Source organism: Cannabis sativa, chromosome 5 (assembly GCF_029168945.1).
Source record: "Cannabis sativa cultivar Pink pepper isolate KNU-18-1 chromosome 5, ASM2916894v1, whole genome shotgun sequence".
In the NCBI taxonomy this organism is placed as follows: Eukaryota; Viridiplantae; Streptophyta; class Magnoliopsida; order Rosales; family Cannabaceae; genus Cannabis; species Cannabis sativa.
The window spans coordinates 34,283,543-34,355,631 of NC_083605.1; the positions used below are offsets into that span (position 1 = coordinate 34,283,543).

Sequence of the window (72,089 nt, forward strand, 5' to 3'; positions counted from 1 at the left end):
AGGGCACTAGTGGTCCCTAGCACCCTCCTATGTGTCAATATCGCTATTGGTCCAACTAATTATCGGGTCCCATATAATTTAATATAATATATTTTAGGGAGTATTGCTAGTCAATCGTAACGCGACATGTCGAGAAAGTGCTACGCATCACTGGTGCCTAATAGCAATGCTCAATAGATATACAACGTCGTTTTCATTCTTTAATGCTGAAATGTATTACCTTCAATGGCTGGCAAAATAATGACTCACTACATCATCATACATTTGTGGTCTTTATTCTTTATTATGCATTCAAACTTTTATAGGGTTAATTTCAATATAACTCGTTGTGATTACCCAATCATTCAAACTAGCTACATAATTATTGTAGTGTGATTCATTATTTCCTTTCATTTTTCATATATATAAAGCAAAAGGTAACAACACATAAGAAGTGAAACCAAAATAATTCCAACTACATATCATTTTTACGAAAGTCAGAAATAAAATGGAACTCGTTGATCATATATTTTTATATTAGGTGAGACTTCAAAATTTTGATAAAAATTAATAAAACATAAAATAATACAAATTAGATTAAAGTAATTTTTATGTAATGACATTTTAAATTTTGGCCCTTCCTATAATTGCTAAATAGTTTAAATTCTAACAATAATATTTTAATAAGTTAAACCAATAATGATATAACACCTCTTAAAAATTGATCAAAAGTGATTGTTACTTCTCTATACAAGAGTTAGTGGAAGACTAACTGAAAAAATTGACATATAAAAGAATTGCTGCTTTTGCTTTCTAATTTAGACTAATCATTTTTCTTTCGTTATCCAACATGGTCAAATTGCTTGATTTAATGAAGTGCTTCGACATTTTCAAAAAAAATAAAAATAAATTAATAAATAAATTAAATACAATAATAAAGTGATCGTAAAATAAATTTCTTTAAATAATTTGCAAGATGGTCTTTCAGGCATACATTATTATTATTATTTTGAAAGAAATAAAAGTTCAATCATTATCATTATTATTATAAGCAAGCAAGAATTTTATTTCACTAACAATCAACCAATACAAGTGCTATACAATCACAAATCAATTGCCAACTATTATTATTATATTTCAGAAATGTATGTAACAAAATTGTATTTTTCAATTTTCTACTTTAAAGTATTTTAACAGAATTTCTCAATTGCTTTATTATTTTTCATCAATTTTATAATATTATTATATATATTTAAAAATAAAAATTATGTAAATATTTAATATGAAAAAAACTAATTTTATTATATATATTTAATAATAAAAATTACATCTATATATAATCACATCTATACATAATATATATATATTTAAACTTTAATTTGACGATGAACTTTTTATTTTAAAAATAATTAATGATATTGTTAAAAAAATAATTAATTAATAATATATATATTTTTAATAATTTGTACACTTTATTATAACCACACTCTCCTAACTACAAATTATAAGAATGTATCTATCACTATTTTTATTTTTTTAAAATATTTGTTTGGACATAATATATAAAATGTATTAGTAAAGTATATAATTATAATTAAACTTAAATTTTGTAAAAATATTTTCTAATATAATCCTTATATATATAGAAAGATCAATATAAAATACATATAAAATACATGTGACAATGAAATTCATTCTTTTATTGTACATACAAAATACGTATATAAAATTACATCTAAAGAGCATACCAATGTAGCTGTAATAGCTAAAAAAAATTCTCAAAGATCAAAATCTCATACCCTATTTTTAAAAATTAAAAAGTAAAAATACATTACCTAATTAAAAAAAATTGAACATTCATATATTGCATTGCATGTAACATCAACCTAACAAATTAAATATATAGGGATATAATTAGCGGTAAGACTATTCAAACTTTTATAAGTGTATAACAAATAAATATTCAAGCATTTTTATTGGTCGCAAGATGTTTAACTTTACACAAGTGTAACAAATAAACAAACAAATAATTATGAGGAAAAACTGGTCTAAAGTACCCTTGAATAACGCTATTGTCCTTGTGGTGACTTCTAATTTTTCTTGGCTTAATGGCCATAATAGTTGGTACTAAGGAAGTTGAAGATATTGTTTCACGAACAAATAGTTTAATGGTGGAATCTAAAGAAGAATGGGAGGTAAATGAAGTGGAAGCTTCAGAGTTTTGAGAGAAGTATGAGGAAAACAAAGTATAGCCAAGAGAGAAAAGCTTGATGCTTTGTTTTATTATCTTTATCATCAATATTACATGTAGGGATATATATAGAGATACATAGGAGCTAAGTTAGTTGGAGGAATAACTAACTTAGCTCAAACCAACATAAGCCTAACTAACTGAGCCAAGAATGGCATCTACTAACTTTATTAACAGAATTGTAACTAACAGTGAACTCGTAATAGCCTCCCTTAAGATGGCATGTAAATGTTTGAGACACTCATCTTGGATACAATGTTGTTGAAGGACGAGGGTAGTAAGGCTTTATAGTGAATATGTCAGTCAAGTTTTGTTGTGATTGAACATGAAGTAGTTTGAGGATGCCTTGCTAAATTTTTTCTCTAATAAAGTAGCAATCTATTTAAACGTGCTTTGTGCATTTATGGTAGACATGATTTTTACTATGTGGATGGCTGCAGTATTGTCACAATATAAAGACGTAGGTCTGTTGAGAGAGATACCAAAATCTTTGTAGCAATGATCCAAGTGATTCAAGAGGTTGAATTAGCCATGGCTCGATATTTGACTTCAGCTGAAGATTGAGAAATAACTTGTTGTTTTTTATTTTTATGAGACTAGAGCTTGTCCTAGGAACACGCAGTAGTCAGATATGGAGCGTCGTGTATCCTGGCATGTCCCCAGTCCGCATCAGCAAAGAATGAAAGTTGGACATTGGAGGGGATATGCTTGTTTTAGCATAAGTTGAGATATTTGGGGAAGTATTTGAAGGGAAAAATAAACCTTATCCTGGAGTGCGTTTAAGGTATTGGAGAACACGGTGTGTGGCTTGAAGATGTGGTACTCTAGGACAAGAATGAAATGTTTGGCCTGGTTATTGTGAGGTAAATAAGTTTACCTATTAGGCTTCTGTAGGTGGCTGAGTCTAGTAAGAGTTTGCCTTTAACCTTGCTAAGTTTGAGATTAGGTTCCATTGGAGTGGAGGCTGGTTTAGCTCCAAGGTAGCCTGTGTCAGTTAGTAATTGCAGGGTGAAAGGTTGTTGTGATACAGAAATGCCCTATTTGGTTGCCTATTTCTAGGCCAAGAAAGAACCTGAGTGAGCCAATGTCTTTGAGTTTGAATTTTTTATCAAATAATCTTTTAAAGTGAGTGATGGTCAACTCATTATTGTTAGCTACAATGATGTCATCTGCATAGATTAACACAACTAGGAGGATTGTTGGTGTTCTTTTTGATAAGCAGGGAGTTGTCTGAAAGGGATTGATTAAATCCTTCAGTTTTGAGTGTGGTACTAAGCTTTTCATACCATTGTCTAGAGGCTTATTTAAGGCCATAGATACTCTAGTTGAGTTTACAAACGAGAGTTGGGTGGGGCATTGTAGCCTGGTGGAATTCGCATGTACACTTCTTCATGGAGATCACAATGAAGAAATGCATTATTGATGTCGAGTTGGTGAATGTTCCAATTGTACATTGCATCTAGTGCAAGAAATATATTTAATGTACTGAACTTAGCTACAGGGGCATAAATTTGTACATAGTCTATACCTTATTTTGGTTGAGTCCTTTAGCTAAGACGAGCTTTGAACCTTTCAACTTCTCCTTGCTGGTTGTATTTAACTTTGCAAAACCATTTACATCAAATGGCTTTGGGGCTAGGAGGTAGTTTGGTTACTGTCCAAGTGTGGTTATTTTTCAAGAGCTTGAGTTTCATTATCCATGGCTTGGAGCCAATCTTTTAATTGGGAAGCATCTGAATAGGAGTGTCGTTCAAGTTTAAAGTAAGCTACAAGAACAACAGCCTTGAATTGTGGGCTGAGTTTTGCATAAGAAATGAACTATTCAATGGGATGAGTTGTGGAGGTTGTATGACAGACATAGTATTTCAAATGAGGAGGTATGTTGATATGTCAGCCAATTTTTGATTCGATAGGTTGTGCATCATTCGTTTGATGTGATGTGGTAAAAGAGTTGTTGTCTCTTGATGGAGGTTTAGTAGTGGAAACTGGTTAAATTGTCGAATCAGGAGGAGAAGCAGTGACTTGAACCTCAGGAATGTGTACTGGTGTGTGATCAACGCCATTTATGGGAGGCGTGGAATCTTGAGTTAGTGGTTCATAAAGTGGAGTGATTAATTGTTGAAAGAATTGATGTATTTTAGTTTGTGAATTTTGACCAATGAGAGGGAAAATGTTTTTATGGAAGATGACATCTCGAGAGTGGTAAATTTGCTTGCTTTTAATATCAAGAAGAGTGTATGCATCATGCCATGAGGGTAGCCAATGAATATGGAGGGACAATTTCTTAGTGAGAATTTGTGTCTTGTAGATGTTAGAGTGGAAGCATAGGCTAAGCATAGAAAACATCTGAGGTGATCATAAGTAGGTATTTTATTGTGAAGTTTTGCATAAGAGGTACTGCCTTTGAATAGTGCAGAAGGGTATCTATTCATTAGATATGTGGCAGTATGAATGAGATATGACCAGTAGACAAGAGGTAAGTGAGATTGAAAACACAATGCTCTTGTAATATTTAGGAGATGTTGATGTTTTCTTTCCACAACTGAGTGTTGTTGTGAGTGTTCTACATAATAATGGCAATGGACAATGCCTTTAGATGCATAGAAAGATTGCATGTTTAGTTCTTTAGCATTGTCAGATCTAATGGCCTTGATAGGCTTAGAATATTGTGTGCAAACCATATTGTAAAACATGAGAATGACTGTCTGAACTTCTACTTTGGTTTTGAGCATGAAAGTCCAAGTAAATCAAGACTTGTCATAGACAAATGTAAGGAAATATTCATATCCTTCAATGATTATGATGTTGTGGTCCCCAAATATCCATATGTATTAGATCAAATATATGTTCAGCAAAATTGTTGCTTGATATGGATGGTAATATTTTTTATTTAGCAAGGTGACAAACATGACAATGTTGATTTTGTGAAATAGAAAAATGAGAATGTAAGAGCATGTTTGGTATTGTTTTTTGTTTTTTGTTTTCAAAAAATTGTTTTTAGAAATGAGAACAAAAAATAGTTTTTGAAGTTTTTAAAAACAAGTCATGTTTGGTTAGTGTTTTTTAAAAACAATATTGACTAAAAGTGAATTGGTTTTTTCAAACTAAAAAAAACATTTTGTTGTTTTCAAAATTCTTGTTTTTTGTAACTTTATTTTCTGAAAACTATTTTCAGAAAACAAGGCCAAACAAGCCAAATTGTTTTCAAAAAATAATTTTCTATTTTTAAAAACAAAAAACAGTTTTTTAGTTATGATGCCAAACATGCACTAAATTTTTATTGAATGTATTAGAAATGTACATAGAGGGATGGCCAAGGCATTTATGCCATTGGGCTACATTATTTTGAGAAAACAAAGGGCAACTAGAACTAGCTAAGGGAAGAGACTATTGGAGAAGAACATAGAGCTTTTCAAGTCTTTTAGCTGTCTCAATCACCACATTCAGAGAATGAGCCTGTATAACACAAGACTCATGTTAAAAAAACCATATTAGGGGTGTTGTAAAGAAAAGCAGTAATTGAGAAAAGATTGATGTTGAAAGTTGAAGAAAGAGCACATTATGGAGAGTAATGTGCTTGTTTATCGTGACAGTACCAATGCATTTAACTGGAATGATAGTGCCATTAGGCAGAAGCACATATTGTGAGAATGAATCATTAGAAAAACAAGAAAAATAAGGTTTGGTGGAGCACATATACTGTGTGGCTCCATTGTTAACTATCTAAGAAAAAGTTTGGAAACAAATTTGTTACCTGCCATGTTGGATGCTGCAGGGGCAGTGTTTGGATCATCACAAGGGTGTGCTTGACTTAGCTACTGGCTGAGAAGTGAAATGAGTTGCTGACATTGAGTAGAAAGGTCTACATGAGAGTTGGTAGTAGCATTGTTTGAGCTGGTGCTAGCAGTCGCATTATTAGCAACAGATTTCCCTTTGTCAAATTTTTTCTTGTCTCTATAGCCTAGAGGGAAACCATGGATAAAGTAACATTTTTCAACATAATGGCCTAGTTTGTCACAGTTGGTGCATGAGGGTCGTGGTTTCTTTAAGCGTGGAGGATTGGTGGATGAGGATGGTCGAAAGAGGATGCTAAGGAAGGCAATTCTGATGAACCAAGGGTTCTTTGTCTCTTTTCTTGCACTATCATGGAAAACACTTGAGAGAGTTTGGGGATAGGTGTTGGGTTTTATGCCCTAAATAAAACTCTATTTCAATGTAATCCAGATTATTCAATATCAATAAAGTAACATAAGTATTTTTCATTCATTTGTGTATGTTTTGGTTCACTTTATCAATTTTTTGTTTATTTGATTTATAAATTCATCCAAACCCCTTTCACATACTTGATCATGTTTATTGTGTTGTCAACACAGTGGAAAGTAAACATGACTATGTGAATAAAGGATTCCTCGATTTATCAAAACACTGGGTTTTACTGATATGACAATCTACAACAGAGTTTACTTGCATTTGGAGCAATGCTATGTTCTTTCCAGAACATTGGTTAAAGTAAAGCTCAGGTTGGATGCATGGAGTATGCATTGGAATGGACCGATATTGAACTTTGAAATAGATTTATAAAACTTACCGTAATATCTATTCAATTCAATATCACTAAGTTGATACTAGATCAAATGATCTAAATCCTGATATGGTTAGGCTCAATCTCAAGAGTGTTATTCGTGTTCTTTGATTTGTTAGTTAAGCTTACTTTTGGGTCAGGGTGATACGTACATTTTGGGAACACGGTAGTGCAATTGAGTGGGAGCGCTTGTTGGGTTTTATGCCCTAAATAAAACTCATTTCAATATAATCAGATTTACTTATTAATATAGATCAGAAATAACATTTAATGTTGCATGGTTCACATGATTTATTTCATGATTATATGTACATAATGTATAAATTCATCTGAAATCCTTTTCACATACTTGATCCTGTTTATTGTGCCGTCAACACATTGGAAAGTAAACATGACTATGTGAATAAAGTTTCCTAGATTTATTAGACATAGGGTTTTACTGATATGATAATCTACAACAGAGTTTACTTGCATTTGGAGAAATGCTATGTTCTTTCCAACGCATTGGTTAAAGTAAAGCTCAGGTTGGATGCATGGAGTATGCATCTTAAGGGACCGATATTAAACTTTGACTTAGATTTATTAAACTTACCGTAATATCTATTCAAGTCAATATCGCCTAGTTGATCCTAAATCAAATGTTCTTAATCCTGTTATGATTAGGCTCAATCTTGAAAGACTATTCGTGTTCTTTGATTTGTTAGTTAAGCCTACTTTTAGGTTAGGGTGATACGTACATTTTGGGAACACGATAGTGCAATTGAGTGGGAGCGCTATCATAAACATGGAATCTATAGCTTCTATCTGGCGAATAGTAAGCAAAGGATGATCTCCTTCGAGCTTGACCAAACGAACATAAATGGTGGAGTACTCATTTCACATAAGCTGAAATATCATTTATACGGGGTCAAGTGTTTTAAGGATAAAATACATTGTAGGGTGTAACGGTAATTTAATCCCTTTACAGTATAGATCATTCATATAGAGGATCAGTGATCAAATTAGGATTATAACAATGGATAACTAATGATGTGTCTATATGGTGGAACATATAGAGCATTTTATATACTGAGAGTGCAATTCTAAGTTCTATGCGTGGATTCAACGAAGAATTAATAAGTTAGTGAATTTTATTGCTAAATTCTTGATCTACTTATTGGAAGCTCGTTTATATAGACCCATGGTCCCCCCACTAGTTGAGATAATATTGCTTGTAAGACTCATGTAATTGATTTTGATTAATCAATTATAATTCTCAAATTAGACTATGTCTATTTGTGAATTTTTCACTAAGTAAGGGCGAAATTGTAAAGAAAGAGTTTTAGGGGCATATTTGTTAATTATGATACTTTGTATGGTTCAATTAATAAATATGATAAATGACAATATTATTTAATAATTATTTATAGTTATTAAATAGTTAGAATTGGCATTTAAATGGTTGAATTAGAAAATTGGCGTTTTTGAGAAAATCAGATGCAGAAAAGATAAAACTGCAAAATTACAAAAAGTGAGGCCCAATTCCACCTTGCATGGCCGGCCACTTTTGTAGGGTTTTCCCTCTGATATTTTCATTATTTTAATGCCAAATAATTAAAACCTAACCCTAGTGGAATGCTACAAATAGATAGTGAAGGCTTCAGGAAAAACACACTTAAATTTTCTATTTTTCCTTCAGAGAAAAACCTGAGCCTTCTCTCTCCTTATCTTTGGCTGAACCCACTCTCTCTCTCTTCCTCATTGAGATTTCGAAATTCTTAGTGTAAGAGTAGTGCCCACACACAGCAAGTGATACCTCAATCATAGTGAGGAAGATCATGAAGAAAGACATTCAGCAAAAGGAGTTTCAGCATCAAAGATTCAGAGAAAGAGATCCAGGTTCAGATATTGATAATGCTCTGCTACAGAAAGGAATCAAGGGCTAGATATCTGAACGGAAGGAGTCATATTATTCCGCTGCACCCAATGTAAGGTTTCCTAAACTTTATACGTGTTTATTTCATCGTTTTAGAAAGTTCATATTTAGGGTGTTAATCAACATACTTGTGAGTAGATCTAAGATCCTGGTAAAATAATTTCCAACAGCGCTAACATAGATATGGAATCTATAGCTTCTATCTGGCAAATAGTAAGCAAAGGATGATTTCCTTCGAGCTTAACCAAACGAGATAAATGGTGGAGTACTCATCTCACTTAGCTGAAATATCATTTATACAGGGTTAACTGTTTTAAGGATAAAATACATTGTAGGGTGTTACGGTAATTAAGTCCCTTTACAGTGTAAATCATCCATATAGAGGATCATTGATCACATTAGGATTATAACAATGGATAACTAATGATATGTCTATATGGTGGAACATATAGAGCATTCTATATACTGAGAGTGTAATTCTAAGTTCTATGCGTGGATTCAACGAAGAATTAATAAGTCAGCGAATTTAAGTAGTAAATTCTTGATCTGCTTATTGGAAGCTCGGATATATAGACACATGGTCCCCCCACTAGTTGAGATAATATTACTTGTAAGACTCATTTAATTGATTTTAATTAATCAATTATAATTCTCAAGTTAGACTGTGTCTCATTTAGAATTTATCACTTATTAAGGGCAAAGCAGTGAATAGAGATTTTTAAGGGCATATTTATTAATTGGGAAACTTTAATTAGTTTTATTATTAATAAATAAATAACAATATATTATTTGATAATTAATTTTAATTATTAAATAATTAGATTTGACATTTATGTGGTTGAACAAAGGAATTGGTAGTTTTTGACAAAACAGGAAACTAACAATGTAGGAAAAGGAAAGTTGGAAAAGTGGCAAGCCTTGTTTCCACATTGCCTAGGCCGGCCACCTTACTTGCCTTTTCACATTGATTTTTCAATTTTTAAATGTCAATTAATTCAAACATAGCCATGGGTGGTCTTCTATAAATAGAAGGTAAAGGCTTCAGTTTTTGTACAACAATATTCTGACAGAATTTTCTCACACAAAAACTCTCTCTAAGCCGCCACCCTCTCTCTCTCTACGTTCTCTGTTTCGAAATCTATGAGTGATAGAGTAGTGCCCACACACATCAAGTAATACCTCAATCATAGTGAGGAAGGCTGTGTAGAATTCAGATTCAATAAAGAAGGACTATCGGGCTCAGATCTTGATCATACTCTGCGACAGAAAGGAATCAAGGGTTAGAGATCTGAGTGGGAGGAGACATATATTCCGCTGCTCCCAATGTAAGATTTCTCTTACTTTTATGTGTTTAATTTTCCATCGTTTTAGAAGTTCATATTTAGGTTGTTAAATCAACATACTTGTGAGTAGATCTCAGATCCTGGTAAAATAACTTCCAACAACTGGCACCAGAGCTATGGTAATTGATTTGCTTGCAAGAAATTTAGACTTAAAAAGATTTGTTTGTGTTTTGGATGGTATTATGTTGCTTTGTGTGTCATATTGATGTTTGATTGTTGTTTGTGAATTCTGGGAAAAATAGTTATTTTCTGTTTATGTAATTATTTTTATTGGATAGTTTGGAAAATTCTAAGCAATTTACCTTTTTACAGAGCTCGATTTCGATTTAATTTGAATTAGTTATGAATTTTTGAAAATTGGAAAAATCAGGATGATGAACACCTTCCCACGCACGCGGAATGGCTGCATGCAACCTCCCTGCGCCGTGAGAGCTCGGCCAGCACCCCTGAAACGCACGCGGATGGATATGCTTTGCATACCATCCGTACTGTTCATCAAATTTTCATGCTATTTCAATTAACTTCCGATTTTTTGTGTAGTTTTGTATATTGATTTTTATTTTTAAAATTTCAAATCTAATTATGAGAAATAAATTAATTTAGTTTATCGAAATTAATTTTAGATATCAGTGTAATTTGCTTTTGAAAATAGGAAAAATTAAGTTTTGCTTACCTCTTTTCTTATTTCTTTTAAAATTTGATTATTTTTTTTTAAGGTCAGATATTTTTTTTTGGTAACTTGACCTTATTTAGAATAAGATCAAAATAATCATGATATTTTTAAAAGAGGAAATAAGATATTTTTGTTAACTTTTAAATTTTGTTATTCTTACTTAAATTAAATTGTAAAATAAGAAAAGGGTATGTATTTACCATTTTCTATTTTATTATTTAATTTATTAAATAACATGAAATTTAAAAGGAAAGTTAACAATTTATTTTGAAATGATATTTAGGTTACTTAAAACCTAATTTTTCAAAATTGTAGGTTTAATTTTTTTTCAATTTTTTTAAACCGATTTTTTTTTTATTTTTTGAAATATATATTTAAAAATTAAATAAATCCTACATCCAACTATCCAAATCTAACTTGTTGCAGGAGTATGTGTTTTAGATTGTTTGTAAGTTTTCTAAAACCTATTATTGCTTGATCTAAATTGTCATGGTTAACTTGTTGACAGATCCAATGATCTGATTTTAACCCATGGTTCAATTGATGATAGATCAAGTAAATAATTTGTAACAGGTAATTTTTACAATCTTCTTTCATCTGTGTATGACCTAGTAACATGATAGGATCCATCCAAATTTGTGTGCTTGTGTGAGCCTATATGTTTAATTTTTGTTATAGATACATATAGGTTGTTGTTGCTAAATAAAATGTCATAACTTGATAGATTTTATTTAGGCTCATTTAGTAGTGAGCCTATTCAATTAATAACAGTTGTTCATTTTAAGGTTAAATTCCTCTCTTTTGGGCCTTGTGTGAGAGTTGGGAGCCATAGAAGTGGGTACGACAAACTGGACCCAGCCCCCCTCACATGAACAACCCCAATTGTGAAGGCCCATTTGTCTGATTTGGATAACTGTACTAGGTTAATTATATTAGTTTGACCTAATAAAATTGATTAGCAACATAATTAATTTCATTCTTCCTTGAAATTAATTTAAGAAAAACATAGTTTGAAGAATAATATTCTAGAAAAACTATATGTATTTTCTTGTGTTTAATTAAATATAGAATTATAACCATGTAAATTCTTTCTGAATCTTAATTAATTTTATAATTTCATTAAATATTCCTATTTGAGTTGAGATTTAGTTATATCTAACAAATCAACTTAGATTTGAATATCTTTTGAATTTCCTATTATAAATTAAGTTGAGGAATTTTAGGAATTGGTTATTAAGATTCTTTGGATATTTTTTAAGTTGATATTTTATAAATATGGGAACTTAAAATGGAATATCTTCTAAATTAAGTGGTTACTACTTAATTGGTAATATTTAATTAAGTCATTGATTGAAGAATATTTAAGTTGGATATTTAGATTTTTTCTAAACAACTTAAATAAGATATTTTTCAATTTCATTCCATTTTTGAAATTTAATTAAAGTCTTACTTTAATTTGTAAGTTTTCATTATTGAGATATGGAATATAAATGATTAAACAAAATACATATTTTAATTAATGAGCTTTAATCAAGAGAAATTCGATCTCCATTGTTGGTTTTACATAGCTATTATTTTAGTGAGTAATCCTCCTTAATGGAGGAACGTTCATTAGCAAGTTAGCACTGTTTAATCTCGAAAAATAAGTATTCTTATAAGTTTTTTATATAGTTTATGACCACCCTAATGGTGGCGACTGTATAAGACTTACAAGAGTATGAAACAATGGTAGAAGCTCATAAGATAGAATTGCCTTGACTCTCGCCTAAACGGGACAACGCTGAATTCCAATCTTGATCGAATAAAAGGTTGCTAGAATGTGTGACATTTTAGATGAATTGACAACTCTATTCAATGGATGATGCTTTGACTCTCGCCTAAACGGGACACTGTATCAGTTTGTTGGAAACCTTGGAAAATAAACTATGTTAGATTTAGTATTTTTATAACATATGTGATTATTTGTTATTTTCTGAACTTGTGTATGAATTTATAGAACCAAAACCTTACTTCTGTTTATTGATATGTTGTAGTGCCAATATGAATAACCCTCACCCCGATCCACTCCTAGTTAGTATCTTTGTAAAAGAACTCAATAGTGTGAAAATGCATCCTGGTAGTTGCATTAACTCGCACCTATTGTTGATGAATCTGAAATTCCAAAAGGTAAATCTACTAGGAATTGATTTATCAAAAAAACAATGGGTACGAATCATCCTTAATAGTCTTCCTCATGAGTATGATAGTTTTGTTCTATATTACTTATTGAACAATCCTCACTCCTCCGACATGGACAAACTCGAGACTTAGTTGAGGGCCCATGAGCGGAATCTGATTGCAGTGGGACCTCCTGGTATTGCAAACTTTAATCAAAGGAAGAAGATTAAGCGTGAGGGCTCTAACAAAGCTGCTTCTTCAAAAACAATTATCAGACATCATGTTCTATGTGCGAATTGTAATGGAAAGGGACATAAAGAAGAACAATGTCCCAGGCTTCTAGACAATTCAAACGAAGGTGATGCTTTTGTCTTTGAATCATGTGTTTTAGAGAATGACAAATCCACCTGGATTGTTGATTCTGGATCTACTAACCATGTATGTTCTTCATTGCAGCTGCTTGAAACTTGGGAGAATCTTCACCCAGATGAGTTAAAGCTAAAAGTTGGAAATGGCGAGTTGGTATCAGTTAAAGCTAGAGGAACAGCCCGAATCAAGTTTCATACAAAGAAGTTTTTACTTTTAGAGAATGTTTTATACATTCCCAACTTTAGTAGAAACTTGATTAGTGTTTTATGTTTACAAACACAATTTTATATATTGAATTTTTCGAGTTCAAATTGTTCAATTTCTCGTAATGGATTTCATATATGTGTTGCTAACATGGAACAAGGACTTTATGTTTTAAGACATGATACTCAAATCTCACTAAATACTGAACTTTTCAATGTAGCTAAACCTAGAAGCCTTAAGAGAAAAGAGATTGATAATGATGATTAAACTTATCTATGGCATTTACGTTTAGGTCATATAGGTTTTGATAGACTCAATAGGCTAACCAAAGACGGTCCATTGAAAAATGTCGTCTTAGGAGAACTGCCAGTATGCGAGTCTTGCCTAGAAGGAAAAATGACCAAACGTTCTTTCTCTGCAAAGGGAGAGCGTGCCAAACAACCCCTAGGGTTAGTGCATTCAGATGTTTGCGTACCTCTGAATGTAAAAGCCCGAGGTGGTTATGAGTATTTCGTCACTTTCATTGATGACTTCTCTAGATACAATTTTCTTTACCTAATGCAAAAGAAATCTGAAACGTTTGAAAAGTTTCAGGAATTTCATGCTTTGGCTCAAAACCAATTAGGTAAAACATTAAAGATCTTGCGAACTGATAGGGGTGGAGAATATATGGATATGCAGTTCAAAGATCATTTAATTGAGCTTGGAATTGAATCCCAATGTACTACCCCAACCACTCCACAGCAAAATGGAGTTGCAGAAAGAAGAAATCGCACTTTCTTGGAAATGGTTAGGTCCATGCTAAGTTATTCAACTCTATCTACGTCCTTCTGGGGATATGCTATTCAAATGGCAAACGACATTTTAAATGTTGTACCATCTAAAGCAGTCCCTAAGACACCCGTCGAACTATGGAACGGTCGTACACCTAGTTTACGCCATTATAGGATTTGGGGGTGCCCTGCTCACGTCTTGAGAAAGAAAGAAGGCCAACTGGAATCGCAAACTGAAGTTTGCATGTTTGTCAGAAATTCTAAAGAGACTAGGGGTGGACTATTTTATAGTCACAAGGATAACAAAGTATTTGTTTCTACAAATGCTACTTTCCTTGAAGATAACTATATGAAAGACAACAAACTGAAAAGTGAAATTGTATTAGAGGAAATGCTTACAGATACAGTTCCTTAAAACGTTCCATCCTCTTCTACTCAAGAAGAGGAACATCCCACTCCCTCAGTTGTAGCAACTGAGAAAACTACTACCAAAGCTCCTGTTCAGAAGGTCACCGCTCCTCGTCGTAGTGGGAGGGATTCTACAAAACCATCTCGTTATGGCTTGGATGGTGAAATCAATATGGTCGTTGGTGACGGTATTGATGACGACCCATTAACCTATAAACAGGCAATGGAAAGTCCGCAACGGAAGCGATGGTCAGCCGGCATGGATTCATAAATGGATTCCATGAAAAAGAACAAAGTCTGGGAATATGTAGATCCACCCGATGATTATCGTCCAATTGGATGAAAATGGGTCTACAAGAAGAAAAGAGGCCCTGGAGGTGAAGTCGAAACTTTCAAAGCTAGACTGGTCGCCAAGGGTTATACCCAAAGAGAAGGTGTGGACTATGAGGAAACTTTTAGTCCGGTTGCCATGCTCAAATCCATCCGAATTCTTCTCTCCATTGCTGTAGCTTTCGATTATGAAATTTGGCAAATGGATGTCAAGACAACCTTTCTTAATGGGCTTCTTGAAGAAACCATCTATATGGAGCAACCAGAAGGTTATGTTCTTCCTGGGCAGGAAAATGAAGTTTGCAAATTAAATAGGTCCATATATGGACTTAAGCAAGCTTCTTGCTCATGGAATAAAAGGTTTGATGAGATCATTAAAACCTACGGCTTTCATCAGATCGAAGATGAACCTTGTGTTTACCAACTCAAGGAAGACCAAGTAGTAGTATTCCTGGTCCTTTATGTTGATGACATTTTGATCATTGGCAACAATGTCAAGAAAATGACTCACATCAAGGAATGGCTTGACACTCAATTCGACATGAAAGACTTGGGTGAGGCAGCCTATGTTCTCGGTATTCAGATTATCAGAAACCGGAAGAACAGATCCCTTGCTCTCTCTCAAACAACTTACATTCACAAAGTTCTAGAGAGATTCTCCATGAATAATACCAATGGGGCGAATATGCCTTCTAGATATGGTATCCGTCTATCTAAGGAACAGTGTCCTACTGATCCTCAAGAGATAGAAGACATGGCAAAAGTTCCTTATGCTTCTGCAGTTGGAAGTCTAATGTATGCAATGTTATGCACTAGACCTGACATCTGCTATGCAGTTGGAATCGTGAACAGGTATCAGTCAAACCCAGGGCAGGAACATTGGAATGTTGTTAAGTATATTTTGAAATACTTAAAGAGTACAAGGAATTATGTATTAGTCTACAAGGGTGGTGCTTTAAATCCCATAGGCTATACAGACTCAGATTTCCAGGCATGTCTTGAAGACAGGAAATCTACATCTGGGATGGTGTTTACTCTTGGGGGTGGAGCAGTGGTTTGCAGAAGTGCGAAACAAACCGCGATTTTGGATTCTACCATGGAGGCAGAATACATAGCTGCAGCTGAAGCAGCTAAAGAGGTTGTCTGCCTTAGAAAGTTCTTCACCAGTCTTGGTGTAGTACCTGGAATGGAAAAGCCTCTAGTCCTACTTTATGATAACAATGGAGCTATAGCCAATAGTAAGGAACCTCGAAGCCACAAGAGAAGTAAGCATATAGAAAGAAAATATCATATTATCAGAGAATATGTGGCAAGAGGGGATGTACTGGTGGAGAAAGTGGACACACAGGACAACTTAGCTGATCCATTCACCAAAGTCTTGGCAGTGACTGCATTCGAAAAAAACCGTCAGAATTTAGGGTTAATTGAAATGTACTGATTTGTTTTATATTAGCGCAAGTGGGAGTTTGTTGGGTTTTATGCCCTAAATAAAACTCTATTTCAATGTAATCTAGATTATTCAATATCAATAAAGTAACAGAAGTATTTTTCATTCATTTTTGTATGTTTTGGTTCACTTTATCAATTGTTTGTTTATTTGATTTATAAATTCATCGAAACCCCTCTCACATACTTGATCATGTTTATTGTGTTGTCAACACAGTGGAAAGTAAACATGACTATGTGAATAAAGGATTCCTAGATTTATCAGAACACTGGGTTTTACTGATATGACAATCTACAACAGAGTTTACTTGCATTTGGTGAAATGCTATGTTCTTTCCAGAACATTGGTTAAAGTAAAGCTCAGGTTGGATGCATGGAGTATGCATTGGAATGGACCGATATTGAACTTTGAAATAGATTTATAAAACTTACCGTAATATCTATTCAATTCAATATCACTAAGTTGATCCTAGATCAAATGATCTAAATCCTGATATGGTTAGGCTCAATCTCAAGAGTGTTATTCGTGTTCTTTGATTTGTTAGTTAAGCCTACTTTTGGGTCAGGGTGATACGTACATTTTGGGAACACGGTAGTGCAATTGAGTGGGAGCGCTAACATATAAATATGGAATCTATAGCTTCTATCTGGCCAATAGTAAGCGAAGGATGATTTCCTTCGAGCTTAACCAAACGAGATAAATGGTGGAGTACTCATTTCACTTAGCTGAAATATCATTTATACAGGGTTAAGTGTTTTAAGGATAAAATACATTGTAGGGTGTTACGGTAATTAAGTCCCTTTACAGTGTAAATCATCCATATAGAGGATCATTCATCACATTAGGATTATAACAATGGATAACTAATGATATGTCTATATGGTGGAACATATAGAGCATTCTATATACTGAGAGTGCAATTCTAAGTTCTATGCGTGGATTCAACGAAGAATTAATAAGTCAGCGAATTTAAGTAGTAAATTCTTGATCTGCTTATTGGAAGCTCGGATATATAGACCCATGGTCCTTGCACTAGTTGAGATAATATTACCTGTAAGACTCATTTAATTGATTTTAATTAATCAATTATAATTCTCAAGTTAGACTGTGTCTAATTTAGAATTTATCACTTATTAAGGGCAAAGCAGTAAATAGAGATTTTAAAGGGCATATTTATTAATTAGGAAACTTTAATTAGTTTTATTATTAATAAATAAATGACAATATATTATTTGATAATTAATTTTAATTATTAAATAATTAGATTTGACATTTATGTGGTTGAGCAAAGAAATTGGCAGTTTTTGACAAAACAGGAAACTAACAATGTAGGAAAAGGAAAGTTGGAAAAGTGGCAAGCCTTGTTTCCACATTGCCTAGGCCGGCCACCTTACTTGCCTTTTCACATTGATTTTTCAACTTTTAAATGTCAATTAATTCAACCATAGCCCTGGGTGGTCTTCTATAAATAGAAGGTAAAGGCTTCAGTTTTTGTACAACAATATTCTGACAGAATGTTCTCACACAAAAACTCTCTCTAAGCCGCCACCCTCTCTCTCTCTACCTTCTCTGTTTCGAAATCTATGAGTGATAGGGTAGTGCCCACACACATCAAGTAATACCTCAATCATAGTGAGGAAGGCTATGTAGAATTCAGATTCAATAAAGAAGGACTATCGGGCTCAGATCTTGATCATACTCTGCGACAGAAAGGAATCAAGGGTTAGAGATCTGAGTTGGAGGAGACATATATTCCGCTGCTCCCAATGTAAGATTTCTCTTACTTTTATGTGTTTAATTTTCCATCGTTTTAGAAGTTCATATTTAGGTTGTTAAATCAACATACTTGTGAGTAGATCTAAGATCCTGGTAAAATAACTTCCAACAATAGGTTCATTGAGAAGGATCTGAGGCTATACTGAAGTATACGACTCCTTCGGAGCAGTTAAGAACTGCAAGACTTGGTTTTTATTATACTAATCAAGGAACAATTTCATTGCACCACAGGTGCAAGTGGTGTTGGGTTGAAATTCCTTTAATTCATCCCAAATTTATTTGAGTTTTGTGAAGTAAGAGGTGACGGATTGATCACCTTGCTACAAATGTGTGAGTTGAGTTTGTAGCTGAAAGATTCGAGGTCCATTACCCTTGTTAAATCTTTCTTGAAATATCTGTGGCCAGGTGAAAATATATGATACTCTGTGCTATTTCAGAAGAGACAGAGTTGATGAGCCAAGACGTAACCATGTTGTTACAACAAATCCAAGAATTGAGAAAAGGATATTATTAATTGCAAGTCAAGGAAGGGTGCCATAAATGAAGGCAAACTTGTTTTTTGCTGTCAGTGCTATAGTTATGCCTCGTTTCCAAGATTGATAGTTAGCACCATTAAGAACTGTGGAGAGCAGAATGAGTCTAGGGTGATCTGCTGTGCTGAGGAAGAAGGGGATGGATACATCTTCATGAGCCAAATGATCGAGAATCGAAGCGCATTGTGCAGGAACAACAAGTTGAGAATTATCACTAACAGGAGGATCTGGAGAAGAGTGAACTGGTTTGAGGTTGTCTTCTTCTGTCTCGAATCGCAATCTTGAAGTTGGAACTCATCGTGGAGCCATGGAAGTGTTGACTACAGGTGCAAAAGTAGCATCAGGATTGGACTCCAATTGATTGTGCTCAGTTGTGGATGGAGGAACACCATCTTAAGAGCGTGTGGAGGGCCTTGCCATTGTTGCAGTGGCCAAGGTTTTTGCTGATACCATATTAGGAAAATAGAGTGTAGCCGTGAGAGAAAAGCTTGATGCTTTGTTTTATTATCTCTTTCATGAATATTACATGTAGGGATATTTATAGAGATACATAGGAGCTAAGTTAGTTGGAGAAATTACTAACTTAGCTCAAATCCTAACTTAGAATGACATTAACTAATTTTAACAGAATTATAACTAACAGTGAACTCGTAATGAGAAGTTACTAATGGGAAGAGTTGTGTTCAACAGAGAGGTCATTGCTAAGTTCTTTCATAAAGTTTCTGGTCGTATGTAGAAATCAAAAATTGATTGGAAATTTAAAATAGTCAAGACAGTGGGAGACAACACCTTTGGGGTGGTGTGTTATTATTGGTGGAGTGGCTAGATTCTTGGTCATGGAATAACTTTGTTCCTTGTTGGATTAAAATGAAAGGATTCCCTACAAAAAAAATTAAACTCAAAGCAATGTTAAATGTCTTGGTGCGATGGCAGGGGATGCCCTTGAAGTGCAATGAAATTCTAATCAATAAGTTTTCCTTAATGGCTATGTTCAGATTCAAATTGGCTTTCCTCTGAATAAGAGTATTATTGTAAGGAGGTTCATACCGTCTGATGGTAAGAAAGTCCTGGTCTAGTTTTAGTTGGAAAGATTATCATTGCTATGTTTTACATGTAGCATCTGGGGTCATGATCAAAAAGATTACTCTAAGACGGTGTTGATGAAGATGAATACGAACGACGAGAAATTTCCCAAGTACATGGTCTGGTTAAATGATAAAGATCCAATGCCAAATTGATTTGTTGCATTTAATCAGGGACAAGCTAAAATAAAAAAAAAAATAAAAAAAGGGAAATGGCAAACAAATAGGGGAAGCAAGTAGCTTTGGTTGCAGACAAAGGATAGCTAACCTGCATTCACCTCATGATAAGGAATTTGATAGTACTATTATGATGGAGAAGACAACGGTTACAAATGAACGATGTTCGTGTGAGAATCCACTAACCCACGATCCCAGTGAGCTGGTTCATTTACAACCACTTGGTCAAAGTCAAGTAAGAAAAGAGGGTGGGAATTCTTGTGGGTCTGACTCGGGAAAATAGAGTTTATATAGAATGTGAGTTCATGGACCACGTGGCTCCTCAAGCTAACAAAAAGGAGAGGGCCCTGATTTTGATAAAAGAAATGGGCCTGAAATTCATGATTGTAATGACTGCATATTGAGTCATAAAAATTAGTAACTCATTAATGATTTATGTGAAAATTAAATGAAATATGAGATTTTATAAAAAAAAATTATAAAAATATGGCACTTATAAGTTTGTCACTTTTGTATGGTATTTTTTTTTTTTATAGATATATTTAAGGCTTTTTATGGTATTTGATATGCTATATTTTTGTAAACCTAATATCCAAACCCATATTTCATATTTTTATTTCTAGCTAATTGGTTTTATCTTTTTCTTTAATTTATTTTGCATTTACATTTTAAGGTTTCTTTCTATTTGGGACATTTACACCAACTAATAGTTTTTTCTTCTGTTGTGACTTAGTTAAAAAGAAAAGAAAGAAAGAAATCAACATTATAGTTTCAGTTGTTTGTGTTAGGGCTGGACATCGGGCGGATTGATCGGGTTTTGAATTCGCAAGTTTCGAGTTAAAAATCAACCCGACCCGTGAAATAGTTTTGGGTTTGTGGATTTTAGGCTTAAGGGTTCGCAGGTCCATGGGTTCAGGTTGACTGGGCTGGCCGAATTAACGGGTTGACCCGATCAACTTGTTAATTTTTTTTTTTAAAAAAAAAAACTCAAATTTTATGTGATTTTTTCTATATACTAAATTAAGCATATAAGTTATAAACTTATGACACTTAATCTATATTTCGTTCCATTAAAATAAAATAAAAAATGCATTAATTTTAAATTTAAAATATAAAAGTGAAGTTCCAAACTATATTATATATTGTTATTTTTAGTATATTATATATGTAATAAAAATAAAATGATTAGATTTTAGGGTTTTTTTTTATTTTTAATATATTATACATGTAATAAAGATAAAAAAATAAAAAATAACCGAGTTGCGGGCGAGTTCGGGTCCAACCCGAAACCTGATGACAATAAAAAATCAACCCGCGAACCCGCCTGAAAGTTTACTGGGTTGGACCCGACCTGCCTGAAGAGAATGAGTTTTTCTAATTTTACGGGTTGACCGAGTCGGGTCTGGGCGGGTTGGCTGGGTCTGAGTCTAACCCGGTCAAACTGTGCAGTCCTAGTTTGTGTGGGATCATTTATATATGTGCCAATTGTATTGTATTTAATATATTTTAAAAAAGAAGATAATGGTCTCAGTTTCTATAACTGTAATTTGCAAAGCTGTCATTCTTAAACTTGTGCTTCTTCTTCCAATTGAGACCATGCAAGAGAATCAACAATTGTAATGTGATAATCTCAAACTCATTCTCTCGTGGTAAAACACACAGTCACAAGCCAAATATTGACCCTAAACTCAATTGTGAAAATAAAAACTAATAGTATCTTTATCTTATAGTATGTATGTACTTCTAATTAATATTAAAATTCAATATATATACTGTTGGTTAGTTATCTTTAATTTTATAGGTTTTTGACATTTAATTAATAAAAAATAGTGATAAGTGAAATATAGGTTTTGTTTCGTCTTCCCTAAAATGGGCTTGTCTTGATAAATTGTAAAAATGGCAGTTGCTACTACTATCTTCTTCTCTTCTCTTGTTGGCATTGCTTATGATTTTCTTATCTATCATCCATGGCTTCATTCTATGCTCTCTCTCTCTCTCAAGTGCTACCCTTAGTCTCTTTCTTACTCTCAAAAAAGTAAAAAAAATAGTGTTGCTAGGCGTTAACTCCAAGTTATTTTCATTTGCTCATAGCTTAGTTTCTTAAATAGTAACACCCTAATTTATAAGAACGTCACGTGTGTGATTTTATAAACTAGTTTAATATTAATAGATTAATTAATTAATAAAAACCGTGAATATATTAAAAACTTGACCAAAAATCTAAAAATGAACATCATAACGACAGTACAAAAGTATTTCCAGGGATCCCTATTATAAAAAGTTTACAAAAGACTATATATGATAATAATGCAAAACACAAAATCAGAATACACAGCAGATACAACCAATCCAAAATAACTCCTGACACTCAGGCTGATGAGGTCAATATGTACATTGCTGGAGAAGACCATCATCTCATGGATGCTCTAACTTTTCCTTGTCCTTACCTGCACCATAGAGCACCAGTGAATCACATACACTAAGCAAGAAAAGTGATAAGAAAGGATACATTCAATAACTAATCATATATTTCATTATCATATAATAATTACACCATAACATTCAGCAGTAGGTAATATAACCATTTATATACATAAAAATAGACATGCTCATATATTTGTATTGTCTAATTAAGCAAGCCCGTGTCATAATGTAATATCATATATATTTGTAAACGGGATCCTGAAATCTTATAAGTATAATATGTTATGTTTTAACTCAAAAGCCAAATTTTAATTATTCACGTTTTTCCAATAACCTCGTTGATTAGCAACGAGCTGCACAGTACGTTAAAAATCACGCTAACACGCCTATGCTAGTTAGGGTGCTACAAACACACCTAATCTAGTAGGGTGTTACACTACCCTCAATTAAAGAAAGAAAAACCAAGGAAAGAGGCAATAACTACTCTACCTCGAGTGTTTGCAATTACTCAGGTTGACGCTACTGCTAGTCCATCGGTGGTGACAGGTCAAATTCTCATCATTAACTCCTTTTATTCTGTATTATTTGATGTTGGAGCTACACACTCGCACGTGGTAGCTAAACTAAGTTAAATGAGCTTTACTCCCATCTTTCGGTTCCATGGCTGCCCTTTAGGCGGTTAATCCTTAAGGTGTTTTTGCCATGATCCTTTGTAGGGGACCATTGGCCCTATTCCTTTTCATGGTGGTTGCTTGTCACATGTGGGTAGTGTTAGCCTCATGAGTTTTCTCGACCTCTTGTGTGAGCTATCAATTTGTTTGAGAGAGCTTTTCGACACTTGGGCTTTCTGAACCTCTTTCTGGTGTAACCTTATCGTGGATATAGGGGAGCTTGTGGCCCTTAGGCGGCGCTCAACTTTTCTTAAGATTTAACATTTTATTGATGGAGCTTGTGGCCCTTAGGCGGTGCTTGACCACTTACGTTGCATTATTCGTGTCACCTAAAGTGTGTTTTAAATGTTAAATGATCAGTACTCCTTGGATATAAGAGAGCTTGTGGCCCTTAGGTGACACTCAACCTTTCTTAAGATTTAGAATTTTATTGAGGGAGCTTGTGCCTCTTAGGCGGTGCTTGACCTCTTATATTGCATTTGTAGAACTTAAAATGCATTTTGAATGTTAGAAGATCGATACTCCTTTTAGAGAGGCCTCCCTCCTAGAGTCGTATTTGATTCCTCTCTCTCTCTCTCTCTCTCTCTCTCTCTCTCTCTCTCTCTCTCTCTCTCTCTCTCTCTCTCTCTCTCTCATGAGCAAGTCAAACAGACATGTGAAAACATGTGGAAATTGATGAATGCTATAAGTGAAGTGAAAAGAAGAACTATTCAAAGGAAAATTGTTAAGCTTAGCCTGCATGCATAGATTGTGCCAATGCCCACTACAAAAAGTTTTTAACGTTTTGTTTTAAGGTCCCTTTTTGGCTTGTTGCTTTCCCATAAGGCACTATCTGAAAGGAACAAAATAAATGTAATAAACAAATAAAGGTTGAAAATAAATAAGTACGTTAAGATAATCTCTTTCGTAACACGTAGCCATTTCATTTTCAATATTTGGGGTGGGCCGGGGAATGTGTTGGGTCGGACCAACTCATATTTTTCAAAACTTTCAACATATAGACCCTACAGTAGCGTCTCATGTCGAGTTAATATTGGGCATTTTACAAAAATACTGCATTTGGGGTAATTGTTTTCAATTTTACTGCCACACGGCAGAATTAACATTTATACTGTCCTCCCTTTTTTTTTTCTTTTATACTGTCAACAACAAAACAAAAGTATGAGGCCTCCATCTTTGACAATCACAGACATAACCACCACAACAACACCAGGACACCGGAAAATAACCATTAATTCCGACAAGAATAAACAAAAGCAGTAAAATCGACGTCAATAAATAATCATGGCAAAACAACGGTAAAACAATACTAAAACAATCAAACAAAACAAAAGAAAAAAATGATTAAAAAAAACAAACAATCTGCTGCACAACCTCAACACCAGATGCAAAATCAACTATATTTGCAAGTCTATTCCTAGAAAATTATAAAAAAAAAACTACTAAAACAACACAGAAACAACACAAAAACAAATGAAGCAAATATAACTACTTAGAAAAATATAAAAGAAACACACACCTCAAAACTCTCTTGTGAGTGAGCTCGTCAAATATATTTATAGGAGAACCAAAAGAAAAAAACCACAAAAATAGCCAAAGAGAACGAAGAAGAAATGTATTTATAGCCTCCATCTTCCACACTCACAGACATAACCATCACAACAACACGAGAACACCCAGAAAATACCTATTAATTCCAGGGAGATGGAGCAAGGGCAGTGAAATCAGCATCAAATAAATAAATCATGAAAAACAACAGTAAAACAATACTAAAACAATAGTAAAACAAAAAAAAACAATAAAAGAAAAAAATGATAAAAAATTAACTATGTTGTGCACATCCTCAATACTAAATGCACTATATTTGCAAGAAAAGTTCTAGAAAATTAGAACAAAAAAAAACCACACTAACTCTTATATTTTCAAAAAAAAAACATAACTAAGAACTTCAAAAAATTTAAAAAAAAAGAAAAAAAAAAAAAAAAAGAAGAAAAGAAAAGAAGATGAAGAAGAAGAAGAAGAACTAAACATGAAAAAAAAATAAAAATCATGAAAAACAACAGTAGAATAATACTAAAACAACGGTAAAGATGAAGAAAAAAAAAACTTGAAGAAGAAGATGAATATTAGAACATGGGGGTGAGATTTATTTGAAAAGCTAGAAGATAAAGATGATGAAGAAGATGAATAGTGAGAAATGAGAGTGGGATTTTTAAATCTATTTAAATAAAAAAAAAAGAATGAGACATGGGGTGTGATTTTTAAATTTATTTAAATAAAAGAAAAAGTAAAACATGTCACTTTTATGACACATCCCATCAACCTTTTCATCAAAATAATAATTATTAAATTATCTCAAAAAATAATAATTATTAAATATTAAAAATAATAAATAATAACTTTAATATCCATTAAAATAAAAAATTAAATAAATAATTGAGCCCATGTCCCAATCAATCTAAAAAAAACAAAGCAATAACATAAAAATGTTGGCAGCCGAAAAAAAAAAAAAAAAGTTGGCGGCAAAAAAAAAAAAAAAAAAAACGATTACAAAAGTTATTTTTGGAGTGTAACAGTATAAAAGAAAGAAAATGGGAAAACACAGTAAACTGTGTAAATTTCCCTTAATATTTTGAAGAATAGATTCGACATAGATGTAGACTCATTATTTTTGGTAGGGTTTTTATAAAAATATTAGATTTTAGCTGAAATATTTTAATTTTGTTGTTATATGGAAAAAATTATATTTATATTGTTTTTTTTTCTTCTTTTATACTGTAAACACAAAAAAAAAAAATACGGGGCCTCTATCTTCTACACAGAACCAACAACAGTAGGACAATCGTAAAACAACCATTAATTTCGGCGAGATTGAGCAAAAATAGTAAAATAGACACCAAATAAATAATCATAGCAAAGTATATGTAAACAACACTAAAATAAATAAAATAAAAATAAAAGGAAAAAAGGATTTAATGAAACTAACAATTTTCTACATAGCCTCAACACCAGATGCAATAACGTCTATATTTGCAAACTCAGTTCTAAAAAATCAGAATAAAAAAACTACTAAAATAAAACTAAAACAACACAAAAACAAATGCAAAACAATGAAGTAGATATAACCACTTGGAAAAATATAAAAAAACTACGCAGCTCAAAAACTTTTTGTTAGTGAGCTCGTAGGAGAATAAGAATAAGAAAACCACAAAAATAGCCAAAGAGAACGAAGAAAAAATGTATTTATAGTCTCCATCTTCCACACCCACAAACAGAACCAACACATCGACACGAGAACACCCAGAAAATAATCATTAATTCCAGCGAGATGGAGCAAGAACAGTATAATCGACGTCAAATAAATAAATCATGGCAAACAACCGCAAAACAACACTAAAATAAATAATTAAAAAAATATAAAAAAAAATGATTAAAATAAACTAACCATCTTCTGCACAATCTCAAACACTAGATGCAATAGAGACTATATTTACAAGCTCAATCTTAAAAATCAAAATAAAAAAAAATACACTCTTATCTTTTCCAATTCTTCTTCTTCTTCTTCTTCTTCTTCTTCCTCTTTCACATGCTCTTTTTTTTGGTAGTAAATCACGTGTATTGTAGACTCAAAGTTCATAGATAACAGAAAAAAAAAGTGACTGTGACCTAAACAAGATTTTCTACCTTGTTTAATGGCTGACTCTCTTGTATATATATCTATTCTATATAAAATGTGTCTATATAACAAAATTCTTGATTTATAAAAAATTTTTAGGTGAATTTTTTTTGTAAAAAGTTTTATTCAAAAATAACAATTTTTTTAGGCTGATACTTTTAACTCTCTCACGTGAACTTTCAAAAAAAAATTAGAAAATATAAAAAATAAATAAAACCTTACGATTGTAAGTTATTTCCCAGAAAATGGTAACGATGATGAAACTAATTCTCCTGAAATGTTAAGTTTGTTGATGAGAATGAAAATTGCGATTTCGATTTCTTAATAAAAGAGATAAAATTGTGATTCCATTCGTTAGATCTGGTATATATATATCTTCTCTTTGCTTTCTTTCTCTTCAAATCTCAGATTTGGTATGCATGACTGGTTTTTGTTGCTTTCTTTCATCTAATTCGATCAGATTTCGTTTCGATCTACATTTTGGTTGTTGTTTCATATCGAATCAGCGATCTTACGACGTTGGATAGATATGATTTCAGGCTATGAAAATCTGCACGAGATCTGTACTTGATTCGATTTCAGGGCTTCCTTTTCTTATAAGATCAAGTTAAGATCTTTATTATTGTAAGTCTGTTTATACTTCCTAGCTCTCTTATTTCAACATGAATTTCATTAACATTTCCTTTTTCTGAGATGAATCTGTTAGAGATTTTATAACAATGGAAGAAAATCAAAATATTACAACTCTATTGTAATACAATACAAGGACCAACAAAGAGATTAAATAAATGTTACAATAACATAATATACAATATATATACACACTATATATATTATATATAAGAAATATAGAAGAAGATAAGAACACATGTAATATAAAATATGTGTATATAATAAGATAATAATATATATGTATAAACACTCACTCACAACCTTGAGTGTAGATTAGTGGGGATCACCATGACTTGAACAAGGTATTACACCTTTGTCCAAAAGCTTATTTCCCCCTATCTCTAAGCACTAAGGGAACTCTCTAGGAAATAGCTTTGGGAATTATCAAGCCTTTTAGGGTTTTCTAGCAAAGTGCTTTCTTGATAGAAAACTTCATCTCTTGCTCCCAAATGAGCATCATAGACCTCCTTTATATAGTGTTTAGATGATCACTCTTAGGATTCAAAATACCACCTCATTTCTCTCCCATAAATGAGTATTACATTTTGTAACAACTATATCATCATAATTTTGAAATCCTTAAACCAAATTGTGTAACAACCCTTTTATTACACTAATAATGTGTGATCAACACAAGAGTTACAAATAACAACAAATTGTAACTCCTCTCCAAGTTACTATGTAGGTTACAAAAGTGTAGGTTAAATTATAGGTTACACACACTACTACAAATTTGCTATTTAGTGACACCCTTTAGTGACACGCACATTTGTGCGGGTCACTAAAAGTTTAAAAATAATTTTTAGTGACATGCACAATTAGTCTCTAAAATTTAATGTAAGTGTCCTATAATTTGAGTCACTAAAAATGTGAAGTGTCACTAAAGATAATTTTATGATTTTTTTTAATTAAAAATATTCACCTATGGAGTCACTCTAGGAGAGACTGAAAAAATATATACCAACGCGCATTGCGCGTCACTAAAAGCACTTTACAGTTTTTTTTTTAAAATAATAATTATTTTATTAATTTGGATTAATGTATGGCAAAAAAAATAATAAAAAAAGTTGTAGGGCCAGCTGTAATTTGAGAATGCATTTTGTTATTATATAAATAATATAATAAAAAAAACATAAAATAATAAATAAATAAATAAGTTGATAAGAAACCCTAAACTATCTCATTCTCTCTCACCCTCACTTACCGCCTCTTTCTTTTCTTTGCTTTTTTTTTTTTTTTGAGATAACGCCTCCTTCTCTCTCTTTCTCAAGATCTCTCAAGCTCTCAAGGTGAAATGGAAGATGGTCTGAATTAGTGGGTTCGATAACCATTTTTCAATGCCGGTGAGTCATACAGAGGCCACGAACGACCTCTCGGTTCGCTTCCCCCCTCTTTGACTTCTTTGAGATCGTTGATCTCCTCTTCTATTCTTGTTTTTTTTTCTATTTTATAAAGGTCTGTCTTTCAGGTTGCCGGCGATTGGGGGCTTGCTTTGCACCTAGCTGTGCTTGCGTCGTCGAGGTTCGGAGTTTGCAAGTAGCTGTTCTTGGATTATCGGGGTTCACAGGTGGCTGATTTTGTCGTAGAGGTTGGGCGTTTGATGAGATTAGGAGCTCGCCAAAAGAAAAATTTTATCACATTTATTTTGGGATAATCTTCTCATTTTTTTTTCTCATTTTGAGATTTATTTATCTCTGATTGTATAGTAATGTTTCTTTTGAACTCTGCGTTTTCCCCTTTTTGTCTCTGCTGATAGTAGTTTTTTTTGGTTTGTATTGATGTTTAGTTTTCGTTGGTGCTTTGTTGCTCTTTTGGAGGCAACAGTAATAAAAAAAAAATGTATAAAGAATGTGATTATAGTGTTTGTATGGTGTTGTTAGTATACTAATAATTTGATTATAGTGTTTGTATGTTGTTATGGAAGAATTTGTCTATCTCTGTGATTAATTGTAAATTAATTTAGGTTTTTATTTTAATAAAATACATTTTTGTCTATCTCTAATCTATAGTGTAATTTATAAATTTTAGATTTAGTTAATTAATAAAATTATTTGTATACAATTAATATAAATTATTATTTATAATATATAAAATTTGAATTAAATCAAATTAAATATTATTTTTTTTAAAAAAAATATTTAATACAGTGGTACTTTTTGTGTGTCACTATATCTCTAAAAATATTAATAAAAAATAAAAAAAAAGGATATAGTGACACTTTATGTGTGTGGTTGTTACCTTTTTAGTCTGACAAAACCTGACTGTATACGCCTATAGTGACACGCAGAAAATGAATGCAAAAAGTTTCAGTGACACGTATGAAGTGTCACTAAAAATTATCTTTCCAGTCACCCTCATTAGTGACGCGCGTTGAAGTGTCACTATACACTTTTAGAGTTACTTAATGTGTGTCACTAAAACCCAATTTTCTAGTAGTGACATTTATTTACCATACACTTAATATATATTATTCACATAATATTATATATTACCACATTTTAATCTACATATTATTATATTAAAAATAATATAACAATCCCCCACTAGATTAAAATGTGTGACACACTTGTAACACACTTGTAACATTTATTTAATCAATCAAAATATAACATTCCCCCACTTTGATTGAATAAATACACACTTTTAAAGAAGTCTTGCTTAGGTGCATTAGGTAAAATGTCTTTCGACTTGAATTTTACCTTAGTGTAGTTACCACAAAGTTTGATGAAATTTTGGTTGCCGTAGCATTGAACCACTATCCCTTGAATACAAACCGGTGATAACACACACACCCTCGCTAATGCTCACTTGAGACCGCATGTCTCGCTCTTGCACCGTTAATGGCCATGTGCAAAATTCCAATTCATGGACTCTCTAGAGAATACTCCCAATTCTCATAAGAGGCGGCACCACCTCTAGTCCATATAGGTGGAGTTTTAGTGTCTCACCACTCTTTAGACACTTCTTAAGCTTAAGTGAGTTTTCTTAAGCTTAAGCTCCATTAAAAAACCTTTTGGTTTTAACCCTCAATTTTCACCACATGTACTCATTCATAGATGAGACAATTGAGTACCATATTCACTCTATTGACTTGTTATTACCTATTGAACTTAAGACTAGATGTTTGCTAGTGTTAAGATAGGTTACTATCAATGATCAAAACACTAAGGGAGTTTAGGTCCCATCCCTCGAAAATTCATGCTTTAATCTTGTACAGAGATTAAGCGATTTGTTATAACCTCTCACTATTGATTCCATGTGAATCATGCATGCCAAAATATAGTGTTCACTTTGTGACCACTTTTCTCCTTAAGTACTTAAGCTTTGAAAATTCAATCATAAAAGATTAATTTTCACACAACTCAAATTCTCAATAATTTTGATACTAAGCATATCAAAATTAAACATTAATTTAGACACCAAACATGTCTAAATTATACTTTATTTTAAGACACCAAGCATGTCTTAAACTTTTCACATTGGAGTATTACCCCCACACTTTCAAATTTCACTATCAAGATAATATCTTGATTTTAAAAATATAGAAGACCACTTTGTCTCTATAACTCTTTTAATTAATTTCCTTCTTGAAATTATTTTCACCTAACTTTGACATCAAACTATGTCAAAATTTTAGATATACACATAGCTAAATTTGATTTAGAATTTGAATTCTAAATCAAATAAATTAATCAATAATGTCTCAACACATTTTGATTAAATTTGTGGCTCACCCCCACATTTTTACCATAAAGTGTATATAAAATATCACTTTTGTGCATTTTCCTCTTCAAATGACTCTTTAAGGCCACTTTGAAGATACCATTTGACATTTTTAGTTTTCTCAACAAAACTAAAATATCAAACTCACATTACTACTAATAAAATAATGTGATTATTTTTACTCATAATTTTAAGGTTATCTCCTTATTGAGATTAGCCCAAAATTATACCAAAGTTAACAAAATTCTCATCAATTTTGTTCACAACTTTGATCATTTAAGATTCAAAATTGCTTCTCCAATTTTGTTATCTTTTCACTATTTTTGAATCCACATTGATTCATTTACTTTTGAGTCTAAAATTGCTCTTCCAATTTATGGCTCATTTCACAAGTTTGGATTCACTTTTAATCCATTTGTTCTTGCTTATGACAATGCAAGTCCAATAAAAGTGTAACTCTCATAGTCCACTTTTTCTTATCTCAAATATGAGATGCTTATCTCTTATAACCCAATAAAAGATGTAACTTCTCAAAAGCCATATTTTATTATCTCATAAAGTGAGATGTTCACTACCAAATTGAAAAAGAATTTAAAATATTCTTTATTCACAAAATAGATGATAATAATTTCCACATCAATAGCAATAAACAATATTATATTATTACTATCAACATTATTATCATACTATATAACTCATACATTAATATAATATGTATGTTACTAATCAACATCTTATATGTAACATACACATGAGATCAATATTAAATTCACAATATATATGTTACATATCTCATATATATATAACATATGTACTATAATATACATATATATCATATACACATAATATATACATTAATTACACAACTATATATGTTACATAACTCACACATATATAACATATATATACACATTAATATACGTGATATATATTATATACACATATATAACATATATTATATATGCATGTCTCACATAAATACATAGAAGTAATTATTTCTACATATTTAATCTCACTAATATATATTATATAACATGCTCTACATATATATATATTATATATTACTCATACATACATATTATATATTATATATCTCACATATATACATATAATATCATGATATAAAATTTAAATATCATATTATATACTACTATATATATTAATATGATACAAACACATAATCACATATATGTCACATATATATAACTCATATATATATTATATATTACTATCATATAAAATAGTAAATCACATAATATTCACCATCATGCTCACCCATGAATGACTTTCACATAAAATCTCTTATCCTTGTATTCTCACAATCTTGATTTATCACCTCTTCCATTGAAAAGGGATAAGCTTTTGATTGTTAGAGATTTTATAACAATGGAAGAAAATCAAAATATTACAACTCTATTGTAATACAATACAAGGACCAACAAAGAGATTAAATAAATGTTACAATAACATAATATACAATATATATACACACTATATATATTATATATAAGAAATATAGAAGAAGATAAGAACACATGTAATATAAAATATGTGTATATAATAAGAGAATAATATATATGTATAAACACTCACTCACAACCTTGAGTGTAGATTAGTGGGGATCACCATGACTTGAACAAGGTATTACACCTTTGTCCAAAAGCTTATTTCCCCCTATCTCTAAGCACTAAGGGAACTCTCTAGGAAATAGCTTTGGGCATTATCAAGCCTTTTAGAGTTTTCTAGCAAAGTGCTTTCTTGATAGAAAACTTCATCTCTTGCTCCCAAATGAGCATCATAGACCTCCTTTATATAGTGTTTAGATGATCACTCTTAGGATTCAAAATACCACCTCATTTCTCTCTCATAAATGAGTATTACATTTTGTAACAACTATATCATCATAATTTTAAAATCCTTAAACCAAATTGTGTAACAACCCTTTTATTACACTAATAATGTGTGATCAACACAAGAGTTACAAATAACAACAAATTGTAACTCCTCTCCAAGTTACTATGTAGGTTACAAAAGTGTAGATTAAATTATAGGTTACACATTTATTTACCATACACTTAATATATATTATTCACATAATATTATATATTACCACATTTTAATCTACATATTATTATATTAAAAATAATATAACAGAATCTAACGAATTTCATTATCATGGGAACTTATTCTCAGTTCTCTTCTAATCATTAATTTTAATTAAATAACTGACTTGCTTACCAACAGATTAGTTATCTAAAATCAACAGGCCCAATTAACATTTCCTTTTCCGTTTCTATTTTTGTACATTGAAATTAAACAGGCGGGAAGAAGATGAACTTTGCTTCATTTTCTCTTCTGATTCATATTGTTACACACAAGTCTCTTTTTCTCTCTCTCCTTGAGTTCTCTATCTGTAGCTTTTAATGGCGTTGATTTCTGATTCAGATTCATTGTAGTTTACGATGTGTTAAGGCATGAAATTATGGTGTATGTATTGTTCGTCTTTTTTCCTTTTCAAATGATCATAATTTCTTACCAAGTTATAAATTAAGGCCGCGACTAAAATTCACTTTTGTATGATCAAGTATTTAGTTGAATATTATTACAGATTTTTTTAATTTTATCTTTCTAAATGGAGGCATATCTAATTGTTTGAAGTAATGATTAGGGGATTAAGCTCTAAACAAGTGTTAATTTGCATTTAATTATTATTTTTAAGCTTTTGTGTAAATTCATTTCTGAATTGGCAATGCTTTTTTTTTTTTCAATTGCAGGTGGATTTTAATGTGATTGTAGTATTAGAATTGGGTTTTTGAGACGTGGCTTACTTTTAGTCATTTTATGGTTCTACAACTTATCTTGTTCAAAATTATTATTATATCGCTTGTATGTTGGTACGTTTAATATTTATTAATTGTGATGAAAATAATCGTAACTAAAAATGATTGAGAAAGAGCAGGGCCGGCCCTAGGCATAGGCGGGCTAGGCCCGTGCCTAGGGCCCACACTTTCCGGGGGCCCGAAATAGAAAAATAAAAAAAAATTATTAGGCTTTTATTTAACTAAAATTTAAGTGTATTATAAGCAATAAATATTTATAGCTTAGTTGGTTGAGGTGGATTGCATAAAGTCCAAGGTCATGAGTTCAAATCCCATAACACTCTTCTTTTAATTTTTTTTTATATATTTTTGAGGGCCCCAAAATTTAATTTGTCTTAGGCCCATATATTTTCAGGGCCGGCCCTGAGAAAGAGTAAACAAAGAATAAGGATTTTGTTTCCTTCTCCCAATTTTTGTTATACATATGAATGGATAGAGAATGGAAGAAGTGTCCTTACCTATTTTATTCCATTATGGAACATGGTCTATGTGTGAGAGCCTGCATCGTTGTCCACTGTATAATATTGCATTCAATATTTATTTTTAATTTGCAACACCATTATTTACATTAATTGAATATATATCAAAAATAATTTCAATAATAACTAATAATATTTTTTCTTCAATTATCTATGGTTATTTTTAAATAAAGTAGAAAGCATCTAACATAAAATTAATTATACGTATCTCGCACTCGCACATAACTTTTTTCTAGTATATATATATATATCAATAAAAAAAAGTAAATTTTTAAATAAATAAAAATTAAGTATGAGATATAAGGTGGGATTAATAAATAAAAATTAAGCTTTTTACCTCTCTCTCTCCCATCAAGAACTTCTTGAGAGTTAAAGTCCAAACAACTGTATAGATTTGTAAACACAAAAAAAATTAAAAAAAAAATAAATAAAAAAGAACACGAAGAAGAAAATGAACAGGGGGAGAGATGAAGAGTTTAAGAATGAAGGTGATGATGAAAAAATATAAGAAAAATGAAATGAAGAAATACCAAATGAAGGTAACGTGTGATCATTATGATAAAGAAAAAAAAATAAAAAACCGTGCCAGAAGTGGCAAGTCAATGTAAAAGAATTTTTTTAAAAAAATTCAGTATAAATGTTATTTATAGTGGTGTACAAAATAAATGTAACATTTGACAAAAATGAAATATGGGATGTAAATTTCCCATTGTATCATTCTTGAATTCGTACTATTCTATTTTTATTTTTAAATAAGCTAGGCCACTTTTTAGTTTAGGCTCTAATTTTTGCTTAACTTTTTCATTTTTTTTAGGGTTAATTTCACAAACGCACAAAAACAACAACAAAAAAAAAAAAAAACAACAAAATACGGTTTCACAGAATTTTAAACATTTTTACGATTTTTTTGATTTTATTTACATAAAATACGGTCTTTTATGTTGAAATTTTGTTCATTTATTGTTAATTTTTTGTTATATGTATGTTATTTTTTGTTGTTTTTTTGTTGTTATTTTGATGTTATTTTCATGTTACTTTTATGTTGTTTTCTTGTTGATTTTATGTTGTTTTCGTGTTATTTTTTGGAAAACCGTAAAAATGTTAAAAAAAAATATTCTTTGAACGTAAAAATGTAAATATTTTACAAAAAATGGTGTCTTATGTAATTATTCCTTTTTTTTTTTTTTTACAATCAATGAACTAAATTAGTAAAGTTTATTTATTTTTATATAATTTTTTAATAAAAATTTACAGAGATAAAAAATTATAATTATTGAATTATAAATTTTAACATAGCTCTAAAAGTTAATTATAGAATGACATTAATTTACATGATCTTATAATCTCAGTTATAGAACTATAATGTTTGATGACATATTTTAGTTTTATTATCAATTTAATTACTTTATAACTCATTAATACATTATTATTATTATTATTATTATTATTATTATTATTATTATTATTATTAAAATTTAAGCTTTTTAACACATCATACTTTCAGGTTAATCTGCTTAATACGTGTTGTGTCTTTGAATTTGTCGTTTTATGTTGTGTTTAAACAAATATTTTTCGTATCATGTCATGCTAATTTGTAATATTATATCATTCATGCTCAAATTCATATTATTTCATATTCAATCGTGTTTTAATAACACTAAAGAAAATAAGTGAATGGATAGTATGACGCTATTGATGGTGTATAATAAACTTGACGAGATACATTAAATTAAATTTTAGCGACAATTTATACATAGAGAGAGTAATTTGCGGTAAAAGTACCAAAACTGTCAACTTTGTAGCACTTCAATGCTTTTAAGTTTTTTCTTGTGGTAAAAATATATAACGTCAATATTTAGTGATAGCGGTTAGTACTTCACTATTAGATGTTAAATGTAACATTAGATATTCGTTTGTGAGTGGTCTAAATCATTTTATAATGTCCACGACATCTAATAGGTGTCAAAATATCAGATTTTATATATTACGAAGTAGTTTAAATTAAAACTAAATATAAAATAAATAAATTTTTTACTTTAACTTTTTTTCTGTTTTATTTTTTCTTTCTTCATCATCCTTACCCATTTACTATTTTCTCCTTCCCTAGGAGATTTGGCGATAGGTAAAGGTTAAACTAAAACGATTTTAGAATTGAGATGAGCTTGCGATGGTCGGCTCGTTCAGTGAAGGGCGAGAGGCCTGATTATCAATTTTGTTATGGTTAAAAAATATGGGTAAGTACAATGTACCTTATGTTTTTGTAGATCCTCTACTTGTTTCGGCATCCAAGACAGTTTTTTAATCTAATTTTCTTTTCTTTCATGATGGCATACAATATAGCTACTTAGGATCACATGTAAATTTTCAAAAAATTATGAGTAATTTATAATGCTTAATTTTCTGAATTCAATTTTTTTAAAAAAATTTCTTAGTCTTAAATAACTACAACGTATACAACCATAAAAAAAAAAAAAACTAAAAAGCTCTCTTGAATACCGAAATAAATAAATAATCTACCAAAATGACTTTGCCTACTACAAAAAATTTCGATAAAATATTTGGCAAGGTTCGATAAATACTTTTCATACAAAATAAAAGCAAAAAATAATGTAAGAAAATATATTGATCAACAACAATAAAATGCTCAACCATCTATTTTATAATGGCTCATTGTGATCAAAAAATAAAAATAAATCTTACAGTCGTAATATTATTAATTTACTATATATATGATCAAACATTAGATCTCAAGGTCATTACAAAATAAGTTGGTTGGAATTTGCACGCAAGTTATTATATTGTTTATGGGTAAAGGCTCACTTTACTATATTATGGACAATAAAATTACAAGAACGGGAAATACAAGAAAAAACACAGCCAAAAAGATCAGTGGAAAGCTTAAGGCAAAAAGAGGAATAGTTTTCAATCTTCCAGCACATCTCCTTGCGATTGAGAGAGTTAATTACTATCTTTGAGTTGTTCTCCATAATGATGAACTTGTAACCTTTGAGCTTTGCCAAATCAATCGCCAAGTAACAAGTTGTCGCCTCTCCACAAAGAGCATTCGAAAAATCCAAGTCCATCGTGCTCACCCAGATGACCTCACCCAAATGGTTTCTAGCAACAACTGCTATACATGAGCGTTCTGATCTCACTTTGACATCACAGTTCAGTTTGATCCAATCAGGAGGAAGAGGACGCCAATCCTCCACCCAGATAGGAGAAGGAGTGGGGATTAGAGTAGCTCGTAATTAAGCATAAGAACATCAAATAGAGTCAAAACACTGATTCAAGTTAACCATCTTATGCTTATGTGCCTTTTAATTTCAGGCTCACCGTATAGTATCAACAACAACAGAAGCATAGATAAAGACCTCGTTAATGTTGATGCCCCTGTTATTGAGACTCCAAATAAATTTGACCAAGTACTAGATACGGATTCCTGAATTGACCACTGCAAAGATACCCACGGTAAAGATTTCCATAAACAGAAAGCCAGATTGCATTTAAGAAAAAACTGCTTTAGAGATTCCTCTTCCACCCAACAGAAAGGGCATGTAACATCCTCAACCTTTAATCCCTTACTAAGAATAGTCCTGATCGAAAGGGCCTTGGAAAAAAATACACCACCAAAGGATCTTATGCCTCTCTAAGATTTTACTGTTCTAGAGCTTATTCCACGTAGAGGGGACAACCTCACAGTGTGGAGCTCTATGTAATGCTTGAGTAAGATAGGCCGACTTGCATGAGAAAATCCCATTACACTCTTTTGTCCAGATTTATTTATCTTTTCCTTGATCTGAGGGTCTTCCCCCTATCAGGATAGCAGAAATAGTATCTCTATCAAAGAAGCAATTCAATTTCTGAATGTCCCAATCACTTGTGGCAGTCACGAGGTCGACCACCTTTCTCAGACCAAACTCTGGGTGCCCACTGGACTTAGGGTAGAAAGATTTACCATGAGCTACCCATGGATCCTCCCAAATATTAGTATCCCTGCCATCATTCACCACATTACAAGCTCCTTCTCTCAAAATCTTACTAGCTTTGACCACATTCTTCTAAAACCTAGAATCACAGTTCTTGAACTTACAATTCAGAAACTCTTTTCCTTTTAGATATTTTGCACTCAGAATTTTACAGCACAGAGTCTGACTCCCACACAATAAGTTCCACCCCCACTTAACAAGGAAGGCCGTATTCATCTACTTGGTTTTGTAAAAACCAAGTCCACCTTTGGATTTTGGGAGGCAAATTTTATCCCAGACATTCAACCAGAGTCCTCCGTTCCCTTTCTCAAAACCCCACCAAATGTCACGCACTAAACCATCAATCCTAGAGACAAGTCTACTTGAGAGCTTAGTGGTTTGCATCACATACATAGGCAAGGACAGACCCATATATTTGATCAAAGTAGCATGCCCCACTTTCGAAAGGGTTTTTTCCTTCCATCCTTGCAAGTTCGAGATGAGGTTCTCTACAACAAAATTGAAATTAGCATCCTTTTGTCTAGATCAAAATAAGGGTAGCCCCAAATAATTGACATTTTCTTCTAGTCCTCCAATACCCAATGTATCACAAATCCCTTGTTTCAGGTTATTTGGGGTATTCCTACTAAAAATGGAAGATTTAAGTTTATTAACCTGTTTCCTTGACCAAGAACAAAACTTCTCCATGCAATTCCAGTAGCCTTTAACTTTTGCCAGAGGGGCCCTTTCCACCAAGATTAAGTCATTCGCAAAAAATATATGGGACAGAATAGGTCCACCATGGGAAATGTTAATGCCCCTGATACTACTATTTCCAAGACATTTTCAAGAAGTCTAGATAAGATCTCAGTCGCCCAAATAAATAGATAAGGGGAGAGAGGGGGCGAAGGCCACAAGTTGGCTTAAATGTAATAATTAAAGTTCTTTAAAGTTTCATGGCTCTTTATAATAAATTTCGTTACAATGATATTCACTTTATACCTTTGAGCTTCTTGTGCCTATTATACTTTAAGAGTGTCAGAAACTTTCACATCATTTAAAAATATATTATTTTATTTTATTTTTCTTTCACATTATTTTTAGTACTTTTTGTTCTAAAATATTCTAATGGGAAGAAAGAGAAGATATTAAAGATCTATGACATTCTTTTGTGGCATTCTTTTTTATTCCAATAATAAACATTAATTTAAAGAGTAATTTGCGGCATAAATACCTAAGTTTAACTCCCAGTTGCAAATAAATACCTAAATTTAATTTTTGGCGATAATAATACCTAAGTTATATTTTTGAAACTCTGAAGGTACCTAACTGTTAAATATGAAGTCATTATCCACGTGTCATTTTCTTATTGGTATATTTAAATTAATTTTTTTTAAAAAATAAAAATTTAATGACTTGGACCAATCAGGAATTGTCACGTGACAATTTACTTAATACTTAACAGTTAGGTATTTATAAAAGTTTCTGAATTATAACTTAAATATTATTACCGTCAAAGATTAAACTTAACTATTTATTTATAACTGAAAATTAAACTTAACTATTTAATATAAAAATACTAAAAAGATATCCATATCACATTCTTACTTTCCTTAATTACTTCTTTGCTGACCCATATAATTAATAGAAAGATAATGTGAAGCCCTTGAATGCAACCTGTCCTCAACCCCCGGTTGACCAGGACATCTTATTTTTGAATGGGTTCATCCGAACACCAATGCAAAAATACACAATACAATAAAATAAAATATAATAAGAAGAAAAAATGCTTTATTCATATTCATAATAAATGAGTTGTGGGTTTAGCAAAATAAATAAATAAATGATTTATTCATATTCATTTTATTATTGATGTCATTTTTTTTTATTTTTTTATTTGGAAATGGGAAGGATTTGAACTTTGGATTTTTTTTTTCAGAAAAAAAAAGCATAAAACTACTAAGCTACACCACATTTTTTTTCTTCTAAAATAAATAGAAATTCTATTAATTAGTAAATTAGACATAATCTACTACATACAAATCATGCTCATTGAGCATAATTAGCAAAAATAGGCAAACTAAAAACACAAACCCAAACAGTATCTTCAACTAATTAATATTGTGTTATAAATGGCAGTCAACCAAAAATCTATACCACATTATTAATGTAATTTAATATTGTGTTTTACATTTTTATTTAATTTATTATAAAAAAAAAAACAGCTAACTATTTAGTAAAAGGCCACCATTTATAAGATACCATACTTTGGACAACACTCTTTAGTCTTTTCACATTCATAATAAATAAGTTGGGAGTAAAGTTAAAAGAAAGAAGGGAACAAGAAAATGAGCTCTCCTTGCACTGGTGAAACCTCAGAAGCTTGCTTCCATGGCTGTTGCAGGGCACCAAGTTTCGTTCAATCTCCTAAATCACCAGCCAGTTCAAGCTCGACCATGACTACTGCCTCAACATCTCAGTACCATTTCACCATGGCAGCACTTTCTTCTCTACCCAACATTACTCCATATTTCACAAACCACGAGTCTCTTCCTGGTTTAAAGGAATCGTTTTCTTACTTCATTAAAGCTTTTCCTCACTACTCTCAAACTCACCGAACTGATCAACTTCGATCCCATGAATATAACCATCTACAGACCCATGCCTGTCTTGATTACATTGGAATTGGCCTTTTCTCATATTCACAACAACAACGACGTCGTTTTGATCCTACTATGGCTTCCTCTTCGAGTCATACTCCTATGTTATCGGACTTTTATGAATCCCACTTCTTTGATATCTGTTACAAACCATTGAGCTTGAAATCACAGATGGTAATTAGCAGAGCCGTGTTGAGCCAAGAACAAGAGCTAGAAGTCAAATTAAGAAAGAGAATCATGGCTTTTATGAACGTTTCAGAAGATGATTACTTCATGGTATTCACATCCAATCAGTCCTCTGCTTTCAAACTCCTTGCAGATTCATACCCTTTTCAGACCAATCGAAATCTTCTCAGTGTGTACGATTACAAAAGCGAGGCAGTAGAATCCATGGTTGAAAGCTCAAAGAGAAAAGGTGCCCGAGTCAACTCGGCCGAATTCTCCTGGCCCCATATGAAACTCCAAACCAAACAACTAAGGAAGATGTTATTAATGAGAGGTAATAAAAACAACAAGGGGTTGTTCGTTTTCCCACTTTATTAAAGTTATTGGCTGGCCCACTGGGCCTTATTCTCGGCCCAATTGTCTAGGGCAGATGCTTCCTTTTCCTATATATACCTTTGTTGTATTTAACATTCTATTCTTTTGGCATATAGCCGTGTAAAAGCATTACACATATAATAAAATGAGTTTCATTCTCTCTATCATGGTATCAGAAGTTAACCCCAAACCCTAGCCTCCATTTTCTTCACATCCTTTCCTTCCTTCCTTCTTCTTCATGGCTCCAAGAACAAGACACTCCATGGCTGCCGCCTCCCTCTCCGAACCTACCTCTGTCTCCGGCCACGAACTCTCCACCGCCGAAACCATCATCGCCGACGTCGAAGCTCCGCCGCCTGGTCCGATCGCAGCTCCGACTGCTCCTTCTTCGTCGGACACGATCGCAGCTCCCCTTCCCCGGTCCGATCCTCCCACTTCTGGCGTTTTTGGCTCCGGCAACGGTGCCGATCTCCCCATTAGTGGAACGATCGGACCACCCTCTACTGTTCCGATCTTCTCCACCACGACGCCGGCCCCATCTTTCTCGGCACCTTCACCTTATAATCCGCTTCCGCATTTTTCCGCCACCACCACCACCCCGACGGTTCAACCGACGACGGCCACTTTTTCCGGCACCACCGCGGTCCCTGCACCTATCTTTGGCCAGCCAACCTTCGGCCAGCAGAATCACCACAATGCATTCGGACCGAACCATGTCCTCCTTGGTGGTAATATTCCTAATCTTGAACATCCGAGCCATGTATCTTTTAATGATAACTCTATGTTTAATGTTAATCACGGCCTATCTCGTGCCGTTTTTGATCGACCTTCTCATGATGAGCGTACTCCGCTTTATCTAGGAACTGGAGATCACCCAAACAATCTCATTGCTTCATTTCTCTTGACTGGTCAAGAAAATTTCCAGTCATGGAAGCGTGCAGCCTCTATCAATATTGCTGCCAAAAACAAAACCCCCTTCATTGAAGGCACCATACCCCGTCCTCCTCTTAATGATCATTCTCGATCTGCTTGGGACATTTGCAACAATATGGTTATGTCATGGATTCTTCAGTCTGTATCTCGTGAGATCGCTGCAAGTATCATGTTCAAAACTACTGCCAGTGAGATGTGGTCCAACCTCCATGACCGCTTTAACCAAAGCAATGGTCCCCGCATCTTACAGCTTAAAACCGCTGTTGGAAATGTCAAACAGGGTGATAATTCCGTCACCACATATTTTACTCAGTTGCAAGCTCTTTGGGACGAGCTCAACGAATATCAACCTAATATTCCATGCACTTGTGGTTGTACTTGCGGCGCAATGCAAAAGGTTCAAGACTACTATACAAGGGACCAGACTATTCAATTCTTGATTGGTCTCAATGAGTCTTACTGGGGTATTCGGGCTCAGATTTTGCTTTACGAGCCATTACCTTCTTTATCCAAGGTGTTTTCCATGGTCGTTCAACAAGAACGACAACGCTGCCTTGGCAATACCGGTGTTGTTGCTGCTACTTCGGCCAAACCCAACCCCAACCAACCATCTCGAAACAAGAAACCCCGACCAACTTGTTCCAACTGTCTCAAACCGGTCACCTTGTTGACAAATGCTATTTCCTACACGGTTTTCCTCCGGATATGGAGACAAGAAAAAGACCACCACCACCGCTCGGGCTAATCAAGCCACGGTGACTCCCACTCGGACCCTCCGCGGCTGGCTCTTCACAAATCCAGCTCAGTCAACAGCTGATCTCTCTTCTCAATCAACAAATCCAAGGCGCCCCCTCCACCAGTGAAAACCTTCCTGTGGTCTCAAACGTCTTCGGTAATAACAACTCTTTTCCCCTTTTTTTATGGATTGTAGATAGTGGTGCTACTCATCATATTTGTCACTCTCTTCATTGTTTTACATCTTTAAATAAAACTAATGTTGCTAACTTGGTCACTTTACCTAATGGTCATCAGATTCATATCAACAAAACGGGAACTGTTAAAATTTCCGACCAAATTGTCTTAACGAATGTCTTGTATATTCCTCAATTTAAATTCAATTTATTTTCGGTTAATGCTTATCTTGAACATTGTCCTAACAAAGTTACTTTCACTTTTGATCAATGTTTGGTTCAGGATCCCTCCCTGACTTTTACGATTGGGACAGCTAAGAAAGTTGGACAACTGTTTTTCTTTGAACAAGATCATCGTCTTCTTACTACGGATATTTCTGTTTTTGCAAACACTGCATGTAATTTGAAGGATCCCTGGCATTTCCGCCTTGGACATCCTTCTATGAACATTTCTACTATGTTAAACAATAGTTTGCAATTTTGTGATAAACCTATCAATTTTATGTGCTCTATATGTCATTTTGCTAAACAAAGGCGTCTTCCTTTTCCATCTAGTAATAACTTTGCTAATTCTGCTTTTGATTTAATACATCTTGATATATGGGGTCCTTTTCATATTAGTAGTATTGAAGGTTATCGCTATTTCTTAACAATTGTTGATGATTTTTCTCGCTATACTTGGGTTTACATGCTCACTTGCAAATCTGATGTTTCTTTCATTATTCCCCAATTTTTTGCTCTTATCGCCACTCAATTTTCAGTCAACATTAAAGCTGTTCGATGTGACAATGCTAAAGAGCTCAATCTAACAGCCTTCTACGCCACTAAGGGAATCTCAATCAACAATTCTTGTGTTGGCCGTCCTCAACAAAATTCTGTAGTTGAGCGAAAACATCAACACATATTAAATGTTGGTAGAGCCTTATTATTCCAATCTCATTTATCTTTACCTTATTGGAGTCATGTTATTAATACTGCTGTTTATCTCATAAATCGTACTCCATCCAAATTACTTAACAAGAAAACTTCTTTTGAGATACTATATAACAAAGCTCCCAATTATACTCATCTCAAAGTCTTTGGTTGTCTTGCTTTTGCCTCGACATTAGAAACCAAACGGCACAAGTTTTCTCCGAGATCTCAACCTTATACTTTTATAGGTTACCCCCCTGGTATGAAAGCTTATAACCTTTTAAATATTGAAACTCAAGAGATCATTCAATCTAGAGATGTTTACTTTCATGAAGATATTTTTCCTCTTGCTAACACTACATCTCCAACATCTATAAATGAATTATTCTCACTCTCTTTAATTCCCTCTACAGGACATTCACATACCTCCTCTGAGGACATTCCACATGTTCCCAAATCTAATGGAACTTCATCCTCTAACAGTTTACCTGTCACCACTATTACTCACGATGAAGTTCCCTCCACACCTAAGAACATGTCTAAGTCTCCTCCTATCACTTCAACAATGGGAAGACTTTTATCTAAACCAAAACGTCTTTCTGATTATATTTGCAATACTACTACTGCTTCTTCTACTGCTCACCCTATTAATAAACATTTGTCTTACAATAGGTTGACACAGCCCTTTCGAGCCGCTGTTCTCGCTGCTCATACAATTGTAGAACCCACCAGCTACAAAATGGCAGCAAAAGATCCTATATGGCGACAAGCTATGGACACTGAAACTGATGCTCTAGAAGCCAATGATACTTGGATAGTTGTGACCCTTCCTGATGGTCACTATGCTATTGGCTGTAAATGGGTATACAAAATAAAATACAATGCTGATGGTTCTGTTGATCGCTGTAAAGCTCGACTAGTTGCCAAAGGCTTCAACCAAAAACAAGGTATTGATTATCTTCACACCTTTGCTCCTGTTGCAAAGTTTAATACCTTAAAACTTATGCTTGCCATTGCGGCCATTAACAATTGGTCTCTGTACCAACTTGATATAAACAATGCCTTTCTTCATGGCGATTTAAATGAAACTGTCTATATGACACTACCAAAAGGGTATAAACCCAAGGGACAAATTCCCCCAAATGCTGTTTGTAAGTTAACCAAAAGTCTCTATGGCTTGAAACAAGCCTCTAGACAATGGTACTCGAAACTCAGCAATTACCTTCTATCCACTGGTTTCACCCAGTCCCTTTCTGATCACACTTTGTTCATCAAAAATGATAAAGGTCTTTTTCTTGCCCTTCTAATATACGTTGATGACATTGTAATTACATCTAACAATGATGATGCTGTTTCTGATTTTAAACAGCAACTTAACTCTGTGTTTCAACTTAAAGACCTGGGTCCGTTACGTTTTTTTTTGGGATTGGAGATAGGTCGTTCTTCCTCCGGAATATCTGTCTCTCAACGCCCTTTTACCCTTCAACTTTTAACTGACACAGGTTTTTTAGGAGCATCTTCTGTCTCTACCCCAATGGAATCCAACATTAGGCTCTCATCCGATGTTGGAAAACCATTAGACAATCCCAAAACCTATCGTAGCCTTATTGGTAAACTCCTTTACTTAACTATTACACGGCCTGATATCTCATTCGCCGTAAACAAGTTAAGTCAATTCCTATCCAATCCAAGGGTTCCCCACCTCACTGCTGCCCACAGAATATTACAATATCTCAAGGGTACCTCTGGTCAAGGACTATTCTTTTACTCAGCATCTTCTACTAATCTATCTGCTCATGCTGAAACTGATATGTCTAGCAAAGACTTTCACCTCAAATTTTTTTCAGATGCTGATTGGGCCTCTTGCAGTGACACTAGAAGGTCTGTCTCTGGCTACTGTGTTTTTCTTGGCAGATCTCTCATCTCTTGGAAATCTAAAAAGCAGTCAACAGTTTCCCGCTCTTCTGCTGAAGCTGAATACCGGGCTATGGCTCATGCCACATGTGAGATCACTTGGTTTTTGGCACTTCTTCGCGATTTTGGCATTTTTCACAAAGATCCCGCCATCCTATACTGCGACAACACTGCCGCCATTCATATCTCCGAGAATCCCGTCTTTCATGAACGCACCAAGCACATAGAGATTGACTGCCATGTCGTCCGAGAGAAGATCCAAGAAGGCACACTAAAGCTCATTCATGTCACTACAAAAAACAACATTGCTGATATACTTACCAAGCCCCTTCTACCAAGCTATTTCCAATCAATTGTAACCAAAATGAACTTAAAAAATATATATAGTTCATCTTGAGGGGAGGGTATTAAAGTTATTGGCTGGCCCACTGGGCCTTATTCTCGGCCCAATTGTCTAGGGCAGATGCTTCCTTTTCCTATATATACCTTTGTTGTATTTAACATTCTATTCTTTTGGCATATAGCCGTGTAAAAGCATTACACATATAATAAAATGAGTTTCATTCTCTCTATCACACTTCAATCGAGAATGACTGGCTCTCGATACTCATATCAATGGATGAGTATTGCTAGAGAGAATAGTTGGCATGTTTTGCTCGACGCTTGTGCTTTAGGACCCAAAGACATGGAAACCTTAGGGCTCTCTCTGTTCCAACCAGATTTTCTAATATGCTCATTCTTCAAAGTATTTGGGGAAAACCCATCTGGGTTCGGGTGTTTGTTTGTCAAGAAAACAACTTGTTCGATGCTAGAAGACTCGACACGGGGCTCAACTGTCGGCATAGTGAGCCTTGTAGAAAACCCATTAAGAAAAGATGCTTCTTTAAAATCGAAATTGTCGGAAATTGATGATGATAATGATGATGGTGAGTGTAGGGGTTTGGATCATGCAGATTCATTGGGACTAGTTTTGATAAGCACCAGAGCAAGAATCTTAATCAATTGGCTAGTGAATGCATTGAGTAGATTGAAACATCCCAATTCAGAAGATGGGCATTCCTTGATCAGAATCTATGGCCCCAAAATCGGATACAACAGAGGACCCAGCCTGGCATTCAATGTGTTTGACTGGAAAGGAGAGAAGGTTGACCCGACCCTGGTTCAGAAGCTTGCTGACCGTAACAACATTTCTTTGAGCTGCGGAGTTCTTCAGAATTTTTGGTTTGATGATAAGGTTGATGAAGAGAGGGAAATGGGGCTAGAGAAGATGAGTTTTGTTGTGAACAAGTGTAGAGATAATAAACGCGAGCGATGTGGGATTGTTTCTGTAGTTATGGCTAGTATTGGGCTGATCACCAATTTTGATGATATTTTCAGGCTTTGGGGTTTTGTTTCCAGGTTTTTGGACGCCGATTATGTGGAGAAGGAGAGGTGGAGATACTTGGCTCTTAATCAAACTACAATCGAAGTTTGAAATGTTGATTTGAGTTAAGTTAATTAATTCTTTTATTCTTTTTTTCAGTTATTATTAGATTAGTATCATCATTGGTTTAAGGATTATTTTCTCTCACTTTCATGAAAAAAAAATATATTTTGCTTCATTACATGGAGTCGTGGAATATTATATCTATAGCCTATACTATTTTTACAACGATTATCATTCCTTTATTACATATTTTGTAGAGATATAATAGGGTAAATACTATTTTGGACCCTCTGTTTTACAAAAGTTACCAATTGGACCCTGTGTTTTATTAAATGACAAAATGGACCCTCTATTTTCTAAAATAGTACAAATAGGACCCTGAATTGATTTTTTGTCAAAATAAAGTTTAATTATAATCCGATTTAAAAGTGCTATATGACAAAACTGTTTACATTTTTTGTATCTGTTCGTATTAAGCATTGTCTTCAAGTTAGTTGTATTAAAAAAAAGTTATCAAAAATTAAGCTCAGGGTCCTATTTTTACTATTTTAGAAAATACAGGGTCCTTTTTGTCATTTAACAAAACACAGGGTCTAATCTGTAACTTTTGCAAAACACATGGTCTAAAATGGTATTTACCCGATATAATAAGTCTTTTTTTTTTTTTTTTTTTTTTTTTTTTTTTTTTATACGGAAGTACCATTAGATTATGTTTATGATTACAATAAATATCATACTTTACACTAATTTTTTATCATTTAAGAATTCAAACCAATTATTGTCAAAAAAAAAAAAAAACATTCATAAGTAAATATATGTGCCCGATTTTGGATCTGTATCAGTTGGTTTCTTTATATTTGTTTTTTTCGACTTTTTAACTGTTTGATTCGGTTTTCTGGGTTGGTTCGTGTTCCCTTCAGTTTTTTGGGTTTGTTTGTATTTAGTTTTCAGTTTTCTTCAAGTTGATCCTTCTCTATTACGACAAAGTGTGTTCTATGAACTCACTAATAGATTCTTTGAATGCATCTCTCACTCACTGAAGAGAAGAGTGCTACTGTCTCCTTGCTTGATAATGTTTACTCACGTCCTGTGCACGTACTTCTGGCTCGAGTTCTTACTGAGAGAACCGTGTATAAACTAAATTTTATTGATCAGATGCCAGGCCATTGAAAGGGGAGATTTCTAGTTACAATTACTAAACACAAGGGTGATATGTTCCATATAGCTTTTGGATGCGAAGGGGATAAAATTCGGGTGCTGAATAAGGAACCATGGTCCTTTTAAAATCACTTAATTGTATTGTACTCACCAAATGCTCAACAAAATGTCTCCAAGGAAGATTTAGTTTATACTCCTTTCTCGGTTCAAATCTACAGACTGCCTTTTCTTAGCAAGTTTGCAGTCCTTGCTGAAGCTTTAGGAAATATAATAGGTGAATTTTTGGAAGTTTATGAAGACTCAACTACCGAGGGTTGGGGACCCTTTCTGCATATTCGTTTAAAGATTGATACTTCCAAACCACTTCTTCGAGGGAGAATGATCCGTTTGCCAAATATTCGTGATGACTTTTGGGTTGATTCTCACTATGAGCGCCTACCTGAATTATGCTTTGAATGTGGCCGATTTGGGCATCCTTTTGAGCATTGTATTTCCTTTGGAACGTATGGACAATGGTAATGATGATGATCTGCAATATGGTTCATGGATGAAGGGTGTCAAACTTCCCCACAATGCATATGACCGTTACAGGAACGCTTTTTCAACGGGACATGCATGGCCTTTGCTAACTAGGCTTTCACGTAAATCTCTCACATCCACCTTACCAAAGTTACATAATCGTGGTCAGCCACAACCCTCTGTCTTTTTTGCTGGTGAAACATGTAATCCACAACCTCTCTCAACCAATTATGGTCATAATTCCTTCAGTATATTATCAACCCACATCATGGAACCTCTTCAACCTCCTCATCGAGTAACAAACAATCATAATATCAGGCCATCCCATCCAACTCCACCCACTATCCACCAACCAGAAACTCACTTTCCACAAACAACAAGCACTATGTTGACAATTTGTCCTCTGCATATGTACCAAATTTGGAGTCCCAATACTAGAACATTTTTGCTACAAATCCACCACAAGCTGGTCTGCATCCTGATACCAACAACACCCACAGCCACGTCACCATTTCCCCATCCTTGCCATTTATGACCTCAACCTCCTCTATAATATCAACACACCATCTGCCAATATCCTCTACATCCCACACCAGTAGTTTTGCACAAGAAAATATCAACCCAAATGCTGCTTCCAAGAGACAAAATGACAGTATTTCTATGCGCGAATTTCTAAAACGATGCCGAGGACCTTTTGGTGAAGCCACTTCTTCTTTGTCAGTAGAAGATGGTTCAGAACACTTTATTTCTGCTGATAATGTAGATCTGGTTTGTTGTCATGACTCTTCAGTGGTGGTTGGTTCCCAATCCCGCCAATCGCCATGAAAATTTTAAGTTGGAATGCACGGGGTTTGGGGAACCCGAGTGTGTTCAGGCATCTGAAGTTGTTTGTCAAGCAACACTTACCCCATGTATTGTTTCTTATGGAAACAAAACTTACTAATAACTCAGTTACTCGCTTTAGATAGATACTTAATTTTTTTCATGGCCTAGAAGTCCCTCGTGTTGGTTTAAAAGGTGGTTTGATGTTGTTATAGAAAGATGATATAGATATCAGTGTTCTTAGCTATGGTCCTGCCTATATTGACTGCTTCATGGTTGCTGATACTAGTACATCCTTCCATTTTTCGAGTTTTTATGGGGCACCAGAGGTTCATATCAGATTATATTCTTGGCTCCTCTTAAAACGCTTGGCAGATGTCTCCCCATCTCTACCTCGGTTAGCTATCGGGGATTTTATGAGATCTTATCCAATGACAATAAGTTAGGGGACCTTTGCGGAATGAATCACAAATGTCAGCTTTTAGATCAACAGTTGATCATTGTTTTCTGCAATAACTACCTTTTGAGGGTGAACTTTCACATGGAATAAGAATAGAACGAGTGCACAGACAGTTAAGGAAAGATTAGATTGGTGTTTTGTCAATCAACAATGGCTGCAAGTTCTTAACACACCAGAAATTCATCACTTGGACTATTATAACTCCGACCACCATGCTATTTCTGCCACCAATACCCCAGTTCCAAATTCAGCTTAGCATGAAAGAAGACAAACTGGATTTCGCTTTGAAAAGCTCTGGCTTTCTGACTCATAGAGCAAGGAAATAATTTCACACTATTGGGATATCTCTCCTATTGGTAACCTAATTTCTGATGTGCTTAATAGCTTGGACAATTATGCAAAATCTCTACAAAAGTGCCATACACGGAAATATGATAAAATGAAGTCAACAATTTCAGATGCTCAATCAAAGGTAGAAGATCTCCATAACTCACTTCCTTGCACAACCAACCAAGCTGCTGCTATTAAACATTCAGAAGTAATTTTGGACAATCTTCTTCAACAGTAGGAAATTTATTGGAAGCAACGATCGAGAGTGGATTGGCTTCATTCAGGTGATTGAAACACAAAGTTTTTCCATGCCAAACCCTCTGCAAGATGTTCAAACAACAAAATAGAGTTCTTATGTACTGATACTGGTGAAAAAATGACTTCGAAAGCTGATTTAGCTGCCATTATTCACGATTATTTCACTCAGATTTTCATAGCCTCTTCCATTGATGAAGCAACTCTTAATTCTACAATCAATAACATTCCTACTACCGTTACTTCAGATATGAACATGATGCTCCTGCTGCCATTTTCTACATCTGAGGCTATGGGACCACATAAGAGCCTAGTTTTATCAATAGAATTGGGCTATCGTTGGGGATTTGGTCACTAGAGCTGTTTTGGGAGTTCTCAATGATGGTATTAATCTTACGGAGCTGAATAGAACTATTATCACTCTAATTCCAAAAATTAAGGAACTAAAACAAATTAGTGATTACTGTCCAATAAGCCTTAGTAATGTGATCTCGAAGCCTATTTCTAAAGTGTTAGTTTCAAGGTTTAAGCATGTGTTGCATGCTGTCATTTTAGAGACGCAAAGTGCTTTCCTTTCAAATCGTCTCATTCAAGATTACATTTTGGTAGCTTTTGAGTTGGTCAATGGGATTAAATCAAGAGTTAATGGTCGGAACGGGAATGCTGCGATGAAATTAAATATGAGCAAGGCTTTTGATCCGGTTGAATGGCATTTTCTAGAAGCACTAATGAGGAAAATGGGATTTGATGAACATTGGATTTCTCTTGTCATGGGTTGCCTAACCACTACCAGCTTCACTTTTCAGTTGAATGGGGAATTATCTGGTTCTCTACTTCCAACTATGGGTCTTCGACAAGGTTGTCCTCTCTCTCTGTAATTGTTTCTCATATGTTCAGAAGGGTTATCGAGGCTGCTTTAAAACGAAGAGAGAATAGGTTTATTACACGGCTTCTCTCTCACCTGTCATGCCCCTCCAACCTCGCATCCACTCTTTGGGGATGACAGTTTGCTTTTCTATCGTGTAAACGAGTCCTCTTATCTCGTAATAAAAAAGGTGTTAGATATTTATCATCGAGCTTTGGAACAAGTTCTTAATCAAAATAAATGTGTAATGTCTTTTTCTCCTACCACTACTTTGGCGGCACAAATTTTCTTTCATAGACATCTTTTGATGCCAATTATCGAGTGCCATGAGAAGTATTTGGGTTTACCTTCATACACTGGTAGAAATAAAAAGTAGCTTTTAGTGGTTTAAAAGAGAAGATTTGGCGATTAATGAACAATTGGAATGAGAAAAAATTTTCAGCAGGTGGAAAGGAAGTGCTCTTAAAAGCAGTGGTGCAATCCATCCCAATCTATGTTATGTGCTATCTTCGGCTGCCAGTCACCTTTTGCAAGCAACTTAAATCATTAATGGCCAATTTTTGGTGGGGTTCAAATGTTAAGGGTTCCAAAAATACATTAGAAAAATTGAAATTTGCTTTGTAAAACAAAAGAAAGTGGCGGTATGGGATTCCGCTCTTTTGAGCATTTTAACCAAGCTTTACTAGCTAAGAAAGCTTGGCGAATTTTGCAAACGCCCAACTCTTTACTTAGCAGGTTGCTGAAAGCTCGTCATTTTTTCGACAAATAGCTTCCTTGATGCCCAACTAGGACACACTCCTTCTTTGACTTGGCAAGGATTATTATGGGCTCGAGATTTATTACAGCTTAGTTTTCGCTGGAAGGTTGGTGAAGGTAGATGAATTAGGTGTGGGTTTGATCCTTGGATTCCTGGCTGCAATTCCTTTCACCCAATTCTTTATAAAAGTCCTGCTGATGGTAGTGTGGCATGCTTAATTACAGATGAATGTCAGTGGAACTTGGAACTACTAAATCAATTTTCTCCTTTGGATGTGGAACGAATTATGACCCTGCCTTTGAGTTCTTTCCCAAGTGATGATTCACTAATTTGGCATTATGATGAATCTAGGGTATAAATAGTCAAAATAGGATACCACTTGGCTGCTTCTCTTGATGAAATGGTTCACCCTTTGCCCTCATCTTCATCAGACACACGGTGGCCACTTCTGTGGTCTTTAAAACTTCCTCCAAAGGTAAAAATTTTTAACTGGTGTGTTGTTCATGATGCCCTCCTTCTAGCGACAAATCTAGTTCAGAGGAAAGTTATAAATGACTCAACTTGTTCTATTTGTAAACGAGCTTGGGAATCGCTGGGTCATGCTATGTTCAAATGTAAATATGCACAGACTGTTTGACGATCAAACGGAAAGGTTTTTGATTGGTCCCATGCTAATTCCATGAAACAAGGTAATTATCTTCTGCACTTATCTAACATTTATGACAGACCAGTCTTCGAACTGATTATTTGCACACTGTGATTTATTTGGTCTGAACGCAATACTGTTGTTCATGGTGGAAATGCAAGAACAACCTCAGTTCTTGCTGCTGCTAATTACCTGTATAACTATCGCCAAGTGCAGCAAACGTATAACATAGCTAATTAAGTTTCTGGTACTCAGTCAATTGTTTCTCTGATTATATGGTACCCTCTTGCATTAGATGAGTTGAAACTCAATTTCAATGCTGCTGTTGATAGTAGCAGAATTAAAATAGGTGTTGGCACCCTTGTTCGTAATGCCCATGGTGATGTGCTAGCTGCCATGTAGAAGCCTATTGCCGGTAATTTTAAATCTCATGAAATGGAAGCTACAACGATATTTCATAGTTTAAATTGGGTTCATCCAATTAGAGTTACCGATTTCTATAGTGGAAACTGACGCTCTAGTGGTCTCCAATGCTTTAACGAAATATTTTTCTGCTATCTCTATCTTTAAAGATTTAATTGTTGATGTTTCTAGTCTTTTGTCCTTTCTCCCTAGAGTGGCTATTGTGCATGTCAAACGGAATGAAAATTTTGCTGCTCATGTTTTGGCTAAGTATGCTTTAGGGTTAGAAGAAGCTAGTTGTTGGTCGGAGAATTTTCCTCCCCAATTATACTATATTATTGTAAATGAACTCTTTTAATTTATGATAATGGGTATTTTCTCTAAAAAAAAAAATAAATTATTGTCACATATTTTTTTTTTAGAATGGGCATTTATAGCAAAGATACTCAATGTTTAAAGTTTGTAGCATTTTACTAATCAAATTTTATTTTTGACTGAAAAATACTCAAAGTTACTCAAATGTAGCATTTGAATATCCAAATTATTTTTGTAACGAAAATATACCTCACATTGTTAAAAATGTTGCACTTTTACTAGTCCAATAAACAATATATTTATATATATATAAAATATACAATAACCTAAAAAGTGTGTGCAAGGGTTTCTAGTGTTGGATTATTTTTAATAATTTAATATGTGGGCTTATAAATTAAGATAATTTATTTGAACTAATATTTTAAATTAAGTTAAACAAGTGATCTAAATAAATGAGTCCAATAAATATCTTATTTGGTATGAACTTTGTTATGTGTAATACTCAATAGTAAACCTGATTAGGATTGATGTAACTCTAATTAGTTTGCTATATAAAAAATATAAGGGTTTGGTCCCCAAGACTAATCTCAACCACTCTTTGTTCCCATCAATTGAGTGAGAACCTACAGAGAGAAGATTAGTCTGTAGAAAGTGATATACTCACAATCTAATCTCGTATCCAATATCTTGGAATTAGGTATGTCTTCCATCTTATTAATTTTATAGAGTAATGTTAATAATTTGAGATGAGTTTAAGATCCATATGTATTTCTAGATTTAATTTCTATCAAGTGGTATCATGAGCCTTGCTTATGTTAGATTATTAAAGTTAATCATATTGATTGTGATTATAAAAATTAGATCAACATTTGAATTTGTATTAATTTAAAATTTTGATTCATATGTGTAATTTATTAATCATGATTATTTGATCGTTGTTGAATTAATAAAGTTTATTATATATATTTCAGTAATTTTTTATATTTATATATACGAATAGACTAATATAGTATGAACTGATATATGTATGCATATACGGGACGAAATCAATACTCTTATTTAGTTTCGCAAAATCTTGTTCATTTTGTAGCTATAGTTTTATTACATATGCATATTTATTTATATGCTTTTCTGACAGTTTTATGGTTTGAGATAAATGATATTTATATATGATATTGCTTTCTTTAGTTTTGGTACTATATTTTGTTCCTGAATTAGTCAATTCTCTCAATGGCAAAGAGATCTTAGAAAATTCCTCTACGAAACGACGATAATATTCAGCTAAATCAATAAAGCTTCTAACCTCAGAAGTTGTCTTTGGTCTCGGCCAACCTCCAATGACATCTTTCCAAGATCGACTATAATACTATTCTCACAGAAAATATGACCTAGGATGGACACTTGGGATACCTAGAACTTGCACTTCTTAAACTTAGCATAAAGTTTGTTTTCTCTAATTCGTTATAAGACCATTTGGAGATGTTGCTCATGTTCTGCTTTTGACTGAGAGTATACAAGGAGGTCATTAATAAACACTATGACACAATTATCAAGGAAACCATTGAACACTCTATTAATAAGATCCATAAAGTTTGCTAGAGTATTAGTCAATCCAAATGACATACTAGAAACTCATAATGTTCTTATCTCGTACAAAATGCAGTCTTCGAAATGTATTCCTCTCAGATTCTCAACTAATGGTAACTTGAGCGAAGATCGATCTTTAAGAGGACTATCTTCCCTTTAAGCTGATCAAACAAATAATCAATTCTTGGCAATGGATACTTGTTCTTCACCGTAAGCTTGTTCAACTCTTGGTAATTGATACACATCCGAAGGGATCCATCCTTCTTCTTGACAAACAATACCGAAGCTTCCCAGGGTGATCCACTGGGTCGAGTAAACTCAATGTCTAGCATCTCCTGAAGTTGAACTTTCAATTCCTTAAGTTCAGATGGAGCCATCTTGTATGGTGCTTTAGAAACAGGCTCTGCTCCCGATATTAGATCAATAATAAAATCTATTTCCCATTACGGTGGTAAACCAGGTAATTCCTCAAAAAACACATCTAGAAACTCTTTGACCGCTTTCACATTTTCAAGCCTAACTATTTTGAGTCTACTAGTATCGATCACTACCGCCAAATAACCTATACACCCATCATATAATAACTCTCTAGCTCCAAACACCAATATGATGGGAATTCAGGAACCTTGAACTGCTCCCATAAATACAAATGGTTCCTTACTTATCGGTTGAAAAGTCACCATCTTTCTCATGTAGTCAATACTAGTTGCATTATTGGATAAGAAGTCCATCCCCAAAATTATATCAAAGTTTGCTAGAAATAACTCGATAAGATTAGTACTTAACTCCCTACCATCCATTGTGATTGGTATAGCTCTAATCCACCTTCTAGAGATAACTATCTCCCCACTAGGTAAAGGATTCCAAATCCTAAATCATAATTATAACAGGGCCTATCCAGTTTATCAATTACTCTTGACACCACGTAAGAGTGTGTAGCCTCAGAGTCAAATAATACAGTATAATAGGAGTTGTTTATAAAAAGCTAACCTGTAATAACTAATGGAATTGCCTCAACATCTGCATGTGTGATGGTAAATATCTGAGTAGGAGTGGATATGAACTCCTCCTTTGGCTCTTCCCTCCTCAACTGAGAGCAGTCCCTCTTAAAGTATCTCATCTGACCACACTAGAAGCAGGAATTCTTGTTACATTCTCCTATGTGATATTTCTTACAACGAGGACATTTCGAGTACATAAATTCACCCTGACGACCACCACTCCGACCTTGGTTCCCGCAGAACATCTTCTTTTGTCTAGAACTGCTCGGTGTGAAAGGAGTCTTCCTCTTTAAATCAAAAACTAAATCTCTACTACTTCTACCTAAACGAAAAGGAGGAGGAGCAGCGACTCCACTAGAACCCTAAGTCCCTCAAGGCTCATGCAAAAATTGTATTGCACTTTTTGCTCGGAGAGCCTTCTGTACTATTAGTGCATATGTGGTAGCATCATTGGTCATAATTTTTATACCATGATAGATCTTGGCATTAGGACGACCTAATTTGATTTCTGTTGAGAATTTAGTTGAAGTTTCTTGATGAAAAATGTTCATTATGATGTTTTAGGTACCCTAAAAAATTTGGTAAGTTTTTGCTTAGAATTGAATGAGTTATGCAAGTTTTAAAATTGGGCAGTGGAGTTTTGGACCGTATAATTTAGGTATAATTTGGGGGTCTATTTTTAAAACAAACTGTCTGTTTTGAGACTTTTCTCAAGACCCCAATCGAGTGTTTTTTCGATACTTAGGGTATTTCCATGCTATGTATAGACAGGGAAACTTTTAGTTTTGAGTTTAAGTCCTCGAAAGTGTTAGGGTAACACTTATTGATTTTTATAGAATTGTGACTTAGGGCCTCCGATTACCAGTAACTATTTCCATTCAGGTTGATCGACACTCTTGAAATTAAAATTGAGGTCAGACTAGTATAACACGCATACATATGTACATGTTTATTTTGCCATATGTATGACATATAAGTTAGAATGATAGTTGGTATATATATGATGGCATCTTGATACCGTAAATATATGTGTTTGAAAATTTGGAAAGTATGGACGAATGCTACCAACACTAGTATGCCAATGACTGAGTGCATGTGGTATTATGGTTGGTTATACTTTTGAATGTATGAACTAGTGCTACCAACACTAGTATGCCAGAGTACAGAGTGCATGTGGTATTATGGCTAGTTATACTTATAATATGAATTGATGATCAATTTTACTACGGTCAAGAACGTTCGAGACACACTTATACGTGTTTAAAATGGTTTATGACTTATTGATAGGTATATGGGCCCTTAGCCGCAGGTCAGTTATATATTATGTTTTATTCTTTCTTTTTTCTGATCGACTCACAAATGTTATGTTTTGTATAGGTAAAGGAAAATCTGTTGTTGAACGAAAGTGAGTTTGGAGCTAGATAATGAGTGTACATATCAAGACAGTTGAACTTGGAGTGTTGGATCTTTGGGACAGCTAAGACTCATAATTTTGTAGTCACTATGCGACATCTTTTGATTATGTATAGTTAAAAAATATAGATACGATATCCCAAAATTTATAAATGTAGAGCAATTTATGTTTTAAATTAAATCACGTTTTTATTAAAATCTTTGATTAGCAAAGGTTTCACAATGATTGAGAAAAGTACTGTAGCATGCCTAAGTTACTAGGGTGTTACAATTTTGGTATCCAAGCTGCCAAGTTATCTACTGAAGACTGTCAAGATATGTACAATCATGATCAGAGATAAGCTTGACTCATTGTTCAGTAAGCTTTTACACATTTTAGTAGCTTATTATAATTAGAAAAGTATGATAGAAACATGTTAGTGATATATTGATTAACTATGTGTGTGTTTGAGATCCCATGTATGTGGTCCAAAGGTTATTATGTTGATCATTTTCTGATTAAATTGTCTTATGGGTTTTCATGCTAGTATCATATGGATACCCAGCATAATGTACGAAGTCGTGGTAATGTGGTCAGAATCGGTGGCGGTTAAGGCCACAAGGATCCCCCTCATCTCCAAGGCCAAGGTAGAGGCCGTGGATGGGCTCGTGGTGTGGATCATGTTAATCCACCACAAGCTCCACAAGAGTGGGAGAAAAGGCTTACTGAGTTGCACACAAGAATACAACAACAAGATAAGGTGATTGTTAGGCTAAGGCAACAAGGCCCTCATGTTTCTCCTCTTCCTCAAATTGATATTACTCCAGTACCAATGTTGCCAGCAAAATATCTTGTAGCTTGTAACAGGTTAGTACCACTGTAAGAGAAGTTTTGGAAATAGAGACCTCTGGTCTTTCTAGGAGACCTGATGTATGAAAGTTAAGTAATGGTTAACCATTATGAACCAGATACTGAATTTTATCGGAGTAAGTGGTGATGACAGAGTGGCCTGTGCCATATTTCAGTTCCACGAAGATGACCTAGTATGCTGGGAGTTAATATCGCTGACACTGGATGTCGCTTGTATGACCTGGGATGAATTCTAGGATCTATTTAACTCCAAGTATTATAATAAGATTGTCTTTAGTGCAAAATGGAAGGAGTTTACACAATTGGTTCAAGAAGAATCAATGTCAGTGACGGAGTATACGACCAAGTTTGAGCGACTGGCCAAATTAGCCTCAGGTATACTACCTACAGATTACACTAAGAAGGAAAAGTACTTGGGTTGGCTAGGGGCCTGTAAACCATCGAGCAACAATTTTCACTCAGGTTGACTGACACGCCTAAATTTAGAATTAAGGTAAGATTAGTATAATAATATCATATGTGATTACATGTTTAGTGTGCATATTTATGAATTCCTGTTAGTAAATATATTAGTAATGGCAGTAATAGTGTACATAGAGTTACACTGGATATCGAAGGATATATGTTTGGAATAAGTACTGATTGATGCTGTCATATTGGTACGCTTAGAGTACCGACTATAGGCTAATTGTAACGCCCTAATGCTAAGGCACGCTACAGTGCTTTTTCAATTATTTTGTGCAATCTTTGCTAATCAAAGAAGTTTCTCGAAAATCGTGTCAAATTAAAACTTTCGCACTAAATATTAAACTTTGTAATATAATAAAATATTTACAAATTCCGGGATCCCGTTTTCAAACTTTGTAAAATTTACTTTTCAAAATATACATTCCAAAATACACAAATTTACTGGTCACACAGCGACTTTCAAAATACAACTTCCAGATGTCCCGAGACCGAACACTCCAGGTCGTGCTGCTTGACATGTATAATCTCACCCGAGCTCAGATTCACTCCTGTTCAACCTTAGCCTTTCCTTTACCTACACATGGAAGCAGAAACTGTGAGTCAACAGACTCAGTAAGAAATGCATATAACATATCATATAATTTCCGACCTGTAAATAGGCGCCCATACACCTATTTACAGAGCTTAACAGATGAGTATGAACGTTCAACACTAGGATACAACCACTATACCACATACACATCGTACCTCACTGTACGAGTGTTGGTAGGATTTACCCCGAACACTGAGTAACAGTGAGTGATGTACCACACACCTTAGCATTTTCCCGTTCCCGTGTTGGTATCACTGTATCGTACTCACAATGACAATAACCACTATACCAATGCACTCTGTAACTTATTCGTACAAGTGTTGGTAGTGCATAACATAATTTAAGCATGCATATACAAACACATATACACAGTTCTTACCTGTTTTCCGAATTCAAGTGTGTTGGCTGACCTGAACGGAATTCTCGTGCTAGATGGATGCCCTAATCACATATTGAAACCGGGTAAGTCACACGATTAAAACCCTAATCTCGGGAAATCCAAAACCAAAACCCTAGGTTCTGCTATGCTCTTAAAGGGTTATTCTAACTCTGGAAATGGGGAAACACCCAACCGAGGCATCGAAATGGCAAAAATTGAGAAAATGAAAGGCCCGGGGAACCCTGCCAAAACCGGCTAGCCGGTTTTTGTGGCACTGCAAACCGGCTAGCCGGTTTGCACCAGTTTCCCCATAGCATTTCATTTGTTGCTCAATCTTCCACCAATTGCCATGAAACCTTCCAGAGCACCTATTCAATGCATAAACAATAAAACCCAACCAGTATTTCACAGAATAAATCATCAATACTCAAGTTGCCATTAAAGCTCAAAGCTTGAGTTTCAAAACTCAAGCTTGCTTAAAACTAACATCAAGCATCAAAACCAGCTGCTAGGGACTTAAATTAACTCAAACTAACCCTAGAAATTGAACCCTAAGCACATGAAAACCTAACAGCCACTAAACCTAGAAATCTCATATTCAACCTTCCATAAAATTCAAGAACTAGAGAGGGATAAGACTAGGGCTTACCTTAGCTTCAAGACCCTTGAATCTCTACTGAATTCCCAGCAAAAGAAGCAAACAATCCCCTGATTTCTCCTTGGTTTGGTGCAGCTCGAAGGGAAAGAGAGAAAGAGAAGGAATTCTCCAATTTTGGCTTTTCCTTTTTTTTTTTTAATTAAGTAAATGGTTTACTTAACTTATTTTGGCTGAATAAAGGAATGCTAGGTGTCACAAAGCTAGGGCAGCCACCAATTCTACCATTAAACCAAAAGACGAAAATGCCCTTTAACCCAAAACTAAGGTTTTTCAAAAGCTAGGGGTAAAATGGTCAAATTCCATAACCCCGCACAACCCCGATAATTTATTTTCTCTAAAATATTTCCCACTATGAAATAAGTTTCTAAACTTACCCATGTGATCAATCTAGCCATCCATCACATTTTCCGTTGTCGCCGAGCAAAAATTACAAAAATAACATATTACACATATAAGCTAAATAATACCCCTAGAGTTTAATAAAATCTCCGGAATTGAGAAATTATAACTCTAATATTTATTTCTAAATATTAGGGTCCACCATTAAATAAATTCACAAATAATAATAAAATAATAAAAATTAGTGCTAATTGCCCTTACTAATCCAAATTACTAGAGTGGTCATTACAATTATCCCCCCGTTCATAGGATTTCGTCCTCGAAATCTAACCTGAATAGCTCTGGATGTTGAGTCCTCATATCCGACTCCAATTCCCAGGTGGCTTCTTCCACCTTACTGTTCCTCCAGAGCACCTTAACCAGTGCAATAGTCTTGTTCCGAAGAACTTTTTCCTTTCTATCCAAAATCTGTACAGGTTGTTCTTCATAGGATAAGTCTGGTTGTAGTTCAAGGGCTTCATAACTCAAGACATGAGTCGGGTTTGACACGTATTTCCTTAACATAGAAATGTGAAATACGTCATGAACAGCCGATAACGCTGGTGGTAAGGCTAGCCGATATGCTACTTGCCCGACCTTCTCGAGTATCTGAAATGGCCCAATGAACTTAGGGCTTAACTTACCCTTCTTCCCGAAGCGTCTAATACCCTTCATTGGTGAAACCCGCAGGAAAACATGTTCCCCTGCCTGAAATGTAACATCTCTGCGCTTCGGATCAGCATAACTTTTCTGCCTGCTTTGAGCTGCATGCATCCGAGCCTTGATCTTATCAATAGCCTCATTGGTCCTCTGCACTAATTCTGGACCCAAGTACTTCCTTTCTCCCGTCTCGTCCCAATGAATAGGAGAACGACATTTTCTACCATATAACATCTCATAGGGAGCCATCCCTATTGTACTCTGGTAGCTATTGTTGTAGGAGAATTCAATTAAAGGCAAGTACTTACTCCATGAACCCTCAAAGTCCATAACACAGGCTTGCAGTAAGTCTTCTAAAATCTGAATAGTTCTTTCTGACTGACCATCAGTTTGATGGTGAAAGGCTGTGCTAAACTTTAATTTGGTACCCATAGCCTTCTGAAGACTCACCCAAAACTTCGATGTGAACTTTGGATCCGTATCTGACACAATAGATTTAGGGGCTCCATGGAGACGAACTATCTCCTTCAGATACAATTCAGCGTACTGATCCACTGAATATGTAACTTTCACTGGTAGAAAGTGAGCCGACTTTGTGAATCTGTCCACGATGACCCATATTGAATCATACATCCCCGTAGTTCTAGGCAAACTAGTTACAAAGTCCATTGCAATGTCCTCCCACTTCCATTCTGGAAGGACTAAAGGTTGCAATAACCCTGTCGGCCTCTGATATTCAGCTTTAATTTGCTGGCAGGTTAAACACTTGGACACGTAGTCCACCACATCTCTTTTCATCCCAAACCACCAGAAGTAGGGTTTCAAATCCTGATACATTTTGGTGGTTCCCGGATGTAAAAAATAAGGCGTGGTGTGAGCTTCATCCAGTATTTCTTTCTTAAGCTCATCAACACTAGGAACACAAACTCGAGCTTTATATAACAACATTCCACTGTTCGAGACTGAAAAGCCTCTAGGCCGACCGGCCACTACTTCGTCTCGAACCTTAACTAGCTTGGGATCTTCCAGCTGTGCCTTTCTGATTCTCTCCAACAGATCAGATTGGAGTGTTAAATTATGTAATTTCCCGACCACGAACTCAATCCCTGCATTAACCATTTCCGAGGCTAGTTGAGGGGCTATCATAACCGTAGTACAAACTTGCCCGGGACCTTTTTTGCTTAAAGCATCGACCACAACATTGGCTTTCCCGGGGTGATACAGTATTTCACAATCGTAATCTTTAACCAACTCCAACCACCTTCTCTGCCTCATATTCAAATCTTTCTGGGTGAAAAAGTATTTGAGACTCTTATGATCTGTATAAATTTCACACTTTTCACCGTAAAGATAATGTCACCATATCTTTAAAGCAAAAACCACAGCAGCGAGCTCTAAATCATGAGTTGGATAACGCTGCTCATAATCTTTCAGTTGACGGGAGGCATAAGCTATGACTCTGTCAGCTTGCATCAAAACACATCCCAGACCCTGTTTGGAAGCATCACAATAAACCACAAATTTTTCTTGATCTGATGGCAAAGCTAACAACGGAGCTGTTATCAAACGTTGGTTCAACTCCTAAAAACTTGTTTCACACTTATCTGACCACACAAATCTCTGATTTTTCTTGGTCAATTCGGTTAGGGGCATAGAAGAAAATCCTTCGAAGAAACGTCGATAATACCCTGCTAACCCGAGAAAACTTCGAACTTCCGTCACAGACTTGGGCCTCGGCCAGTTCTTCACTGATTCTATCTTATTTGGATCAACCATAATTCCATTCTTCCCAACAATATGACCCAGAAAAGACACCTCAGACAACCAGAACTCACACTTTTTGAACTTTGCATACAACTTGTGATCCCTAAGCCGCTGCAATACCATTCGAAGATGATGCTCGTGCTCCTCTTCTGACTGAGAGTATACAAGAATGTCATCGATAAATACTATAACGCAGTTATCGAGGAAATCCTTGAATACCCTATTCATAAGATCCATAAAGGCCGCAGGAGCATTAGTCAATCCGAATGACATTACAAGAAACTCATAGTGCCCATGTCTGGTTCTAAAAGTAGTCTTAGGTATGTCCTCCTCTCGAATCCTTAATTGATGATAACCAGATCGCAAATCAATTTTCGAAAACACTGACTTTCCCTGAAGCTGATCGAACAAATCGTCGATCCTGGGCAACGGGTACTTGTTCTTAATCGTCAACTTATTAAGTTCCCGATAATCGATACACATTCTGAGGGAACCATCCTTCTTTTTCACAAAGAGAACCGGAGCTCCCCAGGGCGATACACTGGGTCGAATAAACCCAATATCAAGCATCCCCTGAAGCTACAACTTAAGCTCCTTGAGTTCTGCTGGAGCCATCCTATATGGAGCTTTAGAAACAGGTTCGACTCCAGGTGCCAGATCAATTACAAAGTCAATCTCTCGCTGTGGCGGCAATCCCGGCAACTCCTCGGGAAACACGTCAAGAAAATCTTTCACCACCCTGACTGCCTCAGGCCCAAATGTTTCAGGTCTGCTGGAGTCAAAAACCATCGCTAGAAATCCTACACAGCCACTGCATAGTAAATCCCTAGCCCTTAATACAGAAATAACCGGGATCCGAGACCCCTGAACTGATCCAACATAAACAAATGGATCTTCACCTTCTGGTTGAAAAGTCACCATTTTCCGCTTACAATCTATACTGGCCGAATACTTGGATAGGAAATCCATTCCAGTATAATATCAAACTCAGTTAATTGCAATTCTATAAGGTCAGTACTCAATTCCCTATCTTCGATCCTAATTGGCATAGACCTAATATGCCTATTAGAGATAACCAATTCCCCGCTAGGCATTAGGGTTCCAAACCCTTTTTCTAAAATATAACAAGGCCTACCCAAAAGATCAATTACTCTTGTAGCCACATATGAGCGTGTAGCTATCGAGTCAAATAATACTGTAAACAATAAGTTGTTGACGGGAAGCTGACCTGTCACAACAGAAAGACTGGCTGCAGCATCAGCTTGGGTGATGGCAAACACTCGAGCAGGAACCGGTTTCACCTCAGCTTTCGGCTCCTCTTTCTTTGCCTGGGGGCAATCTTTCTTGAAATGCCCCACCATGCCACACAGGAAGCATGTCTTCCGGTTACACTCTCCCGAATGATGTTTCTTGCACCGTGGACACTCAGGGTAAGAGTAACCCTGGCGTCCTCCTCTGCCTTAGTTCCCACGGAACCGCTTACTTTGCCCCGAGCCACCAGAAGCTGGAACAAATTTTCTTTTCTGCTCAGTGGTGGAGTCACCACCATCCCTACCATAAACAGGAGTAGGAACAGTGGGGATTTCACCAACACTCGGAGTCACCCGGGGCTCCTGAAGAAATTTCACTGCACCCTCGGCCCTCAAAGCCTTTTCAACCATCTCTGCATATGTGGTTGCCTCAGTAGTAGTAATAACCAGATCATGTCTAATCTTTGCACTCAAACCCGCCAAGTATTTTTCTTTCTTACTGAAGTTGGTTGGGACAATCCCCGATCCAAGCTTGGCCAAACGGTCAAACTTTCTCGTATACTCTGTAACCGACATTCCCTCAGTTTGAACTAGTTTAGAGAACTCTTTCCGCTTTGCACTGCGGACTGCTTCATTGTAATACTTGGAGTTAAAAAACTCCTTGAATTCTTCCCAGGTCATCAACGTGACGTCTCGAGTGAGGGTTATCAACTCCCACCACACGAGAGCGTCTTCCTGAAACTGAAAAGTGGCGCAGGTCACCCGGTCATTTCCAACCACTCCCATAAAATTGAGGATGCGTTCAATCACTGAAAGTCACTGCTCGGCCTTCATCACATCAGGACCTCCCAGAAACACTGGAGGTGCTTGCTTCCGGAACCTTTCGTATAACGGCTCCATACGGTTGCCAACAACAGGTTGTTCTGCTGGCACTGCTGGAACCGCCACGGCCTGAACCAATTGAGGAGGCACGGCAGGAGGACCCTGCTGCCTCAATCTTTGGATCTCTTCATCTTGTTGGAAGATTCTATCTTGCATCTCCGCAAATCTTTGCTCCCAGTCAGGAGGAGCTTGAGGTGGATCTACAGGGCGACCACCTTGAGCTCTGCCACGGCCACGGCCGCGACCACGAGGATTTTGGTGATTCCTCTGACCGCCTTCGGTCTCAACCATATCGCCCTGACTTCTTGTATTTTGCGGGGCGTCCATTTAATAGGACTTAGCCTGCGAATCCATAAGCCAGGCAGGTTAGACAGCGATCAAAACTTAACACCACTCTTAATAACTTAAAAGGCAACACACTTTCTTTTCTTTTGAAAGAAATATATTTAATTGAAATCTAATATGCTTCCTAACATACTTTAACATTCATATTTATATAAAGTACTAAACAAGTACGAGCTTACTGAACCATGAACCGAGCTTTCTCTGATGAAGATTGTACATGTCTTAGCAAGCTTCGGTAGACAAACCTGGCGGCTCTGATACCAAAATTGTAACACCCTAATGCTAAGGCACGCTACAGGGCTTTTTCAATTATTGTGCAATCTTTGCTAATCAAAGAAGTTTCTCAAAAATCGTGTCAAATTAAAACTTTCGCACTAAATATTAAACTTTGTAATATAATAAAATATTTACAAATTTCGGGATCCCGTTTTCAAACTTTTTAAAATTTACTTTTCAAAATATACATTCCAAAATACACAAATTTACTGGTCACACAGCCACTTTCAAGATACAACTCCCAGATGTCCCGAGACCGAACACTGCAGGTCGCGCTGCTTGACATGTACAATCTCACCCGAGCTCAAATTCACTCCTGTTCAGCCTTAGCCTTTCCTTTACCTACACATGGAAGCAGAAACTGTGAGTCAACAGATTCAGTAAGAAATGCATATAACATATCATATAATTTCCGACCTGTAAATAGGCGCCCATACACCTATTTACAGAGCTTAACAGATGAGTATGAACGTTCAACACTAGGATACAACCACTATACCACATACACATCGTACCTCACTGTATGAGTGTTGGTAGGGTTTACCCCGAACACTGAGTGATGTACCACACACCTTAGCATTTTCCCGTGCCCGTGTTGGTATCACTGTATCGTACTCACAATGACAATAACCACTATACCAATGCACTCTGTAACTTATTCGTACAAGTGTTGGTAGTGCATAACATAATTTAAGCATGCATATACAAACACATATACACAGTTCTTAACTGTTTTCCGAATTCAAGTGTGTTGGCCGACCTGAACGGAATTCTCGTGCTAGATGGATGCCCAAATCACATATTGAAACCGGGTAAGTCACACCATTAAAACCCTAATCCCGGGAAATCCAAAACCAAAACCATAGGTTCTGCTATGCTCTTAAAGGGTTATTCTAACTCTGGAAATGGGGAAACACCCAACCGAGGCATCGAAATGGAAAAAAATTGAGAAAATGAAAGGCCCGGGGAACCCTGCCAAAACCGGCTAGCCGGTTTTTGTGGCACTGCAAATCGGCGGCTAGCCGGTTTGCACCAGTTTCCCCAAAGCATTTCATTTGTTGCTCAATTTTCCACCAATTTCCATGAAACCTTCCAGAGCACCTATTCAATGCATAAACAATAAAACCCAACCAGTATTTCACAGAATAAATCATCAATACTCAAGTTGCCATTAAAGCTCAAAGCTTGAGTTTCAAAACTCAAGCTTGCTTAAAACTAACATCAAGCATCAAAACCAGCTGCTAGGGACTTAAATTAACTCAAACTAACCCTAGAAATTGAACCCTAAGCACATGAAAACCTAACAGCCACTAAACCTACAAATCTCATATTCAACCTTCCATAAAATTCAAGAACTAGAGAGGGATAAGACTAGGGCTTACCTTAGCTTCAAGACCCTTGAATCTCTACTGAATTCCCAGCAAAAGAAGCAAACAATCCCCTGATTTCTCCTTGGTTTGGTGCAGCTCGAAGGGAAAGAGAGAAAGAGAAGGAATTCTCCAATTTTGGCTTTTCCTTTTTTTTTTTAATTAAGTAAATGATTTGCTTAACTTATTTTGGCTGAAAAAAGGAGTGCTAGGTGTCACCAAGCTAGGGCAGCCACCAATTCTACCATTAAACCAAAAGACAAAAATGCCCTTTAACCCAAAACTAAGGTTTTTCAAAAGCTAGGGGTAAAATGGTCAAATTCCATAACCCCGCTCAACCCCGATAATTTATTTTCTCTAAAATATTTCCCACTATGAAATAAGGTTCTTAACTTACCCATGTGATCAATCTAGCCATCCATCGCATTTTCCGTTGTCGCCGAGCAAAAATTACAAACATAACATATTACACATATAAGCTAAATAATACCCCTAGAGTTTAATAAAATCTCCAGAATTGAAAAATTATAACTCTAATATTTATTTCTAAATATTGGGGTCCACCATTAAATAAATTCACAAATAATAATAAAATAATAAAAATTAGTGCTAATGGCCCTTACTAATCCAAATTACTAGAGCGGTCATTACATTAATATAATGGTAAATAGTACTATCCTACGAACGTTCAAGACTCAGTATGCTTGGGATGCATGGTAGGATTATAATTGGGTGTATGGATGCCTACTAATGATCCAGATTGTGTTATGTTATGATTATGCTTTTGTTACTGAGTCTGTTGACTCACAGTTATTGTGTACATGTATAGGTAAGGACAAAGCTAAGGCTGAGTAGTAGTGAGTGTGACAGATGAAGATTGTATATATTGGGGTGGTTAGACCTGAAGTGTTTGATCTTTGGGGTAGCAGGCTTTATTTGGTAGTCGTTAGGTGACAATTTTTGTAGTTATATATTTTGTAAAATAGTTGTAACTTTTAAAGACGAGATCCTAGATTATGTAAAGTTTATTTACTTAAAGTTTAAAGGTTAATTATGAAAAGTTTTAATTAAACACGATTTTCAATAAACTTGTTGGTTAGCAACAGATTGCACAGTTAGTATTTAAATCACGATAACACGCCTAATCTAGTAGGGTGTGACAACACTCATTTGTGATGTGGCCTTTTGCTCTGTGATACTCACATTCCTTATTCTAGTAATGCTATTCCTTCCTCCGTGCAACATACGCTGAGGCTTTCTATAGTGGACCATATTGGATGTTGCTCTGTACGCATTTTCTCGTGTGTCTACCAAACTGGTATACTATGTGTATTTGGGGTCGTATTCCTTCCTCGACTTCTTTGAAGAATCAATACGGTTATTGCCTTTACCTCCTCTTTTTTTCGAGTATGGCTCACATTAGATTCTATAGCGTCTATTTTTGCCTGTTTGGGAGCCACACTACACCCGATCTGTGCCGCCTGGTACCCAAAAAAAGGGGTCTGTGTAGGTGCGAGACCAGAGGCAGTGGGTCCATCAAAAGTTAGAGAAAACTAAGTTTCGAGAAGAGTCAAAGTTGGAGCCACAACTTGATGGATAAAGCTAGTGCATTTGCAGAAGGGGCTAGAGCCTGAGGGACTCCAAAGGATTGTATATAAGTGTCCTCATAGTTAATAATGCCTTGGGCCTTTGACATAAACTTAGTCAATGTCTCAGGTCTCTTTATTTGCATCTTTCGCCATAGCAAAGAACTAATAGTCAATCCAGAGTGAAGGGCCATCAACTTTATGTCATCACTAACTTTAATTGTGGCTGTAGCCTCCATCCTCCTCTAAATAAAAGCCTTTAGGCTTTCATTTTGTTGCTGTCTGACGTTGTTGAGAGAGCCAACCTGTTGGAAATATTTTCCTACAAGTATGTTTGATTAACATCCTAATATGAATTCTAAAACAATGAAAATAAACACATAAGAGTTTAAGAAAACCTTACATTGGGTGCAGCGGAATATTATGACTCCTTCCATTCAGATCTCTAGCCCTTGATTCATTTCTGTAGCAAAGCATTATCAAGATCTGAATCTGGATCTCCTTCTCTACTTCTTTGATGCTGATTTTCCACAGTCTTACATACTATGATTAAGGTAGAACTTGATGTGTGTGGGCACTACTCACTCACTCAAGGGTTTCGAAATTGTAGAGAGGAAAAGAGAGAGAAAGTGGCGTGTAGGCTTTTTTCTGAAAGAAACAAATGTGCAAAGTTATGAGTTTCCTGAAGCCAATACTTTCTATTTATAGAATGCCCTCTAGGTTTAGGTTAGAATTGTATGGCATTAAAATAATGGAAAAATAAAATGGTAAAACCTATGCATAGTGGCCGGCCCAAATAAGGAAATTGGACCTCACTTTGCAACTTTCCCATTTTGTTATTTCTCATTCCCATTTTCTCAAAAATACCAATTTTTAAATTTAACCATTTAAATGCCAATTCTAATTATTTAATAACTTAAAAATAATTATTAAATAATATTGCCATTTAATATATTTATTAATTTAGACATATAAAGTATCTTAATTAATAAATAAACCTAGAATCTCTTTTCTTTACAATTTCGCCCTTGCTTAGTGAAAATTCATAAAGTAGACATAGTCTAACTTTAGAATTATAATTGATTAATTAAAATCAATTAACTGAGTCTCACAAGCAGTATGGTCTCAACTAGTATGGGGACTATGGGTCTATATAACCGAGCTTCCAATAAGTCGAACCGAATTTACCAAGTAAATTCCCTAACTTATTAATTCCTTATTGAATCCACTCTTAGAACTTCAAATTGCACTCTCAGTCATATAGAACGCTCTATATGTTCCATGATATAGACACGTCATTAGTTATCCATTGTTACAATCCTAATGTGATCAATGATCCTCTATATAGATGATTTACACTGTAAAGGGATTAAATTACCGTAACACCCTACAATGTATTTTATCCTTAAAACAGTTAACCATGTATAAATGATATTTCAGCTAAGTGAAATGAGTACTCCACCATTTATTTTCGTTTAGTTAAGCTCAAAGGAAATCATCCTTTACTTTCTATTTGCTAGATAGAAGCTATAGATTCCATATTTATGTTAGCGCTCCCACTCAATTGTTGGAAGTTATTTTACCAGGAACTTAGATCTACTCACAAGTATGTTGATTTAACAACCTAAATATGAAATTCTAAAAACGATAGAAAATTAAACACATAAGAGTATCAGAAATCTTACATTGGGTGCAGCGGAATATATGTCTCCTCCCACTCAGATCTCTAACCCTTGATTCCTTTCCGTAGCAGAGTATAATCAAGATCTGGGCCCGATAGTCCTTCTTTGTTGTTTCTGAATTCTACACAGCCTTCCTCACTATGATTGAGGTATTACTTGATGTGTGTGGGCACTACTCTAGCACTTATAGGTTTCGAAACAGTGAAGGAATAGAGAGAGAGAGGGTGGCGGCTCAGAGAGAATTTTCAGAGAGAAAATTCTGTCAGAATAATGTTGTGTATCAGTTATGTTGAAATCTGAAGCCTTTGCCTTCTATTTATAGAAAACCACCCAGGGCTATGATTGAATTAATTGACATTTAATATTGAAAAAATCAAAGGGAAAAGGGAACTTAAGTGGCCGGCCTAGGAATTGTGGAAAAAAAGCTTGCCACTTTTCCAACTTTCCTTTTCCTACACTGATAGTTGCCTGTTTTGTCAAAAACTACCAATTCCTTTGTTCAACCACATAAATGTCAAATCTAATTATTTAATAATTAAAATTAATTATCAAATAATATATTATCATTTATTTTATTAATAATGAAACTAATTAAAGTTTCCTAATTAATAAATATGCCCTTCAAAATCTCTATT

The 72,089-nt window shown here is 34.6% G+C and overlaps 1 protein-coding gene and 1 long non-coding RNA gene across 2 annotated transcripts; both read left to right on the forward strand.

Moving 5' to 3' along the window:
• Positions 1–28,643: 28,643 nt before the first annotated feature.
• Positions 28,644–29,437, forward strand: LOC133038570 (uncharacterized). Its single transcript, XR_009688076.1, has 2 exons — positions 28,644–28,785; positions 28,911–29,437. It is a non-coding gene; the product is annotated as an uncharacterized LOC133038570 (long non-coding RNA).
• An 11,402-nt stretch (positions 29,438–40,839) lies between these two features.
• On the forward strand, positions 40,840–47,965 carry LOC115715791 (molybdenum cofactor sulfurase). The gene is made up of 2 exons (XM_030644463.2): positions 40,840–41,683; positions 46,937–47,965. The coding sequence occupies exons 1-2, from the start codon at positions 40,840–40,842 to the stop codon at positions 47,833–47,835; spliced, it is 1,743 nt and encodes a 580-aa protein (XP_030500323.2). The 3' UTR covers positions 47,836–47,965.
• The last annotated feature ends 24,124 nt before the right edge of the window (positions 47,966–72,089 follow it).

What these genes read in the sequence shown, in the direction of transcription:
- LOC115715791 (XM_030644463.2), top strand. Translation starts at nt 40,840, where the DNA reads ATGAGCTCTCCTTGCACTGGTGAAACCTCAGAAGCTTGCTTCCATGGC. An exon ending in CAAGGGGTTGTTCGTTTTCC is followed by an intron (nt 41,684 to 46,936) that starts CACTTTATTAAA and finishes TTCTCTCTATCA; the next exon opens with CACTTCAATCGAGAATGACT.